Consider the following 60948-nt stretch of genomic DNA (forward strand, 5'->3'; position numbering starts at 1 on the left):
ATCCATACCTTTGCTGCACTTTTAGCTGGCGCAGTATTCCAATGAATGCAACATTGTCTGCCACAGGACTAGGGGAGTCATGATAGCAGTCTTCCAATATTTGAGGGGCTGCCACGAAGAAGACCCATTCATGGATTACTGCCTTGTCGTGGCGAAGGGGCTTGCGTAATTCAATGAAGCTATGAGCTATGCCGTGCAGGGCCACCCAAGACGGACAGGTCATAGCAGAGAGTTCTGACAAAACGTGATCCACTGGAGAAGGAAATGGCAACCCACTCCAGTATCTTTGCCATGAAAACCCTATGGACAGTACCAAAAGGCAAAACGATATGACGCTGGAAGATGAGCCCCTCAGGTCGGAAGGCGTCCAATATGCTACTGGGGAAGAGCAGAGGGCTAGTACTAGTAGCGCCAGAAAGAATGAAGCGACTGGGCCAAAGCTGAAAGGACGCTCAGCTGTGGATATGTCTGGTGGTGAAAGGAAAGTCCGATGCTGTAAAGATTTTTTCTCCATAGGAACCTGGAATGTAAGATCCATGAATCAAGGCAAGCTGGACGTGGTCAAACAAGAGATGACAAGACTGAACATCGACATCTTAGGTATCAGCGAACTAAAATGGACAGGAATGGGTGAATTTAATTCAGATGAACATCAGGTATACTACTGCGGGCAAGAATCCCTCAGAAGAAATGGAGTAGCCTTCATAGTCAATAAAAGAGTAGGAAAAGCAATACTGGGATACAATCCTCAAAATGACAGAATGATCTCAGTTCGAATCCAAGGCAAACCATTCAATATCACAGTAGTCCAAGTCTATGCCCCAACCACCGGTGCTGAAGAGGATGAAATTGACCGGTTCTATGAAGCCCTACAGCACCTTATAGAACTAACACCAAAAAATGATGTCCTTATCATCATGGGGGATTGGAATGCTAAAGTAGGAAGCCAAAAGATAACCGGAATAACAGGCAAGTTTGGCCTTGGAGTACAAAATGAAGCAGGGCACAGGCTGATAGAATTTTGTCAAGAGAATACGATGGTCATAGCAAACACTCTTTTCCAACAACCCAAGAGACGGCTCTACACATGGACATCACCAGACGGTCAACACAGACATCAGATTGACTATATGCTCTGCAGCCAAAGATGGAGAAGCTCTATACAGTCAGTAAAAACAAGACCAGGAGCTGACTGTGGCTCAGACCATGAGCTTCTTGTTGCAAAGTTTAGGCTTAAACTGAAGAAAGTAGGGAAAAGCACCAGGCCAGTCAGGTATGAATTAAATCATATCCCCGTTGAATATACAGTAGAGGTGGCAAATAGATTTAAGGAATTAGATCTGATAGACAGGGTGCCTGAAGAACTATGGACAGAGGTTCGCAACATTGTACAAGAGGTAGCAACCAAAACCATCCCAAAGAAAAAGAAATGCAAGAAAGCAAAATGGCTTGCCTTCAGAGGTTGTGCGTGCTCCAACACCGGAGGCTTTTAAGAAGAGACTGGGCAGCTATTTGTCTGAAATGGTACAGGGCAGCGGTCCCCAACCTTTGAAGCTTTGTGGACTGGTGGCGGGGGTGGGGGGGAGGGAATGGTTCTCTGTTAGTGGCAGACACACATGACAACGCATACGTAGCTCTATTTGTGCAAGTGGCAGGCGCAGGTGGCCACTGCTTGCACAAATGGGGCTTTGCAAATAGGTGTGTGTGCCTGCCACTTGCATGGCCCAGTTTTGAATGGGCTACAGCCCAGTACCAGGCCATAGCCTGGAGGTTGGGGACCCTTGCTATAGGACAGGGGTGTCAAACTTCAGCGTCCACCCCAACTCTGGCAAGGGGGTAAAGTTGTGTTACATCGTGACACATCATGCGACACGGTAAGTTTGACAACCCTGGTATAGGATCTCCTGCTTGAGCCAGGGTTTGGCCAGATCCCTTCCAACTCTGTTATTCTAGAGACAGACCAGATCAGGAAACCATCTCTATGGGAAGTTAGAACTTCATTGAAACAAGCCATAAAAGAAACTTGCAAGTTTGCCTGTGTTTTGTCTTGCCACCTCTTATACCTCGGAGAGTCGGTAATGGGAGTCAATCTGAATCTCTTTCTTATATTTTCTCATGTGCCTGGATTTAATCCATGCTCCTTCTGCATCTAGTGTTGTCCTAATGACTTCTGCCTGCTTTCTCCGAGGTTATCTCCATGCCACCCTACGAATATAAAAAAAGTGGAGTAGAATTTCAAGTAAGATTGGGAGGTTTTATGTCACCCTTGTTCAACATGCCCAATTGGCATGTGGATAAAGCTGAGAGCCTGGGTTCAAGACCCAAGTGTGGCATGGTGGGGTGAGCTCCCTTTACTTGCCTCAGCTCCTTCCAGCCCAGCAGTTCAAAAGCATGCAAATGCGAGTAGATAAATAAGTACCACTTCAGTGGGAAGGGAATAGTATTCCATGCCTCTGGGTGTATATGTTGTGATTCAGTCTCAGCCTGTGCTCCCAGCAGCTGAATCCGATGAATCTGAGGAGGAGGAGAAGGGGTTTGGAGAGCCTTTGGTGTCAGAGGGAGGTTCTGATGCACTGCAGGACTCTCAGCCTGGCCCCTCCAGTCATGTTCCTCATGAGGCCCAGCTGTGTGAGCACAAGGTGTCGGACTTAGATGAGTCACAGCTGAATCTATTCAGAGACGCTAGAAGCAGAAGGCAATCCAGCAGAGCAGAGCAGAGAAAATCAATGAGGCAACTCAGTGAGAGGAGGAGAAGGCAGTGAGAAGCCACGCCTTGGGACTGATAATAAAAGGGGAAGGTGTGGGCGGGGCTGGTTGCTGAAGGCAACAGTTTGAAGACATTCTGAGAGAGTCCTGGTCTGTTCTTGTTACTTCTGTTTAACTCTTGTTTGATATTTTGATTCATTTATTCTATTTCTTTTTTGTTTGAACTGTAAATAAATTTGGGTTGGGTTTTTCCAGCCTATTGACTGTAAAAAGGAAAAAGGGGTTGTCCCTGACACACAAACAGGGCCGGTCATAGGTTGGAACAGAACAGTATAATCATGCCAGCCACATGACCACAAAAGTGTCTTCAGACAACGCTGGCTCCCACGGCTAAGAAATGGAGATGAGTACTGCCCTCTAGAGTCGGATACAACCACACAGGGGAATCCTTTACCTTTACCTCCTTCACACAGTCACAAATTGGTCTTCCATTCTGATTGTATGCAGCTTAAAAACAGAAATTGCTACTTTGCTCCCTTGGATGTCTTTTAAAAACTCGAAGCTAAGGACATTTATACCACCTCCTCATCAGGAGCAGAGGTTGAAATTTTCTAACCTTTTCTCCAATTTAATTTTTTTTTAAATAGCAGAAGGTATGGAAGAAGAAGGAATACAATTAAGAGGAAATGGATTTATCGTTTTGAGTCCATTGCACAAACATCTCTATGTGTACCAACTGGGGCGTATCATTTCAGCATAACAATATGAGTTAATGTACAATCACATTATCAAACTGTGGTAGGGCGTCTGCTAAAATTGCACCCTTAAAAGCAGTAATACATTTTTTTAGGAGAACAAACAAAAAAAATGAAACTAAACAGGCCCTCTGCATGTCCAGCTGAGATAAGCAGATATTTTTCTCCTGATGAACAAGCAGGAAAAATCAAGGTGGGAGGCATTAAGGCTGCAATCTTACTGACCCTGCTTCCTCAACTCTGAATGTGTTACACTACAGAGAGTCCTCGTGTTACAACCTCAACTTAGGAAATTTCTGTTACCAAGCGAGGCAGTTGATAATTGAGTTTTGCCCCATTTTACGACCTTTCTTGCCACAGGTGTTAAGTGAATCACTGCAGTTGTTAAGTTAGGAACACGGTTGTTAAGTGAATCTGGTTTCCCCATTGACTTTGCTTGTCAGAAGTTTGCAAAAGGTGATCGCGTGACCCCCGGGACACTGCAACCATCATAAGTATATGCCAGTTGCCAAGCATTTTAATTTTGATCATGTGACCATGGAGATGCTGCAATAGTTCATAAGTGTGAAAAATGACCATAAGTCACTTTTTTTCAGTGCTGTTAAAACCTCAGATGGTCACTTAACAAACTGCTGTAAGTCAAGGCCTACCTTTAATACAGAAGAAAAGGCGCCAAGCTTGTTCTGTCCATAAATTTAGTATCAAAGGTCTACAAAATTTGTTTTTTCTAGCATCTGCTTGGACACACTCAAGGAAGAAGGATACCACCCAACTCCTAGGAACTGGATTCTGATATAAAGCTGTTTTTATTCTCAATAGTTCCCCAACATTCATTGGGAATCTGCCTTCCTGAAATTTAAGACCACTTCTACCATGTTTGGGCTGATAGAAAGCAGACGTGGTCTTGTTTAGTTCCCATAATATCTAGTGGTGGGATTCAAATATGTGAACAACTGGTTCTCTGTGTGGATGCCGCTTCCGGAAGTCCATTCTGGGCCTGGGCAACAAAAAAATTAGTTACCGGTTCTGCTGATCTGGTGCAAACTGGCTGAATCCCACCACTGATAATATCTAAGGAGACCTCCAGGTTCATAATGACTGGAAATTGAGAATGTTGAATCCAACACATTAGAAGAGTACAAGGTTATATACAGTGCTTTTTTTGTAAAAGAAAAAGGTGCCGGAACTCACACATGTCATACAACCCGCCTTGCCTACCCTACAAGGTTCCATCCAAAAAAAGGTGCCGGAACTCCGTTCTGAGCGTTCTATGAGAAAAAAAGCCCTGGTTAGATATCTCACACAACTGGAAGGAGAAATAGGCTATTAGGCTATTAGGTCCAATCTGCTGCTGAATACAAATTGTTGTCATTGTTCAGTCATTAAGTCATGTCCGATTCTTTGCGAACTCATAGCACACCAGGACCCTCCACTGTCTACCAGAATTTGCCCAAATTCATGTTCATTGTGTCAATGACATTATCTAACCCTCTCATCCATGGTGAACCGTGGTGGCGCAGTGGTTAGAATGCAGTACTGCAGGCTACTTCTGCTGACTGCCGGCTGCCTGCAGTTCGCCAGTTTTGATTCTCGCCGGCTCAAGGTTGACTCAGCCTTCCATCCTTCCGAGGTCGGTAAAACGAGGACTCAGATTATTGGGGGCAACAGGCTGACTCTGTAAACCGCTTAGAGAGTGCTGTAAAGCACTGTGAAGAGTCTAAGCCAGGGGTGTCAAACTGCCGGCCTGTGGGCCGGATGCGTCATGCAGAAGCCACGCCCACCCTAGTGCCGGCAAAACTGTCCCAATACATTGCGTGATGTCGTGTGACGTCGTGAGTTTGACATGTCTGGTCTAAGTGCTATTGCTATAGCTATCCTCTGCTGTCCCCTTCTCCTTTTGTCTTCCATCTTTCTCAACATCAGCTTCAGTATCTTGACCTTCCAAAGGACAATCAGGGTTGATTTCCTTTAGGATTGACTGATTTGATCTCCTTGAAGACCAGACAGACAAATGGCTGTCCAGTCTCTTCTGAAAAACTTCCAGTGTTGGAGCATTCACTGCTTCTGGAGGCAGGTTGTTCCACTAATTAATTGTAACTATCAGGAAATTTCTCCTTAGTTCTAGGTTGCTTCTCTCTTTGGTTCGTTTCCATCCGTTGCTTCTTGTCCTGCCTTCAGGTGATTTGGAGAATAGCTGGACTCCCTCTTCTTTGTGGCAGCCCCTGAGATATTGGAACACTGCTATCATGTCACCCCTCACCCTTCTCTTCATTAAATCAAGGAACTCCTAAGAGTCTTCTCCAGCACCATAGTTCAAAAGCATCAACTCTTTGGTGCTCAGCCTTCCTTATGGCCCAATTCTCACAGCCATGCATTACTACTGGGAAAACCGTGGCTTTGGCAATGCAAATTAAAGCATCCCAAACAGATGGCCTTTACAGCCTTTATCTGAACGTACAGTGTGAGTAGTACTCAACTTTATAACCATTGGTTTAAAGACGGTTTGAAGTTATGACAGTGCTGAAGAAAGTGACTTACAACCCACTCTCAAAATTACAACATTCACACCAGCCCTGGAGACATATGATCACAATCTAGGCACTTGACAACTGACTCACTTTCACAAGAGTTGCAGCATCCTGCAGTCACGTGAACACAATGTGTGACTTTGCCAGCTGTATTCCGAGGAGCGAAGCCAATGGAGAAAGCCAGATTCAATTTAACGACCACACGATTCACTTAACAACGGTGGCAACAAAAGGTTGTTTAAAACGGTGCAGTCATGTGATGCTTCACTTAACAACTGTGCCACTTAACAATGAATTTTCTGACCCCAATTATGGTGATAAGTTAAGGGCAACCTGTATTTGGTAAATGCTTCCATTTTCAAATTGCTTTTATGGATAAGCATGTTTTAATTTACATGCCTTCCCAAAATTTAGAATTTTTTATTTTTATTTTTATTTAACTTCTGGGATAAGAGATTATATGTCTTAATTTTATTCTCTGTGACATGTTTTCGGGTCATTTGAAGAATGCTATTTCTCCTTCTGTCTGCCCACTAATACCAAATATTCTCCTTAATTCCAGGTTGCTTCTCTCTTTGATGGTTGGAAACTGATCATAGAAAGAAGCAATCTGGAATTAAAGAGAAACTTCCTGACAGTGAGGACAATCAACCAGTGGAACAGCTTGCCACCAGAAATTGTGGGTGCTCCATCACTGGAGATTTTTAAGAGACTAGACAGTCACCTGTCTGAGATGGTGTATGTTCTTCTGCTTGAGCAGGGGGCTGGACTAGAAGACCTCCAAGATCCCTTCCAACTCTGTTATTCTATTCTATTCTATTCTATTCTATTCTATTCTATTCTATTCTATTCTATTCTATTCTATTCTATTCTATTCTATTCTATTCTATTCTATTCTATTCTATTCTATTCTATTCTATTCTATTCTATTCTATTCTATTCTATTCTATTCTATTCTATTCTAAAAGAGCCATCAAAATAATGGACAGTGCTACTGGAATACAGCATTCTTCACTGTGCTGCAATACAAAATAGATATTCTACACCCACCCACCCCTTCCTTAAAAAGAACTCTAGAAAAATATTGCAAACCACTCCATCATCCGTATCTCCAAACTGACATGAATATATATATATATATATATATATATATATATATATATATATATATATATATATATATATATATATATATATATATATTAATTCCATTTATATCCCGCCCTTCTCCAAAGACTCAGGGCGGCTTACAAGCTTAGCAGTAGCCTTCATTCTATGTATATGCCTGCTTATTAGGGCTTTCACACACACCCCAAGCGGCATTATTACAAAGTCAGCTTGATTGCCCCCAACAATCTGGGTCCTCATTTTACCTACCTCGGAAGGATGGAAGGCTGAGTCAACCTTGAGCCTGGTGGGATGCGAACCTGCACTAATTGCAGGCAGCTGGTGTTACTTAAGGAGGCATTAGCCCACTGCTCCACCAAGGCTTTCAATCTCACTTGGCCAATAAAATATTCAGTTCCATTATTGTTGTTGCTTTTTGTAGGCACGGTTGCCTACGAAGGTTTAAGCAGCCCTGGTCAAATTGTATGCTTCATTGAATCCCTTAGAGAACAGAAGCTGACACTGACTTTCTACACAGTCAGAGATAAGCACAACATCTCTCTGCAAATGCAGACTTATTATATATGTGCAATTGCTTGCAGATTCCAAATAAGAAACCAGTGAATGTAGCAGGTGCAGGATATCGTTCCAGTGAATTCAGTACTAAAGCTATTAATAAGCCCCCCCAAAGACTTAATAAGCCTTAATAAGCCTTCTGTCTTAGGCCTAAGAAATTTATCCATGTAGTAGGCTGTATTGCTATTATCACCTTGCTCATCTTCTCGTTTCTTATCTTTTCTCATCTTCTCATCGTTCCTACAATCTTCTCCTATTGTTACCTTGCGATTTATCACTTACGATTAATGATGATTGATGAACTATGACCTATCACTTTGTTGCTGTATGTATGTACACTGAAAACTTATGCACCGGAGACAAATTCCTTGTGTATCCAATCTCACTTGGCCAATAAAAAATTTAATTCAATTCGATTCAGTTCAATTCAATTCAATTCACCAGGTGAAGATAATTCCACAGGTAAAGAAATAGCCTGATCCTTCTAAATGCCTATGGAGTTTCTCAGTCATCCAGGTCATGGTTGTCCCAAAGATGCTTTTTTCAGGAGGCAACTGGACTTCCTTGTTTTTCTTTGAAGACGTTTCGCTTCTCATCCAAGAAGCTTCTTCAGCTCTGACTGAATGGTGGGGAATGGAAGGATTTATACTCCTTGCAGTCAGCTGGTCATTTGCATTCTTTTAGAGAGTTCTTGAGCCCACCTGGAGGTTTATCTGTGTTCTGTACCACCCTGCTACCGGCCCTGCAGAAAAGGCAGGGACAACCCCTCTACAAACGGCAAGAGGCTGGAATTACGCCTGCCAAATTTATTCACATAAAACAGAGCAAGACAAGACACCAACCATAAAACAGGAGCTAAGAAGCAGGAACAATCCAAGCGGTTGCCTTCAGCAAACCAGCCCTCCCACGCATTCCCCTTTCATACAGTTCAGGGCGTGGCTTCTCTCTGCCTCCTTCCGAGGTGCCCCATTGCCTTCCTCTGTTTACTCCTGATTGACTGCCTCCTGCGTCGGGTGTCCTTGAACAGGGCCAGCTGTGGGTCATCTTCATCCACGCTGTCATGCTCACACAGCTGGGTCTGCATCATGACCAGATGAGAGGGGCCTTGCTGGGGGCTCTCATCAAGCTGTCCAATCCCCTCAGCAAGCTCTTCAACACCCCCCTCCTCCTCCTCTGAGTCGTCCGACCCAACTGCCGAACCCACAGGCTGACCCTGAATCACAACAATCTGCATCCTCAAGGTCACCTGAGTGGTGCAAATGGGTGTGGATGTTTATCCAAGTGGCAAATGTCCACTTGGATAAACCTCCAAGTGGCCTCAGTGTAATGAAAACATTTCGCTTCTCATCCAGGAAGCTTCTTCAGCTCAGAATTCAAAGAAAAACAAAAACAAAACCCAGTTTGAAAAGGAGCTTTAGGAGAATTGTACTTTCAGATTTGCAAGATTTTGTTAATGTAGCCTTACAATAATGTAGAATTGGCCCATATGGTTGTGTTTCCTGTTTGGCCCAACAAATTGGTAAAACAGGATCCCTAGGTCAGGGGTAGGCAACCTTGGCTCTTTTGTGACTTGTGGACTTCAACTCCCAGAATTCCTGAGCCACCATGGCTCAGTTTGGAAACCTCTCCCTTTCCCCTCAGCATGGCTGGCTCAGGAATTCTGGGAGTTGAAGTCCACAAGTCATGAGGGGACCAAAGTTTCCCCCATGCTGGCTCAGGAATTCTGGGAGTTGAAGTCCACGAGTCATAAAAGAGCCAAGGTTGCCTACCCCTACCCTAGGTTATTGCAAAGGATCTGCTGAAATATTTAGCTGACAATGAAACAGTTGTGGACAGCTCCACAGTAAAGGACTGTTTCTGCAATCATGATTTAATGCAGGGGTCCCCAAATCCTGGTCCATGGACCACCACCAGGCTGTAGCATGCCAGCAACCGGGCTGCACAAAGAAGCGAAGACCCATCCACAGGATGCAGGCAATAAACAAAACCACACACCCCTCTCATCCACAGAAAAACCTTTCTCCACAGCACTGGTCCCTGGTGCCCAAAAGGTTGTGGGCCTTTGATTTAATGCTCTTCAATCTCATCAGAAAAAAAAAAATCTAAAGTAGGGGGTGTCCATCCTTGGCAACTTCAAGACTTGTGGACTTCAAGTTGCAGAATTCTGGCTGGAGAATTCTGGGAGTTGAAGTCCATAGGCCTTAAAGTTGCCAAGGTTGGACCCCCCTGATCTAAAGTATCAAAATAAACCTTGATAGACAAAAGTTTTTGGAACCGACCGATGAAACAAAAAATGATTACATGTCTCAGGGACACTGCAACCACCATAAATATAAGTCATTTGCCAAGCATCTGAATTTTGATCATGTGACCATGGGGATGCCACCACGGCCATAAGTATGAAAAGCAGTCATAAATCACTTTTTTTAGTGCCATTGTGACTTTGAATTGACTATTCAACAAAGTGGTGTAAGCCGAAGACTACCTATATGCATTCAGAAAGATGTCAGGTTTAACTTTACTGTATACCATGCTGAGGTTATGTCAGCTTCTCTCCACTTAGGGATTCGTGGAAACACACCATTAAACCAAGATGCCTAAACATGATTGGGACTGAAATGCATGATGAGAAAATCTTCAGAAAGCAAAATATAGCCATCCTCAAAAGCAGGGGTCTTCAAACCTGGCCCTTTTGTGACTTGTGGACTTCAACTCCCAAAATTCCTCAGCCAGGCACACTGGCTGAGCAATTCTAGGAGTTGAAGTCCACAAGTCATGAAGGGGCCATACTTTTCCCCATGCTGGCTGAGGAATTCTGGGAGTTGAAGTCCACAAGTCATGAAGGGGCCATAGTTTTTCCCATGCTGGCTGACGAATTCTGGGAGTTGAAGTCCACAAGTCATGAAGGGGCCATAGTTTTTCCCATGCTGGCTGACGAATTCTGGGAGTTGAAGTCCACAAGTCATGAAGGGGCCATAGTTTTCCCCATGCTGGCTCTGGAATTCTGGGAGTTGAAGTCCACAAGTCATGAAGGGGCCATAGTTTTCCCCATGCTGGCTGAGGAATTCTGGGAGTTGAAGTCCACGAGTCATGAAGGGGCCATAGTTTTCCCCATACTGGCTGAGGAATTCTGGGAGTTGAAGTCCACGAGTCATGAAGGGGCCATACTTTTCCCCATGCTGGCTGAGGAATTCTGGGAGTTGAAGTCCACAAGTCATGAAGGGGCCATAGTTTTTCCCATGCTGGCTGACGAATTCTGGGAGTTGAAGTCCACAAGTCATGAAGGGGCCATAGTTTTTCCCATGCTGGCTGACGAATTCTGGGAGTTGAAGTCCACAAGTCATGAAGGGGCCATAGTTTTCCCCATGCTGGCTCTGGAATTCTGGGAGTTGAAGTCCACAAGTCATGAAGGGGCCATAGTTTTCCCCATGCTGGCTGAGGAATTCTGGGAGTTGAAGTCCACGAGTCATGAAGGGGCCATAGTTTTCCCCATACTGGCTGAGGAATTCTGGGAGTTGAAGTCCACGAGTCATGAAGGGGCCATAGTTTTCCCCATGCTGGCTGAGGAATTCTGGGAGTTGAAGTCCACGAGTCATGAAGGGGCCATAGTTTTCCCCATACTGGCTGAGGAATTCTGGGAGTTGAAGTCCACGAGTCATGAAGGGGCCATAGTTTTCCCCATGCTGGCTGAGGAATTCTGGGAGTTGAAGTCCACAAGTCATAAAAGGTTTAAGTTTGGAGACCCCCTGCTCAAGAGAATAATTCTCACACAATGAAAATGACAAACAATTTGGTCTTTTAAGGAAAGCACTTTGGCTGAGCAAGTGTAATTAACATAAATCGCCCAGGTAAATAACTCCTATTTGCAGAAGATTCTCGAACAAACTACTCCAAGAATAATTAAAAAAACACATTTGTTTTAAATATTTGGGTTTCTTTTTCCTTCCCAGCGAAGGATACACATTTTCTAATCTTGGTTTCTCTTTCGCTTTCTGTTTGTTCAAGAACAACGCAAGCCCAGCCGTCTTGCATCGGAGAGATCCTGCTTCGTGGCATTATTCCTGAGTTCTTCTTTGCTCAGTTCCAATGTCCATAAACAGCTTGGAAATTGCTTAGGATCCAAAGCAAGCTGAGCAGCGATTGCTTTTGGAAGAATTCACGTGAGGGTTGATGACATCTGGATTGATAGGCTGGGCTAGTTCACTGTCACTGGAAATTATGTGTTTCACCAAGCACCGAGCAGCTTCATCAATGTTTATGTTGTCCTGAATGGGGGGGGGGGGGAAGACAAGAAAAGAAGAAGAATGAGTCCTAGTAGCCAGTGCCTGATGTTCTCTAGACATTTTGGGATTGCAACTCACAACCTTCCTAGAAGAAAATACAACTCCCAGAACATCTAGCCAACATTAGAATGCTCAGAACTCTTATGTCCGATACCCCAAGTCTAATAGCAGATTTCCTCAAATATCCAAAATGCTAACACTCAAAATTCTTAGCCAGCACAATCAAATTTCTGAACAATGTAAGTGACTAAGTTAGAGTCACTCCAATGAATGAAGTCCATCTGAAAGCCATTGTTATTTTCTTCTTCTTCTTCTTCTTCTTCTTCTTCTTCTTCTTCTTCTTCTTCTTCTTCTTCTTCTTCTTCTTCTTCTTCTTCTCCTCCTCCTCCTCCTCCTCCTCCTCCTCCTCCTCCTCCTCCTCCTCCTCCTCCTCCTCCGTCTTCTTCTTCTAACAATAATAATAATAAAGTTGGAAGGGACCTTGGAGGTCATCTAGGCCAACTCCCTGATCAGGCAGGAAACCCTATATCATTTTGGACAAATGGCTGTCCAGTCTCTTCTTAAAAACTTCCAGTGTTGGAACATTCACAGCTTCTGGAGGTAGGTTGTTCCAGTGGTTAATTGTTCTAACTGTCAGGAAGTTTCTCCTTAGTTCTAGGTTGCTTCTCTCCTTGATTAGTTTCGATCCGTTGCTTCTTGTCCTGCCTTCAGGGGCTTTGGAGAATAGCTTGACTCCCTCTTCTTTGGGACAGCCCTAAAATATTGGAAGACTGCTATCATGTCACCCCTCACCCTTCTCTTCGTTAAACTAGACATACGCAATTCCAGCAGCCGTTCCTTATATGTTTTAGTCTCCAGTCCTCTAATCATCTTTGTTGCTCCTCCTCTTCTTCTTCTTCTTCTTCTTCTTCTTCTTCTTCTTCTTCTTCTTCTTCTTCTTCTTCTTCTTCTTCTTCTTCTTCTTCTTCTTCTTCTTCTTCTTCTTCTTCTTCTTCTTCTTCTTCTTCTTCTTCTTCTTCTTCTTCTTCTTCTTCTTCTTCTTCCTCCTCCTCCTCCTCCTCCTCTTTCCACTCCCCCTCTCCCTCCCCCCCTCTCTCCCCCTCCCTCCTCCTCCTGCTCCTTCTCCAAGATACTTACGTCAGTGGGAAGGAACCCATGCTACCTACAATTCTATTTCCAGTACTTCCCCAGATTTTAACTTCAGGAAATTGCCAAGTAACAGAACATGATTTCCTTCAATTTTGGAGCCAATAAATGAATAAAATATGTGCTCTAAACTTAAATTAATTCGATACCTGTGGCAGTTCACCTTCAGGCTAAAAATTCATTTCCCATGCAACTCTGAGCTACTTTATATATATTATAGAGAGAGAATTTAAAATGAGTTCTCAGGGGGAAAAAAAACCCTATCCTTACTTAAGGCTGAATTTAAAGTACATTCTTTGAACTTCTGTAATTTTGAATGCTTTGGGATCAAGTTCATTTCAGAATCAGTGGCATCACAGTTGTTAATTGTATCGCTGCAGTTGTTGTTAGTAACACGGATGTTAAGTGAATCTGGCTTCCCCATTGACTTTGTTTGTCAAAAGGTCACAAAAGATGATCACATAACCCTAGGCCAGGGGTGTCAAACTGCTGGCTCGCGGTCCAGTTGCACCATATGGAGACCGCGCCCACCCCAGCTTCGGCAATGCAAAAAAGTTGCAGTACATCGCAACACGTCACACGACGTGGCGAGTTTGACACCTGTGCCCTAGACAAGGGGTAGGCAACCTTGGCTCTTTTATGGCTCGTGGACTTCAACTCCCAGAATTCCTGAGTCAGCCTGGCTGGTTCAGGAATTCTGGGTATTGAAGTCCACGAGTCATAAAAGAGCCAAGATTGCCTACCCCTGGCCTAGACTTTGCAACTGTCATAACTATGAAACAGTTGCCAAGTGGGCAAATTTTGATTACGTGACCATGGGGATGCTACAAAGGTCACAAGCATGAAAAACAGCATTTTTTTCAGTGTCATAATAACTTTGAATGATCATTAAACGAATGGTTGTAATAGTCTACATTGTAATAGTAGAGGCATGTAGATTGTAATGAAGCAGTAATAGTGATACAGTATTATTCTAATTGTGCTCATCCAGTCATCTATTTGGGAAGCTGTAGCACTGGATTTTCCTGGGACAAAGTATCTTTGAAGCTGCTTGCAATTCCATCTGTTTGGACATTCTTGCAGGATAACCTGGCTTATACAAGTAGGAAAACTTGTACTGGTCACAATCAAATGCTAGGTTTCAATTAGCCAGCGATTCACTTTTGAATTTAACAGTTTACCAACTGAGCCACTAACCTTTTGCAACCACAGACAACAAAAGTTGATCGGGAGATTTTCTGAACAGACCTGGCAAATTCCTCTGGTTGACGAGTAGCTATTTTCAAGATGCTGTGAAATGCCATGAGAGAAAACCACGTAAATCTAAAAACTGCTTTTCAGCTCCAGCTGAGAGTGCTGGAGAGAAAAGAGAATTCCGCCAGAAGTCTAGATTTAATGTCCGCTGCCAAAGGTTTGGACCAGAGCAGGGGTCTTCAAACTTGGCTCCTTTACGACTTGTGGACTTCAACTCTCAGAATTCCTCAGCCAGGCAAACTGGCTGAAGAATTCTGGGAGTTGAGGTCCACAAGTCATAAAAGGGCCAAGTTTGAAGACCCCCTGGACCAGAGTTAGAGAACCAATTCTGCATGGAAAAGATTTCAATTCAAATTCTCAGCATCATTAGAAACAACCGGGAGAACAAAAACTCTTTTTCTACCCAAAAGCTCTGGAGACTTGCTACCATTATTAACAAGGCCTTGTTCCTAAGAAAAGTCAACTCTTGATCCTAGGTTTATAAACTAGAATCATAGAAAGGGACCTTGGGGGTCTTTTATCCAACCCCCTGCTCAAGGCAGCAGATCTTATATCATCACAGGCAAATGGTGGTCCAATCTTTTCTTGCAAACCTCCAGGGATCGAGCGTGCGCACAATTCTGGGAGGCAGGCTGTTCCGTTGATTAATTGTTCTCACGGTCAGAAAATTACTCTTTAACAAAAGTTCACCCGCTACTTCTTGTTCTGCCCTCTGGTGCTTTGGAGACTGTCAATCCCCTCTCCCCTATGACAGCCCCTCAAATACTGGAAGAAGTTAATGATCATGTGCCTGCAATCCTTCTCGTCAGTAGGCTACTCTGAACCATTCATCCTAGAATTTAGCCTCCAGCCCCTTTATCATTTTTCTGGATCGAAAAACTTTGTTGATTTTGAATTTTTTTTTCTGTTGGTACAAAAAGCTTGTGGATACAATTACAGAAACCTGACAAGCAGGACAAATTAATATATTAATTGTCATATTAATTCTGAACCACATTTGCTCATTGCCCCAAGGGGTTCAAAGGTATGTACAACAGGTGAACTTCACAATGGTCAAGTACTTCCCAATTCGATGGAAGAAGAAGAAGAAGAAGAAGAAGAAGAAGAAGAAGAAGAAGAAGAAGAAGAAGAAGAAGAAGAAGAAGAAGAAGAAGAAGAAGAAGAAGAAGAAGAAGAAGTAGTTGGAAGGGACCTTGGAGGTCATCTAGTCCAACCCCCTGCTCAGGCAGGAAACCCTATACCATTTCATGCAAATGGCTGTCCAGTCTCCTCTTAAAAACTTCCAGTGTTGGAGCATTCACCACTTCTGGGGGCAGGTTGTTCCACTGGTTAATTGTTCTAACTGTCAGGAAGTTTCTCCTGAGTTCTAGGTTGCTTCTCTCCTTGACTAGTTTCCATCCGTTGCTTCTTGTCCTGCTTTCAGGTGCTTTGGAGAATAGCTTGACTCCCTCTTCTTTGGGGCAGCCCCTGAGATATTGGAAGACTGCTATCATGTCACCCCTAGTCCTTCTCTTCATTAAACTACACATACCCAATTCCAGCAACGTGGAATGAGAGCTCTTAGAATTCCTGGCATGGACTGTAATTTGTGAGAAAACTTCCAATAGGACATGAGGTCACAGAAGACTTAATACACAATGTGCCATTTTTTGAAATCTGCATAAATACTCTTTGTATCGTTGCTACCAAAAAACGCAACAATCCTGATTAAGCTTTGAGCAAGTGTGCAATTTATCTCTGGATAGGTGGGCTACAGCTAGCGTCCCAAAGGTGCTTTTTCTAAAAGGCTAGTGGACTTTCTTGGCTTTTGCCTTGAAAACATTTTGCCTCTCCAGTTCTACTGAAGAACTTCCTTGGATGAAAAGAGAAACGTTTTCAAAGAGAAAAAAATAAAAGAAGCCCGCTTGCCTTCGATAGAATTGAAGAAGCTTCTTCGATGAGAAGCGAAATGTTTTCAAGGGGGGGGGGGAAACAAGAAAGTCCACTTGACTTTTGGAAAAAAGCACATTTGGGACAACCATGACCTAGATCACTGAGAATCTCCATAAATATAGTTAATGGAAACTTTTCTTGGTATGGATGCCAAAAATAAATAAGTGAAAACTAACAAGATGACTGCTGTAAGTTACACAGGTAATGATTCAAACTGATTTTCTAATTCCTTTCCAATCCCCCAAATATAAATTGTAAGAATCTTTGATTATTGGTAATAAAACTGACTGCACAAGTAGCAAAGAGTAAAAATGGAATGATTTTACGTTAACGTGAAATAAACAATAAAGTTGATGGAATACACCTTCAAGCAATCTTAAAAGCAGTTTAGTGTTTGTCAGTACTTTTTTTGTAAAACAAAAAGGTGCCGGAACTCACACACGTCAAACAACCCGCCTTGCCTACCCTACAAGGTTCCATCCAAAAAAGGTGCCGGAACTCCGTTCTGAGCGTTCTATGACAAAAAAAGCCCTGGTGTTTGTTGCCCATCATGTCTTTGCATTGTTCTTCCTGCCTCTAGATTAGGGTTTGAGATTCTCCATTGTAATCTCTGAAATAAATTCCCTTAAATCTGAGTACCTAGTTTTCTTTTACTGACAAAGTTTGCCTTTATTACTTTTTATGGGCCATTCTCTCTTCCAGATGAAATATTTTATGACCAGCCATGCAAATCTTTTTGGATTTATGATGCTGCAATCCCAAGCTATAAAACTATGCCTAATTTCATACAGTACTGTAGTTTTACTTCAGTGGTGGGATTCAAATAGGAGAGCAACCGGTTCTCTGTGTGGATGCCGCATCCGGAAGTCCATTCTGGGTCTGAGGGACAAAAAAATTAGCTACCGGTTCTGCTGAACTGGTGCAAACCGGCTGAATCCCACCCCTGTTCTACTTTATAGTGACACAAAATTTTGTTGGTTTTGACGCTGAAGAGGGAGAGTTATTTTAGGCCACGGGTGGGGAACGATGGCCCTTTTATGACTTGCGGACTTCAACTCCCAGAATTCCACTCTGGAACTCAGTGAGTTGGAGTCCACAAGTCATAACGGGGCCATCGTTCCCCACCTCTGTTTTAGGCAACCTGGATTTTTGAAGTTGTACCTGTTAACAAAATGGTGTGCCTGGTGTTGCCTTCTAAATTTGCAATTTTGGATGGGTTCCCTGATCCCTCTGAAGGAATCTGAGAGCCCCTGTTCCAGTTAGCAATTTTTATTACAAGGTATAAGCGATGGTAAATTTCATGCATTTAAATTTCATAAGCTACAGTTAGTTTCCTGCAGAAGTTTTGTTAGCATGGAGTAACCTAACTCTCCTCTCCTCTGATCCCTTTGCTACAGTACAGGTCATCCTCGACTTACAGCCATTTGTTTAGCAACCATTCGAAATTACAGCAGCACTGAAAAAAGTGATTGACAACCAATCCTAACATTTAGGAGTGTTGCAGGGCCTACATCAGGGATCTTCAAACTTGGCCCTTTTATGACTTGTGGACTTCAACTCCCAGAATTCCTCAAGCCAGCATGGCTGGCTGAGGAATTCTGGGACTTGAAGTCCACAAGTCACAAAAGGGCCAAGTTTGAAGACCTTGGTCTAGATCAGGGGTGTCAAACTCAATTTCATTGAGGGCCGCATCAGCGTTGAGGTTGCCCTCAAGGGGCCGGGTGGGTATAGCCAGGGTGGGCGTGGCCTACTGGGTGGGTGTGGCTAGAGTGTGTATGGCTTACTGGGTGGGCGTGGACAGCTCTACATCGTTGCATCAAGGGTGCCTATGGGGGCCTGGGCAGGAGCGGGAGAGATCTGAGGGTCTCTGGCAGAAGGAGGGTCTCTGGGCCAAGTCAGTGGGGGCCGTTCCCTCACTGTTTCCAGGATGGCTTCGTGGGCCACATGAAACCACTTCATGGGCCGGATCCGGCCCCCGGGCCTTGTGTTTAACATGTCTGGTCTAGATGATCTTGTGAACAAAATTCAGGCATCGGCCCATCAGCAAGTGTTTATTTCAGTTGTTGCATTCCCGGGGTCATGTGATTGCCCTTTGCCACCTTCCCAAATGGAATCTGACAGGCAAAATCAATGGGGGAAGCCGGATTTGCTTAATGCCCGTGTGACACACTTGAAAACTGCAGGGATTCCCTTCACAATTGTGGTAGAAAAAGCTCATAGAATCAGGCAAAACTCCTTTAACACCTAAATTGGATGTCTATGGAGATTCTCAGTCATCCAGGTCATGATTGTTCCAAAGGGAATAGGACAGAAAACATCCTATAGCCACAAAGACTCCACACCCATTTGCTCTACTCAGGTGACCCTGAGGACACAGACAAACCTCCATGTGGCCTCAACGACTCTCTGAAACAGGGGTTTTAAAGTGCCGGCCCGTGGGCCAGTTGCATCATGTGTAGGCTGTGCCCACCCCAGCTCCAGCAATGCGAAAAAAGTCACGATAAATCGCGACATGTCAGGTGATGCGGCGAGTTTGACACCTGTGCTCTAAAAGAATGCAAATGACCGGCTGTCTGCAAGGAGTATAAATCCTTCCATTCCCCACCATCCAGCCAGAGCTGAAGAAGCTTCTTGGATGAGAAGCGAAACGTCTTCAAGGAAAAACAAGGAAGTCCAGTTGTCTCCCAAAAAAAGCTCCTTTGGGGCCTTAAATTGGATGCAACTCCCTTAACAATTACCTTGCTTAGCAATGGAAATTCTGGTCCCAATTGGAGTCATAACACGAGAACTAGCTGTATGAATGCCACTGATCTCTGCACTAAGGACCACCATTTCTCAAGCCCTTTACCCTACCCTTGTCAAGGGACCAAGATTCAAAGAGATCTTATTTAATGAGTTTTAATGCCAACAATTATAAGGGATGTGGTGGCTCAGTGGGTTAGGACGCTGAGCTTGTCGATCAGAAGATCGGCAGTTTGGCGGGTCGAATCCCGATTGCCACGTAGCAGAGCGAGCGCCTGTTACTCGTCCCAGCTTCTGCCAACCTAGCAGTTCGAAAGCACGTAAAAATGCAAGTAGAAAAATAGGGACCACTACGGTGGGAAGGTAACAGCGTTCCGTGCGCCTTTGGCGTCTAGTCATGCCGGCCACATGACCACGGAGATGTCCTCAGACAAGCACTGGCTCTTCAGCTTTGAAACGGAGATGAACACCGGCCCCTAGAGTCAGAAACGACTAGCACACATGTGCGGGGGAACCTTTACTTTTACCTTTAATGCCAACAATTAGAGAGGGTGTGAGGGCTCAGTGGTTAAAGATGCTGAGCTTCTCAGCTACAAAGCTGACAGACTGGGTTCGAGACCCAAGTGCCACATGACTGGGTGAGCTCCCGTTTCTTGCTCCAGCTCCTGCCCACCTAGCAGTTCGAAAGCATGCAAATGCAAGTAGATAAACAGGTACCACTTTGGTGGGAATGTAAGAGCATCCCATGCCCCTCGGTGTATACTCATGCTGGCCACATGACATGTTGTGATTCAGGGTCAGCCTGTGGGTTCGGCAGTTGGGTCAGATGACTCAGATGATGAGGAGGAGGGGGGTGTTGAAGAACTTGCTGATGATGGCTTTGAGGCTCCGCAGAGCCCCCAGCCAGGCCCCTCCCACCTGGTGGAGACCCAGCTGTGTGAGCCTGACAGCGTGGATGAAGATGACCCACAGCTGGCCCTGTTCAAGGACGCCCGACGCAGGAGGCAGTCAAGTAGGAGTAAACAGAGGAAGGCAATGGGGCTTCTCGGAAGGAGGGAGAGAGAAGCCACGCCCTGAACTCTTTATAAAGGACTTGTGTGGGGAGGGCTGGTTTGCTGAAAGCAACCGCTCAGATAGTGTTTCAAAGCTCCGGTATCTTGGTTCGTGTTTTGTTTGTTTTTGTAATAAATTTGGCAGACGTATTCCAGCCTCTTGCCGTCTGTAAAGGGGTTGCCTTTTCTGCAAGGCCGGTAGCAGGCTGGTACAGAACATGACCATGGAAGCCTCTTTAGACAATGCTGGCTCCCTTGGCTAAGAAACATGGATGAGCACTGACCCTGAGAGTCAGACAAGACTGGACAGGGAAATCTTTACAAGAGTTCATTTAGTGACCATTGCCTTATGCCTTATGAGCGTTTTTCATAGTTACGACTTTTGCAGCATCCCCACGATCATGTGATCAAAATTCAGATGCTTGGCCACTGGTTCATATTTATGTCCTTTGCAGTGTCCTAGAGTCATGTGATCCCCTTCTGCAACTTTCTGACGAGCAAATTTAATGGGGAAGATTCCCTTAACCAGATTACTAACTTATCTTATTGAAAGAGCCTTGGTGGCGCAGTGGGCTAATGCCTCCTTAAGTAACACCAGCTGCCTGCAATTAGTGCAGGTTCGAGTCCCACCAGGCTCAAGGTTGACTCAGCCTTCCATCCTTCCAAGGTAGGTAAAATGAGGACCCAGATTGTTGGGGGCAATAAGCTGACTTTGTAATAATGCCGCTGGGTGTGTGTGTGTATGAAAGCCCTAATAAGCAGGCATATACATAGAATGAAGGCTACTGCTAAGCTTGTAAGCCGCCCTGAGTCTTCGGAGAAGGGCGGGATATAAATGGAATTAAAATAAATAAATAAATAAATAAATCAACTGCAGTGATTTTACAACCGTGGCAAGAAAAGTCGTAAAATGGGGCAAAACTCGCTTAACAAATGTCTCACTTAACAGAAATTATGGGCTCAGTCGTGATCATAAGTCAAGGGCTACCAGCACTGCAAAGCTAGTTACAGGAGGAAATTTGCTGCCTCTTTTGAACTGATCAAAACTCAAAAAACAAAACCCAAGAAACAAATGAAGTGTAAGAGATCCCCAACCCCCAAATGGTCTCTCCATTTCACATGACTTCATGGATAGTGCATCAGTCATAACTTTGAAGACAGGCCGTACGTTTTTTCAAGTCCGTTGTAATTTCAAACTGTCCCTAAGCAACCAGTCATATATCAAGGACTACCTGCAATTTGCTTTGGAAAGACCTGGTAAGGATGTTTGAAGCAGTTAATAAATGACTGACAGATTTATTTTCTGAAATTTCAAAGATGGTCCTGACGGAGAGCAAAGCATGCAACGTTGCTGTGAAAAATAAGCTATATATGGAAAAGTTCAAACGCTATTACTGAAGTGAGACTGAATTTGGTTGATATTCAGAAACAGAAATAATTTGAGAATTAGAGGCATTAGGAGACGTGCATCAAGACTAATTAAATTGGGTACCTTATATCAACATTTAATTATAAGCTACTAGATTTAAAACTTCAAGGTAATGATGTGAGACTCACCCCTACAGCCTTCCCTTCTAAGTTCAATCAAATGCCAAACCCAAAAGATATGCTAATAAGATTTCTAAAATAATCAGGTGAAAGAAGAGAACTCTGCAAAAAAATCATGGAATAAAAGAGATAAATTGGGATGGAGATAAAGATGTTTTTTTAAGACACTAGTTGTGCCATATTGCAAATTCTTCAAAGCAATGGGAGAAGAATGATTAAAAGGTAAAGGTAAAAGTTTCCACATTACTTGGGCTTGATTCCAGGGCACGTGCTTGCTCATCTCCATTTCTTGGCCGAGGGAGTTAGAGTTGTCCGAAGGCAATTTCCATGCTCATGTGGCCAATATGGCTGTATGCCAAAGATGTATGGAATGCTGTTACCATCCCACCAAAGTCGTACTTATTTATCTACTTGCATTTGCATTGCTTTCAAACCACCAAGAGCCTTGGTGGAGCAGTGGGCTAATGCCTCCTTAAGTAACATCAGCTGCCTGCAATTAGTGCAGGTTCGAGTCCCACCAGGCTCAAGGTTGACTCAGCCTTCCATCCTTCCGAGGTAGGTAAAATGAGGACCCAGATTGTTGGGGGCAATTAAGCTGACTTTGTACTAATGCCGCTTGGGGTGTGTGCGAAAGCCCTAATAAGCAGGCATATACATAGAATGAAGGCTATTGCTAAGCACATTGATTTGTGCTTTAAATTGTAAGCCGCCCTGAGTCTTCGGAGAAGGGCGGGATATAAATGGGATTAAAATAAATAAATAAAATAAATAAATAAATAAATAAATAAACCGCTAGGTGGGCAGGAGCTGGAGCAAGGACCCACAGAGTTTGGGTCTCAAACCCAGGCTGTTAGCTTTCCAGCTGACAAGCTCAGCATGTTTAACTGCTGAGCCATTTTCGCTCCTCAAAATGAAGCCTGTTAGAAGCGGGGAAACAAATTCACACCTCCATGAAGAGACTAGGAACAATGTTAAAAGGAACACAGTATAAATGGAGGTATCTTTTTCAAGCTAACTGTATTTCAACCACAAAGAAGCCAGTGGTTAAAGACACTGAGCTTGCCAGCTGGAAAGCTGACAACCTGGGTTGGAGAGCCAAACTCTGTGCAACAGAGTGAGCTCCTGTTCCTTGGACAGTAGAATCTAATAACAGAATGACAGAGTTGGAAGGGATCTTGGAGGTCTTGTAGTCCAACCTCCTGCTCAGGCAGAAAACTCTAAACCATTTCAGACAAATGGTTGTCCAATCTCTTCTGAAAAACGGAGGCAGGTTGTTCCACTGGTTAATTGTTCTAACTGCCAGGAAATTTCTCCTCACTTCTAGGTTGCTTCTCTCTTTGGTTAGTTTCCATCCATTGCTTCTTGTCCTACCTTCAAGGGCTTTGGAGAAGAGGTTGACCCCTGTCTTCTTTGTGGCAGCCCCTTAGATATTGGAAGACAGCTATCATATCACCCCAATGATGACCAAGCCTAACTCAATGGGTCAATATTATTACCTGACACAGAAGAGAGTTACCTTAGCCGATGTTTCGAACCATCCCACAAAACCATTGTCCTTGCAGAACTGGTCCATCTTGAAGCCATTATTCACCAGTAACTCTTGGCCTTGATCACATTTGTTTGCTAACAGGACAGTTGGCACCATCTGGCCATTTGGGAGAGTCAGTTTAGTGTCCAAATCCTCCTTCCACTTGGTTACAGCTTCAAAGGTAGCTGGCCTCGTAACATCAAAGACGATAAAAGCTCCCACGGCTTCTCGGTAGTAGACCCGTGTCATGTTCCCAAATCTTTCTTGACCTATAAGGATAAAAAGACACCTTTCAACATATCTACACCTACTACACTGTGAGAGATTGGAGCGAAAGCTGAAAAAGGAAGGGAAAAGGAAGACAGACGTAAGCAATCAAGAGATAACGGATGAGTCAGTTGATCTTGGAGGTCTTCTAGTCCAACCCCCTGCTCAAGCAGGAGACCCTATACCATTTCAGACAAGGGGCCGCCCAGTCTCTTCATTAAAGCCTTCAGTGATGGAGCACCCAAAACCTCTGAAGGCAAAGCTGTTCCATTGGTTGATTGTTCTCACTGCTAGGAAGTTTCTCCTTAGTTCTAGGCTGCTTCTCTCCTTGATTAGTTTCCATCCATTATGGCAGCCCCTCAAACATAGGAGCAGCCACGAAGAAGAGGGGGTCAACCTATTCTCCAAAGCACCAGAAGGCCGGACAAGAAAAAAGGGATGGAAACTAATCAAGGAGAGGAGCAACCTAGAACTAAGAAGAAACTTCCTGACAGTGAGAACAATTAACCAGTGGAACAGCTTGCCTTCAGAAGTTGTGGATGCTCCATCAGTGGAGGCTTTTAAGAAAATATTGGCCAGTCACATGTTTGAAGTGGTATATTTATTTATTTATTTATTTATTAAATTTTTATACCGCCCTTCTCCCGAAGGACTCAGGGCGGTGTACAGGGCAATAAATATTAAAATATAAATACAAAAGTTAAAAAGAAGTTAAAAAGGATTAAATAATTATGCCCAATATAATACAATAATAAAACTGTGTTAAAACTAAATCCAACCCCAAACCTATCAGACCAGGCCAGACTGTTCAAACAAATAGGTTTTTAAATCGCGCCGGAAGGAGCGAAGGTCGGGGGCCATCCGGAGCTCAACCGGAAGGCGGTTCCACAGGTCTGGCGCGCCCACAGAGAACGCCCTCCCCCTGGGGGCCACCAATCGACATTCTCTGATCGGAGGCACCCTGAGGAGGCCCACTCTGTGGGAGCGCACTGGACGGAGGGAAGTTGATGCCGGCAGCAGGTGCTGCTGTAGGTAATCCGGACCCATGCCATGTAGGGCTTTGTAGGTCATAACCAGCACCTTGAATCTCACCCGGAGGGCAACTGGCAGCCAATGCAGCTCACGGAGCAGAGGTGTAACATGGGAGTATCGGGAGACCCCAAAACAACTCGCGCGGCTGCATTCTGCACCAGTTGAAGCCTCCGAGTGGTCCTCAAGGGCAGCCCCATGTAGAGAGCGTTGCAGTAGTCCAAACGAGAGGTCACGAGCGCATGAGTGACTGTACGCAAGGCAACCTGGTCTAGATAGGGCCACAATGGCGCACCAGGCGAACCTGGGCGAAGGCAGAGGGGCTCCTGCTTGAGCAAGGGGTTGGACTAGAAGACCTCCAAGGTCTCTTTGAAGTCTATTATTCTGGATTTTGTACAGTTGAAGCATGAAACAGACTCTACCTTACTTAACATAGACAAAAAGAGGCACAAATCACTGTGAGATGGAAAGCACTGCCTGAACATTGCAAATTTGGCAAAGGGCAAAACAACTGGGAAGCTGTTTTGTAGAATTCTGAAACAAAACTTTCAAAAAAAAAAGAGAAAAAAGACAACAGTGACAGATTTAGCATTAGGAGAGCATCTGAAATGGTTATCTCCATGGAAACAGTTGCTAGAAATACTATAAAGCTTCAATCAGTAGTAGAAACACACATAGCTTGCAACAGTGTATGCCAGGGGTCTTCAAACTTGGCCCCCATTTTACCGACCTCAGAAGGATGGAAGCCTGAGTCAACCTTGAGCTGGTCAGAATCGAACTGCTGATTGTGGGCAGAGTGAGCCTGCAATATTGCATTCTAACCACTGGGCCACCATGGCTCCTTGATCCTATTGCCTGAAACACTTGGGGTTAATTTAAAATGAATTGATAATCATTGAAGTTCACATACTTTTGGCACACACAAATATGTAGCTTTAGATCATTTTCCTCAAGCAGTAAATGAAGAAAGCAATGTTTTTGACCCATTTTATTGAATTGGATTGTCTTTATTTAGTTTTAGGACTTGTGTGGAAAACAGATCAAAGTTTAGGCCATATCTTTTTGCAGAAATATTGAAAATTCAAAAGGGTTCATAAAATTTTAACCAACACTTTATAGGCATAACTATTTTAGCTGTGGCGGATACACATTCATTTTTTTCCCCCAATGACTTTAACAATACGACACATAACACTGATACATTGAGAAAATGTTTTAGCGTTCCAGAACAACTGCAGGTAGTCCTCAGCTTACAGCCACAATGGGGGCAGGAATTTCCCTTTCTAAGTAAAGTGATTGTTAAGTGAGCATGTCTGATTTTATGATCTTTCATGCGATGGTTAAGTAAATCACTGCAGTCGCTAAGCAAATCTGATTTCCTCTATTGAATTTGACTGCTGGGAGTCAGCTGGGAAGGCCCTATGTCAGGCATGTGAAACTCGCAATATCACGCGAATTTTTCCCCATTGCCGGCAATGGGGTGGGTGCGGTTTCATCGTGACACATTTGGCCCACGGGCTGGCAGCTTGACATGCCTGCCCTATGTGACTCTGGGATGCTGCAAACATCATAAATAGATGGCAATTGCCCAGTACCCAAATTTTGAATGTGTGATTGTAGTCCTAAGTGCAAGGACTGGTTGTAAGCAGTGGTGGGATTCAAATATGCGAACAACCAGTTCTCTGTGTGGATGCCGCTTCTGGAAGTCCGTTCTGGGCCTGGGCAACAAAAAAAATTAGCTACCGGTTCTGCCAAACTGGTGCGAACTGGCTGAATTCCCACCCCTGGGTTGTAAGTGACTTTTTTCAGTGCCATTGTAGCTGTGAGCAGTCACTACACAGATAGTTGTAAGTTGAAGACTACCAAAATTGAGTGATAGTCAACCCAATGGTAGCCAGATAATTACCAAGCTGAAAAGGAAATCGAATCCAACATATAACACCGATATTTATTTATTTATTTATTTTATTAATTTGATTTATATACCGCCCTTCTCCCGAAGGACTCAGGGCGGTGTACAGGGCGATAAATATATTAAAAATACAATATTATTTAGCTACAAATGGACTGGCTGAAATGTTTGTTCAAAGTCTCAAGAATGCTTTGTGGAGATTGTCTATAGAGAAAGGTTCACACCTTATCAAATACTTGCTATACTTCTATTTACCTACTGGCACACCACACAGAGACAATAACAATTCAAAGGCCAGCCGTCTTGTTCTTTGCTCTCACTTTACGTTCAAGGTTGGACCTTCTCAAATCTAATTTAAGCCAACACAACTGAGCAATGTCCTTATCCAGAACATCAGCATATTGTCCAGCTGAAAGAAGCAAAAGCACTAAAAGAGGTTTATGACTGATGCGGCTGAACTCAGCTCTAATTCTTGAATTACTAGCACCTGCCCCTGAAATCAACTCAGAACCAGTGGCTTCTCCCCCCGCATCACCACAAGGTCCTCAATTTACCACTCTTCGTTTAGCGACTCTTCAAATTTAGAACAGCACTGAAAAAAGGGACTTACAACCTGTCCTCACACTTACAATCACACAGTCGCAGCATCCCCACAGTTGCATGATCAAAACTCAGGCACTTTGCCCACCGACATGCATTTCCAACCGTTAAGGAGATATAGCTTCAGAAAGACATATTGCCCAGCTATTTGAGTCCCCTGTTTTTTGTTTTAATTTTCACAACAGTAGAGAATCAAGCTTTTGTGTACTGGGACCATGTCAATTTCTCTTCCTTCCTCTCCTCCTTCTACGCAGTCTACCATTCAGTTTATTTCCTGGTTCCAGCAATGGGATTCAATCCAGTTCCTTCAAATTTACAATCCGGTGGTGGGATTCGCACCACTTTGGCAGCACCGGTAGCTAATTTTTTTTGTGTCCCAGGCCCAGAATGGAAGCGGCATCCACACAGAGAACCAGTTGTTCACATATTTGAATCCCACCACTACTTACAACCCTTGCACTCCGAAGATCCCATGACTTGTCACGCGTTTCTTTGATGAAATCTGGAAAGCATTTTGTTTTGCCAGTTCTACATTCTTCATTAACAATTTGGATGAGGGGATAGATGGGGAACTCATCAAATTTGCAGACGACACCAAGCTGGCAGGAATAGCCAATACTCCAGAAGACAGGCTTAAGGTACAGGAGGATCTGGACAGACTTGAACACTGGGCGCTATCTAACAAAATGAAATTCAATGGTGAAAAAAGTAAGGTTCTACATTTAGGCAGGAAAAATCAAATGCACAGGTATAGTATAGGTGGTACCTTGCTCAATAGTAGTAACTGTGAGAGGGATCTCGGAGTCCTAGTAGACAATCACTTCAATATGAGCCAGCAGTGTGCTGCAGCTGCCAAAAAAGCCAACACAGTGCTAGGCTGCATTAACAGAGCGATAGAATCAAGATCAAGTGAAGTACTAATACCACTTTACAATGCTTTGGTAAGGCCACACCTGGAATACTGCATCCAGTTTTGGTCACCACGATGTAAAAAAGATGTTGAGACTCTAGAAAGGGTACAGAGAAGAGCAACAAAGATGATTGGGGGACTGGAGGCTAAAACATATTGGGAACAGTTGCTGGAATTGGGTATGTGTAGTTTAATGAAGAGAAGGGTGAGGGGTGACATGATAGCAGTCTTCCAATATCTGAGGGGCTGCCACAAAGAACAGGGAGCCAAGCTATTCTCCAAAGCACCTGAAGGCAGGACAAGAAGCAATGGATGGAAACTAGTCAAGGAGAGAAGCAACCTAGAACTAAGGAGAAACTTCCTGACAGTTAGAACAATTAACCAGTGGAACAACCTGCCTCCAGAAGCTGTGAATGCTCCAACACTGGAAGTTTTTAAGAAGAGACTGGACAGCCATTTGCCTGAAATGGTATAGGGTTTCCTGCCTGAGCAGGGGGTTGGACTAGATGACCTCCAAGGTCCCTTCCAACTTATTATTATTATTATTATTATTATTATTATTATTATTATTATTATTATTATTATTATTATTATTATTATTATTATTATTATTATTATTATTATTATTGCTAGCGTATGTTTTTGAAAATAAAAATTTGCTGGAACAATACTGCGATTGTAAAAACAGACTTTCCGATGATGGAAAATGTCATTTCATTGACATGTTGACGTAAGAATATGCATTTGGGGAGTTTTTCCACTAATTTTAGTCACAGATGCCAAGAAAGGACAGGTAATCCTCGAGTTACGACCACAATTGAGCTCAAAATTCGGGTTGCTAAACAAGGCAGTGGTTAAGTGAATTTTGCCCCATTTTACAACCTGTCTTGCCACAGTCGTAAAGTGAGTGAACACAGTTGTTAGATTAGTAACTGAGCTGTGAAGTGAATTTGGCTTCCCCGTTGACTTTGCTTGTCAGAGGTTTGCAAAACTTGACACCAGGATCCTGCAAATGTCATAAATATGAGCCGGCTGTCAAGCGTCTGAATTTTGATCACCTGACCATGGAGGTGCTGCAACAGCTGTAAGTGTGAAAAAAGGTCATAAGTCATTTTTTTCCCCCAGCACCTTTGTAAGTGAGCTGTGGTAAGTCGAAGACTTAGCTGTATGAGAGACAATAAAAGAAAGTGCTGGGAACTGAAATCCTCAGCAGGAAACACACGGGAGTCAAAAAGTCCTCTAATGTTATCTTTAATGGGCTGAATCATAGCGGCAAGTTAGAAAGGGAAAGTGGGCCGTAATGAAAAGGTGGAAGCGGTTAATTAAAAGAGTAACTCTCCTCCTCTGTCCTCGGACCGGTACGGTCACACTGTCCAATAGAATTCCCAATAATTGTTAGGAGAAGCATTCTCGGTTCGCCAAAACAGAACTTTCACTTCTCCAGCTTTCTCACTATGCCAGGGGTAGGCAACCTTGGCTCGTTTATGACTCGTGGACTTCAACTCCCAGAATTCCTGAGCCGGCATGGCTCAGCTTGGTAACTTCTGCCTTTCCCCTCAGCATGGCTGGCTCAGGAATTCTGGGAGTTGAAGTCCATGAGTCATAAAAGAGCCAAGGATGCCTACCCCTGCACTATGCTAAACCACCTGTGGATTCCACTCTCTCCCCCCATCTCCCCTCCCTGCTCTGTAGGAAAGCGAAAGACACGCAACGGTCCTAAAGGCAGCCGTATTCATAGCTTGACACTGGTATTGAACCTAAGTGACTGATCTAAGATAACAGAGTAGAGCAACAAAGATGATCAGGGGACTGATCAGATATAAGGAACGGTTGCTGGAATTGGGTGTGTCTAGTTTAATGAAGAGAAGGACGAGGGGTAACGTGATAGCAGTGTTCCAATATCTCAGGGGTTGCCACAAAGAAGAGGGAGTCAAGCTATTCTCCAAAGCGCCTGAAGGCAGGACAAGAAGCCATGGATGGAAATTAATCAAGGAGAGAAGCAACCTAGAACTGAGGAGAAACTTCCTGACGGTGAGAACAATTAACCAGTGGAACAACCTGCCTCCAGAAGCTGTGAATGCTCCAACACTGGAAGTTTTTAAGAAGAGACCGCACAGCCATTTTTCTGTAATGGTATAGGGTTTCCTGCCTGAGCATGGGGTTGGACTAGACGACCTCCAACGTCCCTTCCAACATTGTTGTTGTTGTTGATGTTGATGTTGATGATGATGATGATGATGATGATAATGATAATGATAATGATAATGATAATGATAATGATAATGATAATGATAATAATAATAATATGTCCCATCTCGTATGTGTGTGTGTATGTGTGTCTGTGTGTGAGAGAGATAGAGAGAGAGAGAAAGAGAGAGAGCCCACATGTGTCATTGCACTGCATGAAATAGTGAGAGAGATAACCCTTTTTTTAAAAAAAAAATCATAATAATGAAATAAACCAGCTTGGATCCCCTATGCTGTGAACAGGCAGTCATGCTATAACAGATCATTGAAAAAGCTATTACTTGGCAAAACCTCATCAGTGCAATCCATTTGAAGAGGCCGGGCGTCGAGATAAATAATAATTAAAAAAAATACCGTCTGTGTCAGCAGAATCGTTTGAGGAATCGCTCCTGGTGGTACTGACACAGTTAATCAATGCTTTTGATAATAGAAACAGACATAAATAATTAGAACTGCTATTGGACTGAGTGACTAGAATGGACCTGAGCTGGGGGTTGACAGCATCATGGGCTGCTCCTGCAGAAAACAGACAGTTCCCAGCCCACCAGTTCCTAGGGCCTGGTTCTCCTTAAATGGGATACTGGACAGTCAATTGTCTGAGATAGTATAGATCAGGGGTAGGCAACCTCGGCTCTTTTATGACGCATGGACTTCAACTCCCAGAATAGAATAACAAGAGTTGGTAGGAACCTTGAAGGTCATCTAGTCCAACCCCCTGCTCAGGCAGGAAACCCTATTACCATTTCAGAAAAATGGCTGTCCAGTCTCTTCTTAAAACTTCCAGTGTTGGAGCATTCACCACTTCTGGAGGCAGATTGTTCCACTGGTTAATTCGTTCTCACTGTCAGAAAATTTCTCCTTAGTTCTAGGTTGCTTCTCTCTTTGGTTAGTTTCCATCTGTTGCTTCTTGTCCTGCCTTCAGGCGCTTTGGAGAATAGCTTGACTCCCTCTTCTTTGTGGCAGCCCCTGAGATATTGTTGTTGTTAGCTGCGAAGTCGTGTCTGACCCATCGCGACCCTATGGACAACGTTCCTCCAGGCCTTCCTGTCCTCTACCATCTTCTGGAGTCCATTTAAGCTCACGCCTACTGCTTCAGGGACTCCATCCAGCCACCTCATTCTCTGTCCTCCCCTTCTTCTATTGCCCTCAATCTTTCCCAGCATTAGGCTCTTCTCCAGTGAGTCCTTCCTTCTCATTAGGTGGCCAAACTATTTGAGTTTTAGCTTCAGGATCCGACCTTCTAAAGAGCAGTCAGGGTTGATCTCCTCTAGGACTGACCGGTTTGATCGCCTGGCAGTCCAAGGGACTCGCAGGAGTCTTCTCCAGCACCATAGTTCAAAGGCCTCAATTCTTTGGCGCTCAGCCTTTCTTATGGTCCAACTTTCACTGCCATACATTGCAACTGGGAAGACCATAGCCTTGACTATACACACTTTTGTTGACAGGGTGATGTCTCTGCTTTTTAGTGTGCTGTCTAGATTTGCCATGGCTTTCCTCCCCAGGAGCAAGCGTCTTTTAATTTCTTGGCTACAGTCCCCGTCTGCAGTGATCTTGGAGCCCAGGAAAATAAAATCTGTCACTACCTCCATTTCTTCCACATCTATTTGCCAGGAATTGAGAGGGCCAGATGCCATGATCTTGGTTTTCTTAATGTTAAGTTTCAACCCAGGTTTTGCACTCTCCTTCTTCACCCGCAACAAGAGGCTCTTTAGTTCTTCTTCACTTTCTGCCATTAGAGTGGTATCATCTGCATATCTTAGGTTGTTGATATTTCTTCCTGAGATATTGGAACACTGCTATCATGTCATCCCATAATCCTTCTCTTCATTAAACTACACATACCCAATTCCAGCAACCCTTCCTTATATGTTTTAGCCTTCATTGCCCTGATCGTCTTTGTTGCTCTTCTCTGCACTCTTTCTAGAGTCTCGACATCTTTTTACATCGTGGCGACCAAAACTGGATGCAGTATTCCAAGTGTGGCCTTACCAAGGCCTTGTAAAGTATGGTATTAACACTTCATGTGATCTTGATTCTATCCTTCCTACATCTGTTATCCTTACAATACAGCCCTTTAAAGTTTCCCGCCCTTCTCTTTTTAACCATCCTTGAGACCAGGACATGATGATGGAAGGTGTAGTGCAAGGGTAGGCAACCTCGGCTCTTTTATGACTCATGGCCTTCAACTCCCAGAATTCCTGAGTCAGCACAGTTCCGAAAAGTAGACACGGCGATCTGCATTAGAGATTCTCTGTTCCATGCATTAAAATTTGGTCTCAATTCTTGGGGCATTTTGCAATATGCCTTTGCATTTCCCTCCAGTCAGATTTCAGAAAGAAAAACTCTCCACTTTCAGAAATACGATGTATTATTAAGGGGATGTAACTGAGATAGCATTGTGGCTATCTTCCCGTGCTGAATTTGCATTCCAAGGAGTATCCTCCAGCATACTTAACCCAACTCCTATTTTTAAATACCTCTTTGAGGATTTGTATAGGAATTTGGGTTTCCTGAAGATGTTTGTTTGTTTCTACAGAAGGAACTATCAGGCATGGAAAATGAGTTAATTCAGTCTTTACAGCTGCTGTTTTCAATGTGAGCCTCAGAGATTAAAGTACCTAGGCAGAATTTTTTTAAAAGGACAAATGCAAGAAAAAAATTCAGCCAAGAACCCTGGGCTAAAAATATGGGCTCATTCTTTAACTTTAACTTACTTACTTACTTATATCCTCCCTTTAATCATTTTTACAAATAACTCAAGGTGCCAAACATATCCATCACACCTAACTCCAAGTATTAGTTTTGTTTAGTAAATATGGAACTGACCTGACTCAAAGGGGTAATACTATTTTTATTTCTTTATTTATTTTCCCAACAACAACCCTGTGAGGTGAGTTGGGCTGAGAGAAAGGAACTGCCCCGAAGTCACCCAGTTGGCTCTCGTGCATAAGGTGGGACTAGAACTCACAGTCTCCTGGTGATTGGCCACGTTCACCTAGCTGGCTCTCATGCCTAAGGAGGGACTAGAACTCACAGTCTCCTGGTGATTGGCCCAGTGTCACCCAGATGGCTTTCATGGCCAAGGTGGGACTTGAACTCTATGTAAAATAGAGCTGGAAGGGACCTTGAAGGTCTTCTAGTCCAGCCCCCTGCTCAAGCAGGAGAATCTATACCGTCTCAGACAAGTGACTGCGTAGTCTCTTCTTAAAAACCTCCAGTGATGGAGCACCTACGATTTCTGGTGGCAAGCTGTTCCACTGGTTGATTGTCCTCACTGTCAGGAAGTTTCTCCTTAACTCTAGGTTGCTTCTCTCTTTGATCAGTTTCCAACCATTCTTTCTCATCCTGCCCTCTGGTGCTTTGGTGAATAACGTGACCTGTGCAAATGTAATTCTAAAATAATACAGTCTACGATGTTATGCGTACATATAGATACCTCTTTAAATGAGACAGTTAGCATTATTGAATCTAAAGCGATAAATAGAACAGAAGTGGTTATTTCTGTGACGGTTACGCCTTATCTTCATTGCAGCAGCAGAGAATTCGGCTACTGCACAAGTGACAAAGAGGTTTGAATCTTCCAGAAAATGGTTCACTTATAAATTGTCCGGCCTTAGTGGAAGTGCACATATTGCAAGCGGAATATAAGCAGGCCTGATGCCCCTGTAAAATTTGCAATACTGAGGGGGTTTTAATTTAACTTTAAATTTTAAATTTTAATTTGTTTTAATTGTGGGCTAGTCTTAATTTAATTCTATTTTAATTGTATTTATTTGTATTGTTTTTAATTCGCCCTGTAAACCGCCCTGAGTCCTTCGGGAATAGGGCAGTATATAAAATCAATTAAATAAATAAATAAAATAATACTTGAGAAATGATTTTGATCTCCTTGTCACCGCAATGCAAACTTACCTTCTTTATAGATTAAAAGCAAGAAGCCTCAGCCATTACAAAAGTTGCTGTTAAGTACCCCAGACTTTCTTTGCTCCTCTTAGGCCTCCCCAAAAAGGGAGGGGGAGATTATTGAATAAACAGCTCAGATGCTTACTTCATGTCATACAGGTAGTGCTCAGCTTACGTCCATTCATTCAGTGACTGTCCAAACGTGCGATGGTGCCTCTCACAAGCCAATTCAGTGTGGAAGCAGGCAGGAAGTCGGAAGTGGGGTATATGTGTGCGTCACATGAGGCCCTCACTTAATGGCCCACGCTGCCCTTGCTTAACAACGGTAACCAGGACTAGCAGAACTGCCATCTCTAAGCAGCACGACCACGTCACTTGGCAATGGCAATTTCAGTTCAAACTGCTGTCATAAACTGAGGACTGTATGCTTGTGGGTGAGTGGGTGGGTAGGAAAGGACGAAAAGAAGAAAAAAAGGAAGAAAAGAAAGAGGGAGGGAAGGAAGGAAGGAAGGAGGGAAGGAAGGAGAGATGGAGGGAAGGAAGGAAGGAACAAAGGAAGGAAAGAAGGAGGAGAAAGGGAGGGAAAGAAGGAAGGAAGGAGGGAGGGAGGGAGGGAAGGAAGGAACAAAGGAAGGAAAGAAGGAGGGAGGAAGGGAGGGAAAGGGGGTGGAGGGAGGGAGGGAAGAGGGAGGGAAGGAAGGAACAAAGGAAGGAAGGAAAGAAGGAGGGAGAGAAGGAAGGAAGGAAGGAAGGAAAGAGGGAGGGAGGAAGGAAAGGAGCTGAAACCTTCTTAAGTCATCTTTCCACTTAATGGACCTTGCTAGGGTGGCAGAGATTTTTTTTTTACCAGTGAGGGAACAATCTCCTCATAGAAACTGTGCCGTTTCAAAGAAAATGTCCTTTTGATTGCAGTTTTAAATATGTCCTAGCTAAGCCAGAAATAATTTAGCTTTTGAGCCTCAATGATACGATAGGATTGCAAGAACCAGCTCTGTTTTCAAACTGGTGCCAAGTCTGCATGCAGAATAGTTAGCAAAGAGCTAATGAGCCAGGAAGCTAAGTTCTCTCTTGAATTTTACATATATTGGTTCACATTCTTGCACTCTGGGATGGAAGCATATTGATCACGAGCAAAGCTCAAGACACTAAAAGATAAGAGGATTTGCAAAACCAACACAGGAAGCAGAAGTAACCCGAGTTGGGGAAATATTTTGAGATTTGAGTTTTAACCTTTATGGAGTGAGTCATAAGGGTTGGGCCACTTTGGGATTGCTTCATTATATTGTAATTCAGTCCAGCCTGGTTGAATCGATACAAAGAGGGGTTAAAATTCCTAGTTTCCCAGGAAGATGCTGAGAAATGAACCTGAGAATGGATGCAAATAAGCAATGATTACCACATTAGGATCTAAATCCCCAAACTACCTGAAATGAATAATTCTCAAAAGATGGTATTATAATGGATTGTGAGAATTTATTTATTTATTTATTTATTAATTTAATTTATATACCGCCCTTCTCCCGAAGGACTCAGGGCGGTGAACAGGGCAATACATAAAAACAAGATACAATAAGAGAGATTCGCACCCGACTATCTGATGAACGGTGGCCTCCTGCGGACATAAGGTCTCCCTCATAACCACAGCCACTCCCCCACCCCTACCCTGAGTCCGAGGCCGGTGTAGCACCCGGAAGCCTGGTGGGCAAAGATCAAAGAAAGAATAAACTTGAGAAACAGGAAGAAGAATCGCAATCAAGACAACAGGTCAGATAAGAGAAACTTGAGTCCAAAGAAGAAATGTAATCTGAGAAAACTCAAAATGGACTTTCCTTCTTCTCCTGTTGATTAGGCAAGGATGGGGAAGACACTGTTACTGTAACCTTATAATAAAAATAGTACAGGTAGTCCTCGACTTACAACAGTTCATGTAGTGACCATTATAAAAAATGACTAATGACCATTTTTCACACTTACGACCGTTGCAGCATGCCTATGGTCACATGATCAAAATTTAGATGCTTGGCAATTGGCATGTACTTATGACACTTGCAGTGTCCTGGGGTCATGTGATCACCTTTTGGGGCCTTCTGACAAGCAGAGTAGTGACTCATTTAACAAATGGGGCAAGAAAGGCCGTACAATGGGGCAAAACTGATTGAACCGCGGTGTCGCTTAGCAAAGGAAATGGACTCAAATGTGGTCATAAGTCAAGGACTACCTTAGCAGTGAACATCCATTGCATTTCTTGGAGCTCTTGGTCTCTGGACAGAGATCTTCTGAGATCATTCCACAACTGTATATTTTAGCTATAGGTGTAGAAGCCTGACAGAAATCTTGGGGTCAATTGTGGTCATAAGTATTAGCATCCATAACTTTATTTTCCGAGTCTGGTCTCCCTCAAAGGACTGACAAATATTCACAAGAGGCATAGACTTCTACACTACTTCTTTTAGAAAGATCTTGTTTCTTGAAAGAAACCCAACTTTATCTCTTACTTAACGTGCTAAATTTCTTAACATATTTTCCCCCTCAAAAATACAATACTATAATTCTTTCTTCCTCGTGATATTGTGCTGCTCATTAAAATCTACTGCTTTGGGGCAATTATTTCCAAAGCGTTGATGGTTGGCTTCAAAGTCACATCTTATGATTTTGCAGCACGTGACTGGCCATATACTTCTTTTCTACGCGCACAGAGGAGTTAGTAAAACCACAAGATTCTTACTTTAGATTCTGTGTCCATTTTTTTTTATTATTATTATTTTAAAAAAGGCAACGTTGAGGAAGTTGGCAGTCTAATGAATTCCAGACATTCTCCCGAGCTACAATTCCTTCCATTGCTAATTATTCAACATTATTATGAAGTTACGGATTCCAAATACTCCAGTCTGGGGCAAAGAAAGGGTACGAAGCTGCCTTTTGCATTTGCATTCCCATCTAGGCCTACAATTCATCCTAGATATAATTCACAAAAAAGATGTTGAGAGCATAAAAAAGATGTTGAGAGCTTGGGAAAAAAAATTTAGAGAAGAGCAACGGCCTGGATCAAAGGCCTGGAGACCAACGTCCTGGAGACCAAAACATACGAAGAACGGCTGCAGGACTTGGGTTTGGCTAGTCTAAAGAAAAGAAGAAATAGGGGAGACATGATAGCAGTATTCCAGTATCTGAGGGGCTGCCACAAGGCAGAAGGGGTCAGGGAAGAACGAGAAACAACGGTTGGAAACTGATCAAAGAGAGAAGCAACCTGGAATTAAGGAGAAACTTCCTGACAGTGAGGACAATCAACCGGTGGAACAGCTTGCCACCAAAAATCACGGATGCTCCATCACTGGAGATTTTTAAGAAGAGACTAGACAGTCACTTGTCTGAGATGGTATAGGTTTGCTTGCTTGAGCAGGAGGCTGGACTAGAAGACCTCCAGGGTCCCTTCCAGCTCTATTCTATTCTAATTATTAATACAGGTAGTCCTCGACTTACAACAGTTCGTTTAGTGACTGTTCCAAGTTAGAACAGCACTGAAAAAAAGGGACTTATGATTGTTTTTCGAAGTTACAACCTTTGCAGCATCCCCCTGTGGTCACATGAGCAAAATTCAGAGGCCCGGCAACTGGTTCATATTTATGACGGTTGCAGTGTCCCGCGGGTTATATGATCCTCTTTTGTGACCTTCTGACAAGCAAAATCGGTGCACTAACAACCGGCTTGCTAACTTACCAACTGCAGTAATTCACTTAGCAACTGTGGCAAGAAAGGTCGTAAAATGGGGCAAAACTCACTTAACAAATGTCTCATTTAGCACCATAAACTTTGGGCCCACTTTGTGGTCGTAACTTGAGGACTACAGGACCTGTAGTTGTGCTTCAGAAATGATTTTTTTTTTAAAAAAAATCCTAGATCGGGGTATTCTAGATTTTGCAAACCTTTATCTGTGTAATTTTAAGATAAGATAACCTTTACTGACATTTTTTTTACTGTGGGCACAACGGCACACATCAAAAATGAAATTTAGCTGCCCGCTCTCAAAGTGGAACACATACATGACACACACCTAACCATACTATATACACGTATATGTACTGTATATCGTGATCCTATCTAAAACTAAGCTGTCCAAATGCCAAATCCACACTTTGTACTTTTGCCTATACTGTATTTAATTTCTTTCTTTCATTCGTTGGTTTGATTGTATCCTACCTATAGGTTAGGTAAAGGTTACCCCGCACATGCGTGCTAGTGGTTTCCAACTCTAGGGGCCGGTGCTCATCTCTGTTTCAAAGCCGAAGAGCCAGCGCTTGTCCGAGGACGTCTCCGTGATCATGTGGCCGGCATGACTAGACGCCAAAGGCGCACGGAACGCTGTTACCTTCCCACCGTAGTGGTCCCTATTTTTCTACTTGCATTTTTACATACTTTCGAACTGCTAGGTTGGCAGAAGCTGGGATGAGTAACAGGCGCTCACTCTGTTACGCGGCACTCGATCCTATCTATATCGGCACATAATGTTTTGGGGGGCTGCCCATTCCTGCCCTGAGCAAAATATAATCCTGCATTTCTCTCTTTAACCTACTGATTTAAGAGGAGGCCCTGGTACAATGAATGGGTGGCATGCTCTTGGTGGAACAACTCAAGAAGAGGATAAAATTTTAAAAAAAAATCCGCTTTCTGAGTTAGGCAGTGCCAGATTCCGAGCTTAAGGAGTCACAGACTTTGAACAATGCTGAATGTATGAAATACAAAAATAAGGATTGCAGAAGTGCAGCTAATATCTATCAATGCCTCCCCCGCAAAAAAAACCCCAGCACAAAGATCTACAATCCCTTAATTCCAGAAAGACATTTGGAATTTGTTCTCCAAGTCTTACTTTATTGTATGTACGTCCAGAGAGAGAAAACAACAACAGCGCTGGCAAGGAAGGAGCAGTCGATTGTTTGTTCCACAAATATGGTGGCCATGTGTGTGTCTGTGTCTCTGTGTCTGTGTCTGCGTGTGTGTGAGCACACGCCTTCAGGTCTTTATCGAATCCTGGGGATTTCCTGAATAAGTCCCTGCTGTTTTCCTAGCAAGATTTTGGAAGTGGTTTGCCACTGTCTGCCTCCTAGGACTCACAGACAGTGACTCTGAGAGAAGCCGTGGTAGCACAGTGGTTAGAATGTAGTCCAGGTAGCCTCGACTTACAACAGTTCATTTAGTGACTGTTCAAAGTTACAACATCACTTGAAAAAAGGGAGTTAGGACCATTTTTCACACTTACGACCATTGCAGCATCCCCAAGGTCATGTGATCAAAATTCAGACGCTTGTCTACTGGTTCATCTTTACGACCTTTGCAGTGTCCTGGCGTCACATGATCCCCTTTTTGCGACCTTCCGGGGAGGCCGGATTCACTTAACAACCATGCTACTAACTTTAACAACTGCAGTGGTTCACTTCACCACAGTGGCAAGAAAGGTCCTAAAATCATCCTAAAACTCACTTAAGAAATATCTCACTTAGCAACGTAAATTTTGGGCTCAATTGTGGTCGTAAGTTGAGGACTACCTGTATTGCAGGCTAATTCAGCTCACTGTCAGGAGTTCGATCCTGACCAGCTCAGGGTTGACTCAGCCCTTCCATCCTTCCGAGGTCAGTAAAATGAGGACCCAGATTGTTGGGGGACAATATGCTGACTTTGTAAACCGCTTAGAGAGGGCTGTAAAGCACTGTGAAGCGGTATAGAAGTCTTAAGAGTTATTGCTTGCTTTCTTTCTTTCTTTCTTTCTTTCTTTCTTTCTTTCTTTCTTTCTTTCTTTCTTTCTTTCTTTCTTTCTTTCTTTTTGCATCGTGGTTAGAATGCAATATTGCAGGCTGACTCTGCCCACTGCCAGCAGTTCAGCAGTTCGATCTTGACCAGCTCAAGGTTGACTCAGCCCTTCCATCCTTCTGAGGTCAGTAAAATGAGGACCCAGATTGTTGGGGGCAATATGCTGACTCTGTAAAAACGGCTTAGAGAGGGCTGTGAAGCGGCGTACAAGTCTAAGTGCTATTGCTTTTTTTAAAAATTGTGAACTATATCACAATTGAAATTCCTGACCATTTGTAGTATGGAGAGCATTGGCTGAAATATCTGTTGCCTTCCTCTGCAACAGAGTTCAGAAAAAAATGTTCTGAGTTTTACTATCTCACCTTTTGATAAGCAAAGTCAATGGGGAAGCCAGATTCACTTAATAGCCGAAACCTTTTGGGAAAAGTGTATTTTTGAGGTTTGATGGCTAATAACACCACTTTTTTTTTGGAGTAGTACTGGTGCTGGTGATGACCTATAAAGCCCTAAATGGCTTGGGTCCGGGATATCTGAGGGAACACCTGCTGCCAGCATCAAGCTCCCTTCGTCCAGTGCGCTCCCATAGGGAGGGTCTTCTCAGGGTGCCGCCAGTAAAAGATTGCCGGCGGATAACACCCAGGGGGAGGGCCTTCTCTGTGGGTGCGCCTGCCCTCTGGAACCAGCTGCCCGTGGAGCTGAGGACTGCCCCTGACCTCCATTCATTCCGCCGGGACCTGAAGACCTGGCTCTTCGAGCTCTCTGGCCCAGGCTGAGAATTTTAATTTTAATTTTAATTGGGGTTTTTACTTTTTTTTCAGGGATTGATGTAATTTTTTAAATTGTTTTTAACTTTTGTATTTCTTGTTTTCAATACCCTGTAAACCGCCCTGAGTCCTTCGGGAAAGGGCGGTATATAAATCCAATAAAATAAATAAAATAAATAAAATTATATATCGATGGAAAGATAGTTTAATCAAGAATGTAATGCAACACAACACAGCTTGTTCAATTATCTGTACTGTATTCTATGAAAAGTTATCGCCAAATAAGCAGAAAAAAGGAAGCACAACTTGCTTAGGTTGATCTCAGGTAGCTTTCTTTTGCCTGATTGTAGCCAATGAGCACGAGTGTTTAGAGAGCCAATCGGGTGTCATCTTGTTTTGGCAATGAGCCAATCAGATCACAGTAGGATTCAGTTATTGATGTCGTGTATTGAAGCCGAGAGGAGGACATCTGTCAGTGTGTGTTATGTGATCGCTATCAAGTTGGTTGGGTTTTTTTGTGTTCTTTCATTGAGTGAGCTTGTAAAACGTAATAAAATTAAAGTAATGGTGCAAAGAGTTGACTGGTCTCCCAGAAAGCAATGTAAAATAGAACTATTAAGTGAACAAGGCTACAGTTATAAAGAAATTAGAAGAAAAATTGGTGGAAACTTAACCAAAGGTGGCAATTATACCCTGTAAACCGCCCTGAGTCCTTCGGGAAAGGGCGGTATATAAATTCAATAAAATTAAATTAAATTAAATTTCTACTGTACACTTTTCCCAAAGGGTTTCCACAATTTTGGCCACTACTGTGGCGGTGATTCACTTAACAACTGTGGCTGGAAAGGTTGTAAAATGGGGCAATACTCATGTAACAAATGTCTCACTTAGCGACAGAAATGTTGGGCTGAATTGAGATAGTACTGAGTTAGAATGCTTTTGACTGAAACCGAGAAGACTTCAAAAAATTTCTTTGCCATCTTAAAGTTCGCCTTTTTAGAAGTAAGTCCAAACTTTCTCAACTTCCGGTTCAACTTGGATGAGATGACCCTTGATTTCTGAGTTCTATCCAGAGCTTAAAAACATGGCTTCAAATACTAAAAACTATGTAGGTTTACTTGGGCATAAGACCTAGTGCAGGGGTAGGCAACCTCGGCTCTTTTATGACTCATGGACTTCCAACTGGCTGGCTCAGGAATTCTGGGAGTTGAAGTCCACAAGTCTTAAAGTTCCCAAGGTTGAGGACCCCTGCCCTAGACCAGGGGGTAGGCAACCTTGACTCTTTTATGACTCGTGGACTTCAACTCCCAGAATTCCTGAGCCGGCATGGCTCAGCTTGGAAACCTCTCCCTTTCCCCTCAGCATGGCTGGCTCAGGAATTCTAGGAGTTGAAGTCCACAAGTCTTAAAGTTCCCAAGGTTGAGGAGCCCTGCCCTAGACCAGGGGTAGGCAACCTTGGCTCTTTTATGACTCGTGGACTTCAACTCCCAGAATTCCTGAGCCGGCATGGATCAGCTTGGAAACTTCTGCCTTTCCCCTAAGCATGGCTGGCTGAGGAATTCTGGGAGTTGAAGTCCACAAGTCTTAAAGTTCCCAAGGTTGAGGACCCCTGCCCTAGACCAGGGGGTAGGCAACCTCGACTCTTTTATGACTCGTGGACTTCAACTCCCAGAATTCCTGAGCCAGGATAACTGGCTCAGGAATTCTGGGAGTTGAAGTCCATGAGTCTTAAAGTTCCCAAGGTTGAGGACCCCTGCCCTAGACCAGGGGGTAGGCAACCTCGACTCTTTTATGACTCCTGGACTTCAACTCCCAGAATTCCTGAGCCAGCATAACTGGCTCAGGAATTCTGGGAGTTGAAGTCCATGAGTCTTAAAGTTCCCAAGGTTGAGGACCCCTGCCCTAGACCAGGGGGTAGGCAACCTCGACTCTTTTATGACTCCTGGACTTCAACTCCCAGAATTCCTGAGCCAGCATAGCTGGCTCAGGAATTCTGGGAGTCGAAGTCCACGAGTCATAGAAGAGCCAAGGTTGCCTACCCCTGCAGCAACCAGCCAGCTAAGGGAGAGGGAGAGAAGAGCAAGACGCGCCCGAGGAGCAAAGTTTGCTCGTGCGCTCCTCCGCTTGTCCCGAAGCTTCAGCGGCCTCCCGCCCGCCCGCACGCCCGCCCGCCCGCCGGCCGCGCCGCCTCCGGGGAAGCTCACCGGCGATATCCCAAAGCTGGAGTCTCACCACCGTCTCCGAGTCCCAGCTGAGCACTTTGAGGGCGAAGTCCACGCCGATGGTGGCGCGGTAGTGCGGGGAGAAGTTGTGGTGGACGTAGCGCTTGATAATGCTGGTCTTGCCCACGCCCAGGTCGCCGATCACCAGCAGCTTGTAGAGATGCTCCAGTTGGCCCGGCGGCTGCTTGCTCATCTTTCCCCGCCGCATCTTTTCAAGCCTGGCCGGCGGAAAGGGGGGAAGAAGGCTCGGAGCGCCCAGCGGCGAAGGCAGAGAGGGAGAGAGACCCGACATAGAAGGCAAGCCGGCGGCCGAGCGCTCTCTCTCGCCCGCTCCGTCCCGGGATCTGGTGCCGCCAAGGAATCCCCGCCTCTCCGGCCCCCTGTTGGGAGATCACATTTCACGCTTCGGGGTTTCGACCAGAGGGCTTCTTTCTTTCTTTCTTTCTTTCTTTCTTTCTTTCTTTCTTTCTTTCTTTCTTTCTTTCTTTCTTTCTTTCTTTCTTTCTTTCTTTCTTTCTTTCTTTCTTTCTTTCTTTCTTTCTTTCTTTCTTTCTTTCTTTCTTTCTTTCTTTCTTTCTTTCTTTCTTTCTTTCTTCTCTCTCTCTCTCTCTCTCTCTCTCTCTCTCTCTCTCTCTCTCTCTCTCTCTTCTTTCTCTCTCTCTCTCTCTCTCCTTCTTCCTTTCTTTCTTTCTTTCTTTCTTTCTTTCTTTCTTTCTTTCTTTCTTTCTTTCTTTCTCTCTCTCTCTCTCTCTCTCTCTCTCTTTCTTTCTTTCTTTCTTTCTTTCTTTCTTTCATTTCCTTCCTTCCTTCCTTCCTTCCTTCCTTCCTTCCTTCCTTCCTTCCTTCCTTCCTTCCTTCCTTCCTTCCTTCCTTCCTTCCTGACTCGGCCGGACTCTTGCACCCTTTTCTTAAAAGTTTATTTGGAAGTATGGCAGAATAACCCAAGTTGGAAGGGACCTTGGAGGTTTTCTAATCCAACCCCCTGCTCAGGCAGGAAACCCTATGCCATTCCAGACAAAATGACTGTTCAGACTCTTAAAACCCTCCCGTGTTGGAGCGCCCACAGGTTCTGGAGGCAAGTTGTTCCACTGATTCATTGTTCCCACTGTCAGGACGTTTCTCCTTAGAAAAATTTCTCCTTTTCCTTAAACTGACAGCAAACAGCCCTCCTTATGAGCGCTGATGATGTTACCTAGTTAGGGTAATGAAAGAAAACAGGCAAACTCAGAGAGTACCAAGGACTCCTCATTTCAACCCTGAGCTACAAATATTCTTCTTCATTCTCCTTCTAGAAAGAGTACAGAGTACAGAGAAGAGCAACAAAGATGATTGGGGACTGGAGGCTAAAACATATAGGGAACGGTTGCTGGAATTGGGTATGTGTAGTTTAATGAAGAGAAGGGTGAGGGGTGACATGATAGCAGTGTTCCAATATCTCAGGGGCTGCCCCAAAGAAGAGGGAGTCAAGCTATTCTCCAAAGCACCTGAAAGCAGGACAAGAAGCAACGGATGGAAACTAGTCAAGGAGAGAAGCAACCTGGAACTCAGGAGAAACTTCCTGACAGTTAGAACAATTCACCAGTGGAACAACCTGCCTCCAGAAGTGGCGAATGCTCCAACACTGGAAGTTTTTAAGAAGAGACTGGACAGCCACTTGTCTGAAATGGTATAGGGTTTCCTGCCTGAGCAGGGGGTTGGACTAGATGACCTCCAAGGTCCCTTCCAACATTATTATTATTATTATTATTATTATTATTATTATTATTATTATTATTATTATTATTATTATTATTATTATTATTATTGCTGTTGTTGTTGTTGTTGTTATTATTATTATTATTATTTCTCCTCAGTTCTAGGTTGCTTCTCTCCTTGATGAATTTCCATCCGTTGCTTCTTGTCCTGCCTTTACTCTATGTTTTTTAATTTTTATTGTTGTGAGCCACCCTGAGTCCTCAGGGAGAAGGGCAACATATAAATTTAATAAAACTAAACTAAACTATTGCCCAAGAGAGTTTGATTCTGCTTGATTAATTTTATTTCAATTCATTTCAATCAAATTCTCCGGTCCTTTTTGGGTCTTTGGGGGAGTTTCTGAGAGTGTAAGAGTTTTTGATCTTTGCGTGTGTGAATAGTTTTGTGTGAGGGAAGTCTGGAGGAGGCTGTTTCTTTCCCTATAGAACAATCCTGTTAAGCTTCCATGGGATCGCTGTAGATTTTTGCATTTTGAAGAAGGACCAGGGGTGACCTGATAGCAGTGTTCCAATATTTGAAAGGGCTTCCACAAACCTATTCTCCAAAGCACCAGAAAGCAAGAAAGCAATGGATGGAAACTAATCAAAGAGAGAGAGAGAGAAAAACAACAACCTAGAACTAAGGAGAAATTTCCTGACAGAACAATTAAGCAGTGGAACAACTTGCCTCCAAAATGGAGGTTTTTAAGAAGAGACTGGACAGGCATTTGTCTGAAATGGTGTAAGGCTCCCTGGCTGAGCAGGGGGTTGGACTAGAAGATCTCCAAGTTCTCTTCCAACTTTATTACTCTGTTATTCTGGACTGATTTGAGATTCTGCTTCCCTTGTTCTCTTGTTAAAGCAGGATGAAGTGGCTGATTAACCCACGACTGGCACGTGCTGCTTGGAACATTGTGTATTTCAGTGCATAGGACTGGAAGTTGATTTGTCTGGAATGATACAGGGAGTCCTCAACTTACAATATTAGTTTAGTGACTGTTCAAACTCAATAAGTTCCTTTCCACAGGCCAACGGGGGAACTAGACATAGGGCAGATACGCTGCAGCCAATCAGTGTTTGGGAAATATCCTCATAACTTGCTGATGAGTTTTCTAACAAAGTTTTCAGCTGCTCTTCCCATTCCCTGGGAGAATTTGTCTCATTTTCTTGGAGGATTAATTGCTACGTACAACATGACTGGGAGAGAATAGTTTTTTTTTAAATTTGATGTATAAATAAATAAATGCTTCAGAGCATCTTGGAAATAGCATTGTTCCTCTCCGGCCTCAGTACTGATTTGGGTGGTACATTCACCCAACAAGTTAAAGCCCAGTGAAAGGTGCCTTGTAAACTCAGCCTCAGTGAAAGCAGTATTCAAATAACTGGTACAAGGAACCTTTGTCAGCCTTCCAGATGTGGAAACCAAAGACACACATGCTAATACTGCATTTATTGTAAGGATACAGTAACAGAACCTTGCAGGAATCATTGGGGACTGGAGGCTAAAGCATATGAAGAACAGTTGCAGGAATTGAGTATGTCTAGTTTAATGAAAACTAAAACAAGGGGGGACATGATAGCAGTGTTCCAATATCTAAGGGATTGCCACAAAGACGAGGGGGTCAACCTATTCTCCAAAGTACCTGAAGGCGGGACGAGAAGCAATGGATGGAAACTAATCAACTTAAGAAGCAACATAGAACTAGGGAGAAATTTCCTGACAGTTAGAACAATTAATCAGTGGAACAACTTGCTTCCGGAAGTTGTGGGTGCTTCATCACTGGAGGTTTTAGGAAGAAATTGGACAGGCATTTGTCTGAAATGCTATAGGGTTTCCTACTTGAGCAAGGAGTTGGACTAGAAGACCCCCAGGTCCCTTCCGACACTGTTATTCCATTATGAAGCCTGAATGTGCTTCTTCTCTCCCTCCCTTTATCTTCATGAGAACAAGGGAGGATCCTCAAATTACATTTCTGCCCTAGACTCTGATTTCTTTTATCTGACCATTGTCTTGAATGCAGTTCTTTCCCCTGTTCCTCAAAGTTATGCCTCCTGCGCATTGCATCCATACCTTTTATTGCTGTAAACTTCTACTTGGAGTTGTAGAAGGATAGCACCCCTTCCCCCCCCCCCCCAGAGAAAGAAATATTTGGGAAATATTAAAAAGCAGAATATTGTATTTCCCAAAAGGAATATAGTAATGGAGAAAGAAAATCTTAAAAGACAGAAAGCAGCCCCCAGTATCCAGCCCCAGCCCCTCTCCCTTTCCCTCAGGCAGAGACCAGGTGTGTAGGAATGCAGGTTTGATAATCCTATTCAGAAAGGTTGGAGCCAGGAAGCTAGTAGCTGATGAGATTAGAAAGACAAAGACCCCTAAAATCTACATAACCCACCCAAACTCTAAAAACGTGACCTTTAGGACATAACAGGATTAACCCACCACCATCAGAATGTCAGAAGGGCACACTGAAACTCAGGTCAAAGTTCATGCCACAGGAACAACCTGAAACACAAAAGCCCAAGAAGGTATAAAAACCCACCACTCCCAGCAACATGTGGTCAGCAGCTCCAGAGCCACATTTCTGTCTGGTTCTGCTCTTCAAAAGCAGCCTCCATTTTGTTTATTCCCAGCTTGGACTGGACCCTGAGAGTCATGGAGAAACTCAAGCGCATGAACCTTTTCTTAATCCACGATAGGTTATGGCTGCTAGTTAACTTCTCTTGTTTTTATTTTCCACTTTGGACACAAGAAATCAGTTTTCACACAGCTTAAGTGATCCCTTAATTGGCAGCAAGCTTGCTACAGAGCTAGCTAGTCCACAAAAGACACCTGGCTAGTTACTTAGCAGTTCTTGTGCACTGAAATTATTTTGAGAACCTTGGAGGAATGCTCCTTAATTTAGAATTAAAGCTTTCGTGACAAGGTGGTCAACTTTCCGAACGAGGGCTGAAACACTGCTGTGAAATGTGAGCCCATAAAAAGTCTTTTCTGGTGTCACTCACATGCTCTGATTTAATATCAACCCCTCTAATAGCACATTCAGGTGCTCAGGTGCTCAGCATGCTGACATAACTAGAACAAAAATGGAGTTACAGAGAAACAAAACAAAATACAATTATGTACAGAGGGAACCCTTTGGTTCACAAGTGTGTAGCCTGCTGTTAAAAGTTATAATGGCACTGAAAATATTCAATTCAGAATAGAGATGGAAGGGGCCTTGGAGGTCTTCTAGTCCAACCCCCTGCTCAAACAAGGGGCATTGTACAATTTGAAACAAGTGGCTGTCCAGTCTCTTCTTAAAAACCTCCAGCTCCTTCAGAATTCTGGGATATAATCTGTCAGGTCCCGGTGATTTATATTCATCAACATCAGACAGGCGTTCTCTTGCCAGCAACCGTTCCTTATGTGTTTTAGCCTCCATTTACAACGGTTGCAACAGATTGTCATTTGCCATCTTCCTGGAACCTTCTGAGAAGCAAAGTCACTGGGGGGGGGGAACCAGTTTCGCTTAATGACTGCACGATTCATTTAACAACCATAGCGATTCTGTTAGTAACAATGGCAAAAATATCGTAAAATGGAGCGCAACTCACTTAGCACCTTCCTTGCTTAGTGACAGAAATTTTGGGCTCAATTATGGTCATAAGTCAAGGACTACCTGTAGAGGCCTGGGCAGTGATGGGATTCAAATATGTGAGAAACCGGTTCTCCGTGTGGATGCTACTTCCGGACGTCCATTCTGGGCCTGGGCAACAAAAAATTAGCTAATGGTTCTGCCAAACTGGTATGAACTGGCTGAATCCCACCATTGGGCCTGGGTCCTTCAGCAACCTCAGCCTGCTGACTCTATCCCTGGGGCCTTTTTTGGCTAGGCCAGGCAAACGTGGCTCTTTTATGACTCGTGGACTTCAACTCCCAGAATTCCTGAGTCAGTCCACGAGTCATAAAAGAGCCAAGGTTGCCTACCCCTGGGCTAGGCAGACTTGTGAACACATCCTAATTATAAACTTACCTGCATCCCTTTATCTGGTTCCTGTTTAAAATTGTTCACTCGATTTATGATTGTGTTCTTCTAACAGCTTATGAAATTGGATATACCCCCCCCCCCGCCCCCTAGAAAAGGCACCAGCCTTGGAAATTTCTGTGAGCAGATTATTTATGCTTTCTGATTTCTGCTATTGTATTTGATATTCCAGTAGCGATAACAGCCATTTTCAGAGAGCAGAGGTTACTGTTCAGTGTCTGCATTTTGACTCAGTGGATCACAAGTTATGTCAGCTTGTTACAATGATTTCATGATCAGTGACTTTGATGCTTTAGCATCAGGCACACAACAGGAAATATAAAGTTTAAGAAATAATTATCTTTCCCTCCAGCAATAGCTTTGTGGACAAGATAGACGTAATCAGACAAGTGAGTTAGAGTTTTATCTTCTTTATCAAGACATTCATCATTGGGTAATGCCTGTAGATTCATCAAACATATCTATAATCAAACAGCTCTTGCGTCACTAAATGCCCATGATGCTGATTGGCTGAAAGGTGAAGGAATTTGCATTCATAAATATACAGTGGATCTCCTGTTCAATCCAAATATAATTTGTATTCTTTTTCAACATGGTTTCCTGATGGAAAATGCTCCTATCCAACACAAGATAGATGGGCAGACTTATTAATCATTTCATTTTTAGTTTTCAAGTAATAATCATGTTCTTAAAAAAAGAAGAAAAGTTGAGCAGAAATCAAAGTTAAATAAAAGTCAGTGGGATTTTTTTTTTGGCCAGCTTTAAGAAGTTAGTCTTTGTATGGAGAGAGGATTATGTTGAAGTAGGATAAATTTAACTCAATCCTGTTTTTATTGTCATTGAAAAAAAATACTTTTGGTGGGTTTATGGATGGGGAAAAGCAACACTGTGACATTATTTTACAATCAACTGACCTTGTAGATGATGGTTATGCTGATTATATGTCCTTGGATGGATGGATGGATGGATATGGCAGGGGTAGGGAACCTTGGCTCTTTTATGACTTGAGGACTTCAACTCCCAGAATTCCTGAGTCAGCATGGCTGGTTCAGGAATTCTGGGAGTTGAAGTCCACAAGTCATAAAAGAGCCAAGGTTTCCAACCCCTGTCCTAGGCTAAAAGTTTCTCCTTTGAGTTGTTTCTGACTGTAGGGGGCAGTTCTCATTTCTGTTTCCTAGCTGAGGGAGCTTGTCTGAATACACTTTCATGGTTATGTGGTCGGCATGACTAAATGCTGAGGTGTACGGAATGCTGTTACTTTCCCACCAAAGTGGTACCTATTAATTTACTTGCATTTGCATGGTTTCAAACTGCTGGGTAGGCAGGAACTGGAGCAAGGACAGGAGCTCACCCGTTGCGTGGTGCTCAGGTCTTGAACCTGGGCTGCCAGCTTTCTAGCCAACAAGCCCAGTGTCTTAAGTGCTGAACAATTGTGCCCCTCATCCTATCCAAGCCAGGGCAAGCTATCTTAATGACTTTGCTCAATGTAAGCATTTTCCAATCTTCTCCAGAGAGGATTTGGAGAAGGCATAATCCAATTTCTTGCACATCCAGCAAATAATAAGTTGTAGAACAGTTTTGCCGGATCTGATGTGTAAAATTGTAACAAATTACCTGAATCCCCAGGCTGCATCCTCAGGTAGCCACTATGAGCAGAGCAGGTCCCCATCTTAACTTTGCCTTGGTATGACGTACTTCAGAAAGAGTATATAACACAACTTGTGCCAGGAGACATGGGAAAACATCGCTAATAAAACCAGAATAGGAAAAGATGTCTTAAAACAGAGGTCCCCAACCTCTGGGCCACGGTCCACTACCAGGCCGTGGCCTATTTGCAACTGGGCTGCATGAGCAGTGGGCCAGGCACACGTGCATGCAGCTCAACTTGCGCAAGTCGAGCTGCGTGCACATGCGGGCGTGCACCGGCCCAGCACTCACACGGCCTGGTTCCTTTCTCCCCCTCAACCAGGCCGCCAAGCTGCAAAGGTTGGAGACCACTGTCTTAAAAAACAGGAGGTTTCAAAGAAGACATTGGACAACCATTTGTCTGAAATGGTAAGACCTCAAAGGTCCCTTTCAACCCTGTTCTTCTGTTTTTCTGCCTTTAGCAATAGCAGTAGCACTTAGACTTCACAATGCTTTACAGCCCTCAACCTTCAGTTGGTGAGACTTGAACTGCCAAACTGCTGGCAGCCGGCAGTCAGCAGAAGCAGCCTGCAGTACTGCCCTCTAACTACTGCACCGCCAGGGCTCTTTCAATGCCTTCTCTGCTCATTAGGGGTGATTTAAACATGACGTAGTCTATTCATGTCTTTTTATTTTCTTGGATGGCCTGTGATGTCAGTTTGTGTGGAAGAGCCCTTAGAGAGAAACGAAATTTAATTTAATTTAAAGGTAAAGGTAAAGGTTCCCCCGCACATGCGTGCTAGTGGTTTCCGACTCTAGGGGCCGGTGCTCATCTCTGTTTCAAAGCCGAAGAGCCAGTGCTTGTCCGAGGACATCTCTGTGGTCATGTGGCCGGCATGACTAGATGCCAAAGGCACACGGAACACTGTTACCTTCCCACCGTAGTGGTCCCTATTTTTCTACTTGCATTTTTACGTGCTTTCGAACTGCTAGGTTGGCAGAAGCTGAGATGAGTAACAGGTGCTCACTCTGTTACGCGGCACTTGGGATTTGACCCAATGGAAGCAATGACATATTTTATTTTGGGGGGCGGGCTCTAAGATCACTGCAGATGGTGATTGCAGCCATGAAATCAAAAGATATTTGCTCCCTGGGAGGAAAGCTATGGCTGTTGTGATTCAGTGTCAGCCTGTGCTCCCAGCAGCTGAATCTGATGAATCTGAGGAGGAGGAGGAGGAGGGGTTTGGAGAGCCTTTTGTGTCAGAGGCAGGCTCTGATGCACTGTAGGACTCTTAGCCTGGCCTTTCCAGTCATGTTCCTCATGAGGCTCAGATGTGTGAGGAGGACGTGTCGGACTCAGAGGAGTCACAGCTGAATCTGTTCAGAGACGCTAGAAGCAGAAGGCAATCCAGCAGAGCAGAGCAGAGAAAATCAATGAGGCAACTCAGTGGGAGGAGGAGAAGGCAGTGAGAAGCCACGCCTTGGGACTGATAATAAAAGGGGAAGGTGTGGGCGGGGCTGGTTGCTGAAGGCAACCGTTTGGAGACATTCTAAGAGAATCCTGGTCTCTTCTGGATACTTCTGTTTAACTCTTGTTTGTTGACTCTTGTTTGTTATTTTGATTCATTTATTGAAGGAAATATTCTGTTGCTTTTTTGTTTGAACTATAAATAAATTTGGGTTGGGTTTTTCCAGCCTGTTGACTGTTAAAAGGAAAAAGGGGTTGTCCCTGACACACAAACAGGGCCGGTTGTAGGCTGGAACAGAACAACGGCAAACCTAGATAGCGTATTAAAAAGCAATGATATCACATTGCCAACAATGGTCTATAGAGTCAAAGCCATGGTTTTCCCAGTAGTGGTGTATGGCTGATCTGATCTCCTTGCAGTCCAAGCAGAGTTGGACCACGAGGACGGCTGAGCACCGAAGAGCTGATGCCTTCAAACTGTGGTATTGGAGAAGACTCTTGATAATCTCTTGGATTGCAAGGAGATCCAATCAGTCGATCCTAAAGGAAATCAACCCTGACTGTCCTTTGGAAGGACAGATGTTAAAGCCGAAGATCAAATATTTTGGCCACCTAATGAGAAGAGAGGACTCCTTGGGAAAGACCCTGATGTTGGTGTAATGTAGTGGGTCCGACTCAAGGAAGAGACGCCAGCCGGAGTACGTGTTCAGCTCTTTATTGTGGGGGGGTTCGTACTGGAGAACAAGGGCTACCTGGCCTCCTTATATACCTGGCTGGGTAGGCGGCTAGCCAATGGGGTTGGCCCTAGGTTTCCCGCCGAAACTGGGTTTCCCGCCAAAACCGTCCAGGCCAACGCCCCCTGGTGGCTGTTGCTATGCAGGTGCTTGCACTTGGATACATAACAGTTGGGAAAGATGGAAGGCAGAAGGAGAAGGGAACGGCAGAGGATGAGATGGTTAGATAGTGTCAATGTTGCAATGAACATGAATTTGGGCAAACTCTGGTAGACAGTGGAAGACAGGGTGCCTGGTGTGCTTAGGTACATGGGATCACAAAGGGCCCTACATGACTTAGCAACAACAGCAACAAAAAAATTAATTAACTTGTAGATTGACTTACCTGGTACATATTAGATAGGCTTACTTGCTACATATGCATATCAGCAGATCTAGCAGACAAACATCAGATGTTTTGACTGGAGGCCACTGTACTAGTTGTGGGGGGAAAAAAGATATTCTTCGAAACATCTCTTCTACTGTCTTAATCATGTGTTAAATGTCTTAAATCTTTTGCCAAATCTCCTCCTGGATCGTCCAGCTCTGACATTTACACTGGACCAGAGCCAACCTCAGTGCAGCAAAGAATCATGAGAAGGAATCATAAGTTAGAAGACAAAGGTCAAAGCCCGCCAAGGGTGAAAGCCATACCGGATGCTCCTTTCAGAATAATTTCTATGCTAATGACTCGTAGCTTTAGAGTTTGTTTATTTATTGATCCAGTTTCTGTAGCTGACCGTCCCAAGCAGAGAGGCGCGGTGGCTCCGTGGTTAAGATGCTGAGCTAGTCAACTGGAAAACCAACAGCCCAGGTTTGAGACTCGGTGCCATTCGACGGGGTGAGCGCCCCTGCTCAGCCCAGCTCCCGCCAATCAAGCAGTTTGAAAGCATACAAATGCAAGTAGATAAATAGGTATCATTTTGCTGGGAAGGTAACAGCATTCCCTGACATCATGCTGGTCACAGAAATATCTTCGGACAGCGCTGTCTCAATGGTCTTGAAACGGAGATGAGCATCACCCCCTAAAGACAGACTAAAATCCTCAGGGACTCCTTTACCTATCTATACCTTACCATCTCAAGAAAGTAAGAGAATAACAGAGTTGAAAGGGACCTTGGAGGTCTTCTAGTCCAACCCCCCCTGCTCAGGCAGGAAACCCTATATCATTTCAGACAAATGGGTGTCCAGTCTCTTCATAAAAACTGTGATTCTTGTTATTGTTTGTTTTACAGGAGAATGTTTTATTGCCAATTGCAATAATAATAATAATAATAATAATAATAATAATAATAATAATAATAATAATAATAATGATGATGATGATGATGATGATGATGATGATGATGATGTTGGAAGGGACCTTGGAGGTCATCTAGTCCAACCCCCTGCTCAGGAAGGAAACCCTATACCAGTGGTGGCGAACCTTTTAGAGACTGAGTGCCCAAACTGCAAACCAAAACCCACTTATTTATCTCTGGGTGCCAGGTGGGCGTGGCCCACTGGGTGGGTGTGGCTGTGGTGGTCGTGGAAGGTTGGGTGGGTGTGGCCAAGGTGGGTGTGGTCACCTCAATGTTTCTCATGGGGAGGGACACCTGTGGGCGGTGGGCAGGGTTGGGGGAGATCCAGGATGTCTCGGGCAGGTGGGGCAGTAGGCAGGAGACTCATCCTGTGGGGTGAGGCGAGGCAGGGTGGGGGTGCCATTACCATGGGGCAAGGCAGGGACTTGCTGCTGCCTGACACCATCGGCCCCCACACACAGAGGCCAGTGAGCGCATGGGGGCCCGACAGTGTCCGTCAGTAGCCACAGCCTGCCGGCCCCTTGACCGTTGCACTCTGGGGCTCTGCAGCTCATCGCCAGCAGTTCAAAGAAGCCGCCTCCGAGATGGATGGCCGGCCAACAGCTGAGGAGGTGCTGCAGTGGGTCATGCCTGGGAAAAGGAGAGCATGCGAGGCCAGGAGGGATGGGAGGGGGAGGGAAACCAGCCATGCCGGGGTGCATTCAGCCACATGGGAACTTGGCAAGTTAGCAGGCGGCTGGTTGAAGAGGGACAGTTGCCATCTCCAGGGCATGGCGAGTGTGCCCACAGAGAGGGCTCTGAGTGCCGCCTCTGGCACCCGTGCCATAGGTTCGCCACCACTGCCCTATACCATTTCAGACAAATAGCTGTCCAGTCTCTTCTTAAAAACTTCCAGTGTTGGAGCATTCACCATTTCTGGAGGCAGGTTGTTCCACTGGTTAATTGTTTTAACTGTCAGGTAGTTTCTCCTTAGTTCTAGGTTGCTTCTCTCCTTGATTAGTTTCCATCCGTTGCTTCTTGTCCTGCCTTCAGCTGCTTTGGAGAATAGCTTGACTCCCTCTTCTTTGGGGCAGCCCCTGAGATACTGGAACACTGCTATCATGTCCCCCCCTTGTCCTTCTCTTCGTTAAACTAGATATACCCATTTCCAGCAGCCATTCCTTATATATCTTCTATTGCTTGACTTTTGCTGCATTCAGGTCTTTCTTAGTAAAAGTATCTTTTCTCTAAATTTATGGAGTCAAGAGGTTTTCAGAGGAATTGATCGGAGGCAGCCCTGACAATTGTATTGCAGGTAAGAAGGCTGTGAGCTGCAGTTGTGGGTGCTCCATCCCTGGAGTTTGGACAGCCTCCTGTCTGAAATGTGTAGGGACTCCTGCTTGAGCAGAGGGGTTAGACTAGAGCAGGGCTTTTCAACCAGTGGTATGGGTACCACCTGTGGTACACTGGCACCTGGCAGGTGGTACGTGACCATCCTAGAAAAGTGGTAGTGGGGAGGGGAATGAGCTGAACCAGTGGCAGCACCGCACAAGCCTGAGCGAGAGACGGCTGGAGCTGCAGGGCTGTCAGGGCTCAGCGGAAGAGCCAGGATCAGCGCCAGGCTCCAGCTGGAGCTCGGCACTGATCCCGGTGCGTCTGCTGAGCCCAGAAGAAGTGCCGATCAGCTGGAATGTCGCAGCATCTCCAGGGTCTTGTGATTTACATTCAGATGCTTGGCAACTGATTCATATTTATGATGGTCACAGTGTTCCAGGGTCATGTGAAGTGACCAAAACCTTCTGCAACCACCCAGCAGAGGGGGGAGGAATAAAAACCAAACACCCCCACATCCCACCCCCACTGCCAATCCTCAACAGAAATGCTCGCAACAATGAAAACCTCGGAACAGGAGGAAGAGCGCCGCCGGGCGGGCAGGCAGGCATCTTGCTCAGCTGTGGCTTGGGGGGGGGCACTTTTTTCAGTGCCATTGTAACTTCGAACAGTCACTAAGCGAACTGTTGTAAGTCGAGGACTATCTGCACTTCATCACTTTTTTCCTTTTTTTTTTTTTTTGGTCATCAAGTCTTTGACACCTTGCTAGGCGACTGGTGGTACTCGGATGTTGCCATGTCCTAAAAGTGGTACAATGGGTGAAAAGGTTGAAAAGCCCCTGGACTAGAGGACCTCCAAGGTCCCTTCCAACTCTGTTGTCTATGGAGATTCTCAGTCCTCCAGGTCATGGTTGTCCCAAAGGTGATTTTTTCCCCAAGGTTTTTCTTCGAAGACCTTTTGCTTCTCATCCAAGAAGCTTCTTCAGCTTTGACTGGAAGGTGGGGAATGGAAGGCATTCTATTCTAATTTCTGTTGTTCTCCTGTGCTGATTGTGAGTTCATTCAGACAAGAGTCTGAAGGCAAACACATTATGACTGCTCAAGCAAATATTTCAAGATGCTTTTTTTTTGGTTCTGTCGAAAAGAAGTACCTGTAATAAAAAGCAATGTTCCAAAGACAGGCAGCAGTTTCATAAATAATTTACTATCGAGATATGCACCAGGTTTTGAGAGCAGGGGAAGCAACATTTTGTTGATGGCCAAAGAACACAACCTTGGAAGATAACGTCTTTTTTTAAAAGTTTGGCTAGTTTGGTAGGCCTTTATCACAAGGTGCAACAAGACCTGAGGCCAGGAGTCCTGCAAATCTCTCTTTTATCTAACATTGATCATGCTTTAATGGATTTTTTTTTACAGTTTTAGAATGCAGCCCGCACGACTCTTAGCTGCAATACCGGCATCTTGGGTCAACCAGACTATTCCATCTATAACGATGGGGGGTGAGGTGTTACCCCCAGTTGATAGGGCTCGCAACTTGGGCGTCCTCCTGGATTCACGGCTCAATTTTGAAGACCACATAGGAGCTGTGACCAGGGGGGCTTTTGCCCAGGTTTGCCTGGTGCGCCAGTTGCAACCCTACCTGGACTGAGATGCCCTACGCACAGTCACTCATGCGCTCGTGACCTCCCATTTAGACTACGGCAATGCTCTCTACATGCGGCTGCCCTTGAGGACCACTTGGAGGCTTCAACTGGTGCAGATTTATTTATTTATTTATTTATTTATTAAATTTATATACCGCCCTTCTCCCGGAGGACTCAGATTGCGGCCGCGCGAGTTGTCATGGGGGTTTCCCGATACTCCCATGTAACACCTCTACTCCGCGAGCTGCAGTGGCTTCCGGTTGCCCTTCGGGTGAGATTCAAGGTGCTGGTGATGACCTATAAAGCCCTAAATGGCTTGGGTCCGGGATATTTAAGGGAACACCTGCTGCCGGCATCAAGCTCCCTTCGTACTGTGCGCTCCCACAGGGAGGGCCTTCTCAGGATACCGCCAGTTAAGGAATGCCAGCGGGTTATTCCCAGGGGAAGAGCGTTCTCTGTGGGCGCACCGGCCCTATGGAACCAACTTCCCACGGAACTTAGGACTGCCCCCGACCTTCGCTCATTTTGCCGGGACCTGAAAACTTGGCTCTTTGAGCTGTCTGGCCCAGGCTGAGGGGTTTTAATTTTTATTGGGTTTTAGTTTTAAATTTCGGGGACTTGAATTAATTAATTGTTTTAACTGATTTTAATTTTTGTATGTTATGCTTTTAATTTCCCCTGTAAACCGCCCTGAGTCCTACAGCATTTAACATCTCTCAAGGGCATCTCAGTCCAGATAGGGCCGCAACTGGCGCACCAGACGAAGCTGGGCAAAAGCCCCCCTGGTCACGGTTCCTATATGGTCTTCGAAATTGAGCCGTGAATCCAAGAGGACGCCCAAGTTGCAAGCCCTATCGACGGGGGGTAACACCTCACCCCCCATCATTAGTGATGGAACAACCTGGTTAACCCGAGATGCCGTTATGCACAGCCACTCAGTCTTGGCAGGATTGAGATGAAGCCTGTTTCTCCCCATCCAAACCCGGACCGCCTCCAGGCAACGGGACATCACGTTGAGTGCATCACTGGGTTGGTTCGGGGTGAAAAGAAAAAGTTGGGTATCATCAGCATACTGATGATACCCCACCCCGAAACCATGAATGAGCTCGCCCAGCGGTTTCATGTAGATGTTGAACAGGAGGGGGGAGAGGACCGACCCGAGGGACTCCACAAACGAGAGATCTCGTGGCCGACCTCTGCCCTCCCATCAACAACGACTGCGAGCGGCCCAGGAGGTAGGAGAACCACCGTAAAACGGTGCCTCCCACTCCCAACCCCCTGAGACGCCGCAGTAGGATACCATGGTTGCTGGTATCGAAAGCCGCTGAGAGATCTAAAAGGACTAGGACAGAGGAACATCCCCTGTCCCGAACCCGCCAGAGATCATTCACCAGTGCGACCAATGCCGTCTCCGTGCTGTACCCGGGCCTGAAACCCGATTGGTACGGGTCAAGATAATCAGTTTCCTCCAGGAACAGAGGAAGCTGATGCGCCACCACACTCTCAACAACCTTCGCCAAAAAGCGGAGGTTGGAGACCGGATGGTAGTTATTTAAAACAGCCGGGTCCAGGGCAGGCTTCTTGAGGAGAGGTCTCACCACCGCCTCCTTCAAGGCGGCAGGGAAGATACCCTCCTTCAAGGAAGCTTGGGAAGTGTACACATGTATACCTGACAGAGCTGGTAAACAGGTAGCCAAATCACCACTCTGCAATTGCATTGTAGTCTCCTGGCTAATGTAACAATGCCATATGCTAATAATAAAAAGTTCAATCATCGCTCCTATTTTTATTTTAAATATATGTCGCTGATGAAAGAGACCAGCCGTAAATTCTGTGAAGAAGCTAGCTTATCCTAGCCAATCATTGTGATATTATTCTTTAGGGTGGAGGCGTAAGACCCATCAGCTGGTACTTGAGGGGCATTCCATGGGGAAATCAACATTTCCAGTTGCAGCAAGGCTGTGCTAAAGGGACGTTAAAGAAAGAGCAGAAGTCTTTGAACGCAAGGATTGCTGCATCCCAGTTCTCTTGTGAAAAGCCATAGTTTGTCCTGATGTCAAACTGGTCCACGGAGTGCACTAGATTACTATTTCAAGGTGCCATTTGAAAGGGATCATTACTTCTTGCCATGGAAAGGTCAAGAAAGAAAGTGAGTTTTATACCTGCAGAGAAAAAGGCTTTCGTATCCCTCCTTTCCCTCACATTGAGGAACAAGTAGCAATTTAGTGCATCTTAATTTAGAAATATTTCAGGCACAGCTTAGATAAATAAAGAGTAGGCTTCGTTTCCCACAGGCTGAGCTTGGAAAATAGATTCTGGTTGCATATGCTGGAAAGAGGGGAGGTGGGGGACAAAAGCCAGATGTAGAGAGAAAATGCTAATAGAGATTCTTGCTTTTCCTTGCATTTGTCAACAAGGAGACTGTGGGCATTTTTTAAAAACACTGAAGCATTTATAGACTCACCGTTGAATAAGTATTGATTGCATTTTCTTGTCATTAAGTGTATACAGCCAGCCTGCCTGCCTGCCTCTGGGCTTCATGCATTCCAGGATCCTTCTAATCTATGGCATCTAATTATATAGCAAAAATATCAGAGAAAAATCTGGAAAATTCTTGTCATATATGCAACTTGCATGCCAGAAATACATTTTTCCACCTTATTCAGCTATCCCTATATACACTTTTTAAAATATGCAACTTCTGCAGTGCATGCATTATCCCAATTTAGCTCTACTATCCTCTTTTTTCCTGTCTCAGTTATTGCGTTATCTCAAAGCATAAACAGCTTTGAGTAAACTTTACATCTAGTGCTAGACTTTGCCCAACAAAGCTATAGCTTCTAGAAACAGTTGCAATATATATGCAAAGACACACACACACACACACACACATTTCAAAAATATCAGATCCTTACTGATTCAAAGGCAAGCTGTCAATTGGTTGCAAATCATTTAATCAGCCTTTTCCAAGATTCTCAGCACACATTATAGGGAGGGAATATATCTTGCATTTTATTCTCCCACAGCTGAGAGTTAAAATGTTTGTGATTTAACCTTTCAGTTAATTCATTGCAAGCTATTCTCCAAAGCGCCTGAAGGCAGGACAAGAAGCAATGGATGGAAACTAGTCAAGGAGAGAAGCAACCTAGAACTAAGGAGAAACTTCCTGACAGTTAAACAATTAACCAGTGGAACAACCTGCCTCCAGAAGTGGTGAATGCTCCAACAATGGACAGCCATTTGCCTGAAATGGTATAGGGTTTCCTGTCTGAGCAGGGGGTTGGACTAGATGACCTCCAAGGTCCCTTCCAACTTATTATTTTCTCTGCACAACCAGATGGCTATTCTTGCTGTTACTGGTCTGCTTGGACTTCAAATCCCTAAGAAGCCCTAAGGAAGGGAAGAGAAATTGCAGTTGATTTCCTAAAAAACAGATAAGATGAGTTACCATAGTTAGATGGCCTCTTGAAAAGGGAGATATGCAAAATTCAAGCATTACATAATTACCTTTTATTTTTATCCTGCCTTTATTATTTTTTTATAAATAACTCACTGCTCAACTGAGGGTTGGCTGCTGGAGAAAAGAGTCTTTGTGCTGCCTTTCTAGTTTTATAATATTTTATAAAACATTATATATGTTTTAGACATGATTTGCATTGGCCTGTTTTTTTTAATTCAGTTTTTGATTTTTGTTTTTTGTAGATCAAGTCTACTCACCACCAGCACCTCTCATTTGACAGCTTCTGTTTTGTTGTGTAAGTTTCAACAATGTTCCACTTTAAAAAAAAAGTTTGAAACGTCTAGTCATATATTTTTATTCTACATGGTTGGGAAATACCGTTATTGAAATTACGTCTTTTTAAAAAAAAATTTATCCACCAGAAAGACAACATAGCATGAAAAATCTTTATGGGACTCATGTTCTGCAAAGGAGATAATATGGGGCTTTCCTTGGATGTTAGATAGTTGCAGGAAGAAGTAGGCTACGTTAACAGGATAGAATCAAGAACACTTGAAGTGTTAATGACACTTTTTAATGCCTTGTTAAGGCCACACTTGGAATATTGCATACAGTTTTGGTTGCCACGATGTAAAAAAGATTTTGAGATTCAGGGTGCAGAGAAGAGCAACAAAGAGGAACCGGTGGACTGGAGGCTAAAACATATAAAGAATGGTTGCTAGAATTGGTTATGTCTAGTTTAATGAAAAGAAGGACTAGGGGTGACATGATAGCAGTCTTCCAGTATCTAAGGGGC

At 44.2% G+C, this 60948-nt stretch overlaps 1 protein-coding gene and 1 long non-coding RNA gene across 2 annotated transcripts; both read right to left on the reverse strand.

Moving 5' to 3' along the window:
- Positions 1 to 11784: 11784 nt before the first annotated feature.
- On the reverse strand, positions 11785 to 43432 carry RAB38 (RAB38, member RAS oncogene family; the record flags this gene model as incomplete). Its single annotated transcript, XM_081327591.1, has 3 exons — positions 42796 to 43432; positions 23146 to 23426; positions 11785 to 11937 (listed from the first exon to the last, which is right to left on the reverse strand). The coding sequence occupies exons 1-3, from the start codon at positions 43103 to 43105 to the stop codon at positions 11785 to 11787; spliced, it is 744 nt and encodes a 247-aa protein (XP_081183717.1). The 5' UTR covers positions 43106 to 43432.
- A 5585-nt stretch (positions 43433 to 49017) lies between these two features.
- On the reverse strand, positions 49018 to 52812 carry LOC308667388. The gene is made up of 3 exons (XR_014026274.1): positions 52785 to 52812; positions 50186 to 50318; positions 49018 to 49187 (listed from the first exon to the last, which is right to left on the reverse strand). It is a non-coding gene; the product is annotated as an uncharacterized lncRNA (long non-coding RNA).
- Positions 52813 to 60948: the final 8136 nt, after the last annotated feature.

The sequence above is a fragment of the Vipera berus genome (genome assembly GCF_964194415.1).
Source record: "Vipera berus genome assembly, chromosome: 4".
NCBI classification, from domain to species: Eukaryota; Metazoa; Chordata; class Lepidosauria; order Squamata; family Viperidae; genus Vipera; species Vipera berus.